Source organism: Rhamphochromis sp. 'chilingali' (genome assembly GCF_963969265.1).
Source record: "Rhamphochromis sp. 'chilingali' genome assembly, chromosome: 12".
Lineage (NCBI taxonomy): Eukaryota > Metazoa > Chordata > Actinopteri > Cichliformes > Cichlidae > Rhamphochromis > Rhamphochromis sp. 'chilingali'.
Genome location: NC_137939.1, coordinates 28,548,153 through 28,620,073, shown reverse-complemented (window position 1 = coordinate 28,620,073; position 71,921 = coordinate 28,548,153). Strand labels below are relative to the sequence as shown.

Below are 71,921 nucleotides of genomic sequence, written 5' to 3'. Positions count from 1 at the left end.
AAGGATTCAGAACATTTTTGAAGTAACAGTTGCCAGTGTTGGAGCATATCAAGTGGTTCGGCAAAATTCTGAAAGTGAAATATCCTCAGTGCATCACAGTTGGGCAATAATAGCAGGAAGTTTGTTGGACAGACAGGCCTTTATTTGTTCACACTGACAAATCTTAATTATTACTCTGATAATTTTGACATTTTACAGAGATGAACAATTGATCTCCACAAAGCCGTCATTTTTTTATCTGACAGGAGGGCTGACAGGAATACTCCCAATATATGAACATGTGACTTTATCACACACACACACACACACACACACACACACACACACACACACACACACACACACACACACACACACACACACACACACACACACACACACAGAAGCTCAATGTTATCAAGCTGGAATTTGTCTGGATTTAAGAGAAGATGAATAAAAGTGAGGAGTATTTACTACATGCTTTGGGTGACTAAATGGAGGATGGATAGGTGACGTGAAAACACTACTGACCCTTTATACTGAGCCAATAGCTCACACACTTCTATTAAATCTGTTTATAGAGCCAGTAATCACAGAGGATAGATACTGGAAGCAAACTGAAATGTTAGGAGGAACTAAATCACAGATTACAACACCAGTGGCAGCACCCTGCTGTCTCACACATCGGGATCACGGTCCTGTTGAAACGGGCTAATTGCTAAAGCTCACAGTTGCATTCGTCTATACTCAATATGATCGAAAGGAATGTTATTACACTTGAAAACTGCTCTATTCACGTCTTCTTTTGGTGTGAATGATATGTCAGCAAGGTGCAGCACTCATAACCACAGCAGAGCTTTGTTGTACTACGGCCTGCAGCCACAGAGCACTATAAGAGCACAGCACGACTCTAATCACTACAGCACCAGCATCAAATGTCTGGCTCATTAGCTACAACAGAGTCCACTGTACCAACCATGATGCTTGGAGACAGTTAGCACAGGGTCACTGGCCACTGGGAGGAAGGGGAAGTGAGAGAGCTGGTCAGCCTCGTCCCCCAGACTGGCCACAGCAGAGGACGCCATGGAGTTGGCGTGCTCTGCTGTGGCCAGCACTTTGCCGTTCACATAGCCGCTCACAAGGTAGCGGATCAACTCTATCTTACGGGTATAGTCTGGATGTGCGATATTGATGAACGATGAGAGAGATTGAAGGGGAAAAGAAGAGGAAGGAGGACAGAGTTGGGTAAGAGGATTATATAAATTGTGAGGGAATGACTGAATAAGAGACAACAAAAAACAATCCAAAGGAGGCGAGAAATGACAATGGAAAAAAAGTGGAAGGACACATGAGACATGCTTATGTAACAAAAAATCAGCATAAAATTATTGATGGCAAAGAACACATTGAAGTGACATGGAAACACTCGCCTGGTTTGGACAGAGGCATGGGAATAGGATAGTACTTCCTGGATGCTGTTGGAGGACTGTTGACATAATAAAAATACCTTTTATTTATATATGCATATAAAATTAGCCAATGTGATTAGAATACAATTGTTTACACATTTCTAACAAAATCTGCTGCATTAAATATGAATTATCACTGCATGACTGGATCTGCTGTTTCACCCCCACCAACCTGGTCCCGTCCTGATATTCTAACTCTGTAATATGCAACTTCTGTCAGTGTTCTGATACTGGAAACTGAATTTCCTGGAGGAACCACCCGAGGGATTAATAAAGTTCTATCTATGTCTGTGAAGGTTCTCAGTCATCCAGGTCATCGTAGTCAAAGGAGCTTGGAAAGAAAAGCGTCTGGACTTCTTTAAGTTGCTTGAAGACGTTTCACCTCTCATCCGAGAGGCTTCTTCAGTTCTAAGGTCAAATGGTGGAGAGTCCCAGATATAAACCTAGTGGGAGTATCCCCCCACAGAGGGACAAAGGACCCCCTGATGATCCTCTAATCGCCTGAGCCAAGGTGTGAAACTGGGTGTGGGACCCAATCAGCCAGAGTTTCGGGTGAGTTCATTGTGAAACCTGGCCCCACCTTATCATGCGAATTCCTGAGGTCAGATGGCCCAGGATGTGAGTGGGTGTTAAGGCGTCTGGGAAGGGATCTCAAAACTGGATTATAGATGGCAGAGAGTTGGTGTCGTAAACCCCCGCCTCTGTTCAAAGATGGTCGCTCACAGTGGACATAAATGGCTTCTTTCACTCCTCTTTCAAACCATCTGTCCTCTCTGTTGAAAATGTGAACACTGGCATCCTCAAAAGAGTGTCCTTTATCCTTAAGATGCAGATGGACTGCTGAGTCTTGTCCTGTGGAAGTGGCTCTTCTGTGTTGTGCCATGCGCTTGTGAAGTAGCTGTTTGGTCTCTCCAATGTAGAGGTCTGCAGCCACTGTTTGTTTGTTTTCTTTTACCTGCCAGCAACAAACAGACCTCCTTGTTGTCATGGCTACCAAGGACCACTCTTCCTGTGCCAACAAGTCATTGCCTGACAAAACATTATTTCCCATGTTTCCCTGTGTTTTTTTTTAACCTCTTTAGTCTCTAAGTGTGACTGACTTGAAATTGAGATTAAGGACAGTAACCATTTTAGGATCAGTCACTTCTAATGCCTAATCCACCCCAAACAGTAAAAAAAGGGTGGATGTATGTGTTTGTTTGTTGTTTGTTTGTTTTTGCAGTAGCAGGAGGATGACAGAGACCAGAGGAGGGGGAGACTGTAGGTTCACATGAGTGTGTGTGGGCCCTGCAGACTTAACCCTTTAACTGCCACTTTCTGCTGTCTCCTTGTTCAGAGGGCCCATCATTATGCAGAGAAAGGAATCTGTGTCTCTGGACTAAAATGACTGTACGTGTAGTGCTGTAGAAACAATACTGCCCAAAAACCTTGATGTTTCTATATGTGGAAACCTTCAAGTATGCATATCCTCCTGTAAGGGTAAAGTAATGGGACATTTGCACTTTTTGCATGTAAGCCTGTCGGTCTGAACTGGAAGTTGCACTTGAGCTGTCTTGGCATCTTTCCCTTGTTTGACTCATCAGTTTTGCCCTGAGCTGAACTGCTGCCTCCTTCTCTGTTGTGGTCCTCAGCGGTGGCCAAGATGCTGTAACGTGCATCTGGCTGCAGTGACTCCAGCATCACCTGCTTCTCTCCACCAGGGACCAGCACCTGCAGACAACAAACAACACTATCATCCCAACACAGTCAGAACTCATTTAAAGTTTTGGGACTTATGGAATTTCTGGAATTCTGACACATGACAGCCGGCTGAAGGCCAGAAGAGGTGAAGATGTAATGACTACGACCCACTCACAGTGTGATCCTGGCTATCCGCTCCAGTCAATGCTGTGTAGGACACATGATACTGGGAGACATGGGCATTGGGAGGTACCCAACTGATCACCATGCTGACGGCAGTCTCATCAGAAACCGTGAGGCTGGTCGGGCCTCCACCAGACCCTGCAGCTACTACAGCTAACGACACTTAACCCTCACTTTGTTCCTTTATAGGAGGAAATTATTTTGGCAGCAGAGCAAAGTGGTTTTTTTTAGACAATAAATGTAAAGTATAACAGAGAATTTGATACTTTGATTTGATACTTTAACCTCACTACATTTATTTCATAGCTCAGAGTTCTAGTTATTCAAAGATGAGAATTTAGATGTGAAATTTAACCTTTAAGTGACTAGTACTTTGAGAACTGCCATCAATTACAGAATGAAGTTCATTTACGTACAGGTTATTGTATTAGTAATGCTATATTGTACATAGAGACAAAATATGACATGAAAGGCTGCTGACCACAGAAAAGTAAAAGGTAACTGGGCCTAAAGACTAACGGGAGAGAAACAAGCTTTCTGTGATTCTATTTGTGTTTTTGTGGTAATCTTGGATATCTTAGGTTGTCTCATTACTGTCATATATGTCCTATCATTAAAACACTGACTTCTAACAACTAACAGTGTCTCGAAAAAAATTTAATAAATAAACAAATAATATGGATGCATGACTCAAATGCATGACTTTTAACTTGTGTATTTTTTAGGCTGAACACTAGTGCTAATGTGACTTAGGTAAATGGTTTCAGGCTCTCCCCTCCTGAGTTTGAGAAACGTTCAGGATCAGAAAATGTGTGACTCACAGGTGCTGTAGCGTATGGCCACAGCTTCACTCTGAGCTCCATCTCCATAGAGTGCAGACAGTGATATCTAATGCTCCTTAAGACACAGGACAACAGTTTATTGAGATATTATATTTTTTACTTCATAATATGTACTCCAACAATCCAATAGTTCTTCCCCACCTGTCTCAGGTCGCCTCCACTTAGTGAGGTAAGAAACATCATCATCAGCTGCAGCTTCCCAGCGCACCGTGATGTCACTGTCTGAGAAATGTGTTACCCTAAGGTCAGAAGGAGGAGGCACCTTCAATAGAAGAAAAGAATAATATGTATGGGAATTTTTTAAAAATGAGAAAGCTACATTTTGACATCTTTCATTATTAATACCATTTATAGTACTGTGCAAAAGTCGTGAGCCACACGCTGAAGTATTTCTTTGGACATTATCTGGTTTTTCCACTCCTTTTTAGTCCAGTTCTTGTACCTGACCATTTTCTGAGTAATGTTTTTTGTTTGTTTGTTTGTGTAAACACTTTGGCCATTATTGGAGAATTAAAAAGCACCTAAGTCAAGGAATGTGTGTGCACATAACAGAAAACTTGGGAAAGAACCAATTTTAAATCTTTAAGCACTTTGTTACTAGCAGCCTGTCACAAAAACACATTTTGTATAGTGTTTTTTTTTAATCTTGTGAATAAAATGTATACAAATGTGTGTGATTAATCACAATGTGTTAGTGTGTAATCACCCTGAGACATGCATGCCTGTCTGCTAGTGTCAGATCTAAAGCCATTTCTGATTTGGAGATGCAGGCTGCAGATTCTGTCCAGACTAAACATCCAGTCTTCACTTATCAAATGTGTAAAATTCAAGGCTGATCCTTAAAAGCTCCCAACAACGCAAAAACTGCATAGCCACACAAGTCCCAGCGTTTCCCACAGCAGCAGCAGCAGCTGTGAAAAGAAAGTGGAGAAAGGATGAATGAGTGTGTGCTCTCCGCTCTCCCCCAAGCTGGCGTTGTTCTTGGTAGCCATGACAACGGAGATAGTCCCAGCTTTATAAATAAAGGCCCCAACACCCCAAAACAAACGAAAAAAAAAACCATCGGGATTCCCTGCGCAGACCAGGAATCCCCCTAGCAGACCGAAGCTACTGAGATGATTTTGATTGAGTGAGACTCGAACCATCGACTATCTGTGCTTCAACCTGCCAGGGGCCGCCACATTTGCCGCCACCACATTTTCCGCCACCTGCCGGCAAATGTGGTGTATTTGACTTCTCTGAATACAAATGATTTTTGAAAAGGAAAAATAATAATTTTAATGTGAGGCAAAACATGTATGGTGCTCGTTAAAGATGACATGCCAACTCTCTTCTTCTTCTTCTTCTTTTTGTTTGAGAAAGTTTGTTTTCATATTAAACCAGTGTCAGTGACGTCATTCTACACCACTACCACAAGTAAGGAAAAACCTGAATCTGTAGATCTTTTTCTTTTATTTTTGTTGTCTAAAACACAAAAATCCCGAAACAGTCAGCTCACAAAGTTGCAGGTTGGTGGGAATTTGGCAGAAGAGCCAATGACTTAAAGCATTTAGGTGCATATATCTTGCCACAAGACATGTGCGCTAAGCTAGCTAAATTAGTTTCTGTTAGCGAATCAAGTTCAAGCTCCTCACATATCATCATCCAGGGTACAGTCATATGCTCATGAGGAGATCCCATGCAGGCAACATTAAGGCAGTGTAACAAGTTAAATATGCACTAATTTTAAGCTATTTCCTAATATCTAACCATTATGATAAATGTTTGCCTGCAACTGACACAGCCAACACAAATGTCATTGACAAAAACAAAACCCTGTGATAACATGTTTTTGTTTTTCTAGAATAGAAGAACCAGATTTTAAAAAGCCAGTAGGAATAAATCTTTTTTGTTACTGCATGATTAGAATGAAGTAACAACAAGTCTGGCTGGAATAAGAAGTGGTAATCTGTGTACTGTGCTAGTGATCTGCATAATTCACCTTAGATGGTCATCTGTTTGGATGGCTGAAGTCGGCTAACGACACAGCTAATTTCATCAGGCTGCTAATGAAACATCTAAAATGATAGATGGTTAACTACACAAGGGAAGCAACAGCATTACAATCACTTGATTTAATTAAAAAATTTCCCCCAAACTTTTGATCCAAATTAGCAAAGTACTGCAACCATCTGAACCTTCTAGGTGTTAAATGTTACAGTGTTGCACTCTGGCCAGCTTTAAAAATGGAAAACTCTTTGTGTGGTTTACTCGGTTCTGTAAATGAGGCTCCTTTCATTTGTGAGACTGTTGTTCTTCTCTTCCCTTTTGTCCACCCTTACAAGGTGAAGGTGCTGCCCACCCATGATGCCAGCAAGGTGCGTGCAAGTGGATCCGGCCTTAAAACCACTGGAGTGCCCACCTCTCTGCCAGTGAAGTCACTTGAGCCATGACTTGAGTAAGCACTGTCCTGTTGAGTTTGTGGGCTCAGATGACAGTTATTGTAGAAACGATGTGAAATCATGTTTTAGTTTCTTTGTAAATTATAGTCAAACATACAATGAACTGAGGTATTCTCTTTGGTTAACAGAGCAATACGATAATAAAAGTGGACAAAGCACATCGAGTTGCCACAAATATCTTAGTATATCACACAGTTTACATAGTCGAAAAGGAGTATAAAGAAGTTTACACTCACAAATACTTATTTTCCACCATAATTTGCAAATCAATTCTTTAAAACTCAGACAAGTTAGAGGTAAACCTATCATGAAAATTACAGGCCTCTCTCATCTTTTTAAGTGGGAGAACTTGCACAATTGGTGGCTGACTAAATACTTTTTTGCCCCACTGTATTTGATCCTGTCTCTCTCAATACTATTTAATATCTAAATGCTTGATTCATCATATTATAACAAATGTGCTGTTGTAGCTACTCACAGTGAGTTTGATTCCATTTTTTCCATCTACCAAAGAGAAATAATATCTCTTAGTGGCAGGTGGATCACACACTGATTGTAACACTTTGCATATGAGTGCGTAGGATGAGCATTTTATAACAGCATGTGTTGTTTTTGTTTATGTAAGGAAATACATCAGTTTCCCTTGTATTTTAAATTTGAGTGAAGATCCTAAATTGGCCCCACTCTTGACTTTGAGAAAGGCTGATCTGTGCTGTCCCCACATGAGCACAGTCAGATATAATACAGGCTTTCGGGAGCAGGAAGGCTAAAGGCTGTTTAATGTCTGATGTAACTGTGTCGGACATTTGCGTTCTCACGTGCATGGATAATATCTTGAAAACTTCAGAGCTGCAGTGCATGTGTAAAAGTGGCTAAAAAGCAGTGCATTAACATGTGTTTTGTCTCTTTGCGTAGCTGCTCAGTCCATCCAGACTCCTCTCCATATGCAACAGTGATGCCGGCTCTCTCCAAGTGATTCCTTCATCATCAACATCTGCATCCACGATCCACCAGCTCAACAGCAACATCTGTCAGCTGTGCATCCAACTCGAAGCCTTCGCCTGCTGTGCTCAGGCTCCGGGCCGCGATTTCCGTCCCGTGTTGACGACCTCGCTGTATCCTGTGCTGGAGAAAGCTGGTGAGGAGACGCTGCTGGTTAGCCAGGCGGCGCTGAGCTCCATGTGGGACATCAGTAAGGTCTGTGGATACGCTTCCCTCAAGGAACTGATCAATGAGAACTCTGACTACCTGCTTAATGACATATCACTCAACCTTCAGAGACTCAGCCAGCATCCACAGGTAGTTATGACGTGTTTTTGTTTTTAACCCAAAATGGACACAGAAATAACTGTTGGAGGGTTTACCCGATTTCCTCCTTGATCTGCTTAAGCCTGTGCTGCCCTGAGCTTGTACTGTATTTCATCATAATACTGTCTTGTTGGCCAGGCTCCACCTGTGTTGACAGTTCTGTTGACTCACTCTGACTGCAGCCTGCTGGTCGGGGACATCGTTCAGGATCTGGATGTCAGCTACGAGCACACAGCTGCTCTTTTCTGCACGCGCTCATGAAGGCACTGGGTAAGATTTCAACAGTGATGTCAGCTTGAGTCTCACGTATACTGGGAGTCAAAGAGGACAAGGAAGAAAATGTGACTCATTGCATGCTCTGCCACATTTTTTATGTTGCTTAACTTTGTTTTCTGCAGTGCCTTTCAAAGTTTCTATCAGGGAGTACACTTCAGGATGTATAATTTGCTCATTATGAAATTATCAGTATCTTTGGAAACATTTAATACATCGTGATGGTTTAATTGCTGAGTCGTTTTCTGTTGTAGAATTAATATTCATAATAATATTCATACAGAAGTTTTACAAACCCTCACAGTAAAAATGTATGAATTAAATGTTACTGATGGGCTCTTTTCAAAAACATCAGCGTCTGTGTCACACTGATTTTGATCAACTGACTTATTTTATTGTAACCAAACCTATGCTCATATTGTTGTCTTGTTTTTCCTTTAGTGAGGTGGTTTCCTTCCACTTGTAGCAGGACCAGTACATCTGCCAGCTCCAATCAAAGCTCCAGTGACCAGGAAGACCGCAGCATTCGCCAATTCCTGCTGAATTACCGCAAACAGAAAGAACTGGCAGAGGGCATTGGAATAGAGGATGATGACACTGAAGACCGAGGTAATAGGTCTGTCTAAGGGCCAGTGGAATATAAGCTATAGGTTGTAGTGGTGGTTATATTAGATTCAGAGTGTAGAGGAGATGGATCATTGTAATTAAGAGTCATAGAAATCTGAACCTCACTGCTAAACTGGTGGTCTAACTGTACATGTGCTGCCATTGCAGAAGTCCCTCCCACTGAGTGTGAGGATGTGGAAGATATTGGTAGTCCTGATGTGAAAGCAGAGCTTCCCTCCCACCTCAGCATCACTAAGGATGTTAAGGGGCGCTGCATTCATCTGCTGTCTGATCCTAGCCTCAGGCTCTGACTCAAGGTACTGTATCAGTAGTTTTATGTAGAGTCAAATTGTAGGGATGAGTATTGATAAGATTTTCACGATTCCGATTCCATTTTCGATTCTGTTTAACGATTCGATTCTTTATCGATTCTTTTTAAAAAAGGAGAACACTAAGGTCGAATAGCTTTTTTTATATCTTCTCTTTGAACAAGATAGAAATTTAGGAGTAACATGGCCTTACAAACCCAACAGTGAGATCTTAAGAGATCCAGCCTACGGCTCTTCAATGGGTGTCACAGGGTCCCCAGGAAAAAAAATTGTAAATGTAAAATAATAAAATAAATATTCTTCTGTAGCAATAACAAAGTGTAACATAAATTATTCTGTAGCAATTACACAAGAATATCCAGTAATGTCCCTGCCTACAATTAAACACATTCACTTACTGAAAATCGGGGCATCTGCTGTGGCAAATGGGTGCAAGCCTTTTACCACAAACTTGGTCACTGCTCGGGGACATTCGTCTATCCTGGCCTGAAAGGAGACGCTACCGGTAGACTGCAGCGACAACTGCCAGCATCTGAGCCAGCCAGACTCTGTCTGTCTCTCTCATCATGGTCACCTAAATGCACAGTAATGGCAGGTTTTGTAATAAGGCAGATCGCGCTAACATAATATGCGCTGTTAGTTGACCTGCCGCATTAATGGGAGAGGACGTGCAAATGTTACCGCTGCTGCTGGGTTGAGATTCACGAGCCCAGAGCGGAATTAAAAACATGACATTCATTTAAGGTTATCGTGTGTTTTTTGAGCAAATGCTTTTGCATATTCGTAGTGTTTCCTCCCTTAAATTAAATATCTACTTTGCAAGTATGTCCAAAACACTAAATCATTGGTTAATGAGAGATATCACAATTTTTGGATGCAATCTATTATCCAAATCAGAGGGTGTCTCAAAGATGGTTTATCGAGTTTACTCATTATACATTACCCCAAAAAGTCTTAAAAAGATTAACTCCATAATCTATCAATTCATTTGGCGCAATAAAACACATTACATTAAAAAAATCACAACTCGTCAAAGATTACCCCAAAGGTGGTATAAAGACAATTGATTTTCAATCAGTGGTTGGAGTATTTAAAATTAACTGGATAAAAGCCTTCCTCTTGAAACGTCTGTGAAGGTTCTCAGTCATCCAGGTCATCGTAGTCAAAGGTGCTTGCAAAGAAAAGCGTCTGCACAAGTAACTTAAAGAAGTCCAGACGCTTTTCTTTGCAAGCTCCTTTGACTTCCTCTTGAAACCTGACTCCATATGGTTCCATATCCCTAAAAATATTTTCAAAAAGGTGGGATGGTTGGATTTTCTCCTGAAATGTGATTTTGATATATTGAAGTTGCCTGTGAAACTGTCAGAATAATAATAATAATAATGGATTGGATTTATATAGCGCTTTTCAAGGCACCCAAAGCGCTTTACAATGCCACTATTCATTCACTCTCGCATTCACACACTGGTGGAGGCAAGCTACGGTTGTAGCCACAGCTGCCCTGGGGCAGACTGACAGAAGCGAGGCTGCCATATCGCGCCATCGGCCCCTCTGGCCAACACCAGTAGGCGGGAGGGTAAAGTGTCTTGCCCAAGGACACAACGACCAGGACAGAGAGCCCGGGGATCGAACCGGCGACCTATCATAAGCAGGTCTTGTCTTATTGGAAGATGGTTTTTGCCCATAACTTCATGCCACATTGCTCCACCTTGTGGAATAACAGGACCATTACAAGTAATAGGAAGTCATTGTTCATTAAAGAGTGGTATGAAAAAAAAATCATCTTTATAACAGATTTACTTGATGAAAAGGGGCAGTTTCTCCCAGTGGGTGTTTTCAATGCAAAGTTTAACATTCAGTGTTCCCTTAGAGAATATAACAAGGTCTGTAAGGCGATCCCCTTACCTCTGTTAAGTTTGATACAAGGCTATTTATATTACTCTAAGGGACAAATTAGTTTATCTTCTTTACAGGTAAATCAGATTCCTTTAACTAATAAAAAGTGTAATAATAAAATCATAAACAATATATTTAAAAATGAATTATTTCACGATTTTAACAGTAACACAAAATTAAAAGGTAGTAAGGTTAAAATAACGAACAAATATACACACTTTTTAAAATGGCCTATCCCCCCCAAAGTCAAAGAAATGCAATTTAAAATAATTAATGAATATTGTCCAGCAGCTGAAATGCTTAAAAAAGGTTTGGGTTTGAGGTGGAGCCATGTGGATTTTGTTTACAAAATGAAGAAAGTATTGATCATTTGTTTTTTTTCCCCCTGCACAGTAACGACTGACTTCTGGCAGGATTTGGTTGACTGGTTGAGTGTAAGAATAGATGGGATGACCCCACTGACTCTAACACAGGTTTTATACAATAATGGCGATCCGTCTAAGGAACTTGCCATGCTCCACAATATGGTAATAATTATGGGCAAATACCACATTCATAAGTGTAAATGGCAAAACAAAAGACCTTTCCTAAGTGCATTGAAGATTGAATTGAAGTCTTTTTTGTCATCTTTAGAATTACTGAAGGATTCATGTAAAGATGCTGCTTTGATATGTGAAAATGGGACCCAGTTTCTATCCTTTTAATGAATATGTTTCGTTTGGTGTACCAAGTAAGCCGCATGTATGTTAAAGTGTTCACGGAAAGGATATTGTTAAATGTCATAAGAATGGCCTTCACACATATTTATATTGTTTTTTGTTTTTCTGTTAGTCTTCTCCTATCTCTTTTGTTTTCTTACTCAACATTTCAAGATGTTGTTGCACCAATGTTGTCTCCCAATGAGAGATTGTAAATGTGTGCAAAATATAACTAAATTAAACAAAACAAAACCAAATGACGGCTCACGGAGGAGGGGGGGGGGGGCAAGATGGCGGAATAAGCGGTTGTACAATCTGCAGGTCTGATTAGGAAACGTGATTTTGATGTCCTGAAAAGTACCGACAAACAGTTACTCCAAAAGGAAGTCGAAGGCAAGCGAACCCCCCCTGGAAGTTACTTCGAGAGACCCTAAAAAAAAAAAATGACGAGTCAAGTGGCCGCGTGACCCGCTGTCCACTTCCTTATCTGATCATGTGATTAACAGAGCTAGCGAACGGAGCAGCTGGACAGACTATTCTTCACTATTTCAGCTTGAAGGTAATGGCAGCTTTATTAGTCCTTTTCTCAATATGAACGCATTGAGACGGCTACCAAAGGCACCGTTTGTCCTTTTTACATGGCTGACAGCACGGAAATGACTTTCTGTTGTTTTTGCAACACAGGGAAAAAGAAATTAGAAATCCTTGGTGAAATTAATAGTTTTTAAACCAAACAGTATACCTTGCTAGTATAGTTAATATTGCTTTTTTTGCATGAGCTAGTTTAAATGTAAGATGACAGTGTTATTGTTGGCTATTGATTGCTACTGATAAAACTGTAGTTAGGAGGGGTCGTCTCGATGAGAACAGCTCCACTGTTACTTTGGTCCAACCAAGTTTCAGTTAAAAACATAAAATCAAGGCTGAGCTCAGTGATTAAATCATTAATTAAAAATGTTTTCCCAGCTAAAGATCTAACGTTTAATAAAGCCAACTTAAGTGTTTTAGAGGTATTATTTGCCCCCCTCGTGTTTGGGAGCAGTCTGTGGCACACAAGGTATGTTTAATATATTTAAAGATCTTTTAGGGTGCAGCTCTCTGTGTTTTGACCAGGCCACATGTCTCCTTCTGTCACCTAAAAGTACAGAAATTTTAAAACCTTCTAGTAAACAGGGTCCCAGCTTCTCCTGGGAAAAGTCACCACTGCCATAATCCTCGCAGCCCGGACCCTCCACACATCACACATCAGACTGCGGAGACAGGGCATGAAGGTGGTAAGGAGGAACTAAGGGGGGCGAGGCTGGGCAATGTGACTTCGATTGCTCTGTTGAGGGTGGGGCTCGATGGCGAACCTTTGGCTGCTCTGGTGGGGGGTTTATGGGGGACAAAAAGGGATTGGGACGGGGGTAGATCTGAGCCCAGCATTGACCTGCTCCATCATCTCCTCAGTGAATTTCAGGTGTAGGGAGGGGGAGGAGGGTGATGGCGTGTCAGGGGTTTGGGGGACTGGGGAAGGTCGTGGTCCCTGGTCCTGGTCGTTGGTGTTGTTGAGAGAGTTGGAGGCAAATAGGGACCCCTCTTCTTGCCTCTGATCTCTCTCCTTTCTGAAGCTCTTCGGGGGTGGGGGCAGATGAGGCTCCTCTTCAAGGTTTCTGCTGGGCTTTGTCTGTTCTTGGAGTACTGTTTGTTCCTCTATATGACATGACTCCTCCTATAGGCTAATTGCTATCTGCAACAACAATACGTCGTTCAAGTGGAACAGCGAAGCGCAAGTATGAAAGCTAAGGGGGTTGTCACATGATTCGGAAGGCATTGTGGGATCAGCCAATCAGAGCCAGTGGATTTCGTTACACGGGCATTTTGCCGTAACACGGGCAAAAATATTGCCGTTCAGTGCCTTCGTAACTTGAATTTTTCGTTAAATGGGGTATTCGTAAGTCGCGGTTCCACTGTAATTTCCCACTGCACATCTGCTGATCTCTCACAGCACACCCAGTGGTTTTCAACATCTGATCTAGACAATACACAATAATCAAGTACACCCAAAGCAACTTTGTGTCAGGGGTGATACGCTCAGTATGGACAGTTGGCATTCCTGATGGAGTGGTTGCAAAAGTAATGCAGTTTCTTGTGATTGAGTCATGCAGTAATGAACCTGTAAGTGTTAGTTCTTTTGTCTGGTTAAGTAGCATGATGGTAAGTGGACTGGTTCTTGTATAGCACTTTTCTACTCTGCGCACTCAAAACACTTCACACAACTTGTCTCAGTCACACAAGTTCTTTCTGTGCTTACTATCTACCATCCACACACATTCATACTCCAAGGATATTTGATGTGCAGACTGAAGCAGCCAGGCATTAAATCACCAACCCTCTGATTAGTAGATGAGCTGAACTACATCCACCCGTGATGTTATGCTGGTATATTGGTAAGATTATGTTTGGGCATTAGTTTAATAGCAGCGACCAACCTCCAAACGGTTTTCAGTCAGGTTGGTTCAAGCAAAAAGAATTCCATTTGGAGAACAGAGTTACCTGCCAAAGCATGAATCTGGTGCAGTGGTTGCAAAGCAGACAGTTTCACTTACAAAGGATATAACTTTCTTTACACTTTTTATTTAATTATGTGGAAGCTGCAACAATTTCTTTTCTCTCTGAAAAATCACTGAGCAGCAAACCCCATGAGAGAATCATGTTTGTTTTTTATAGGTGAATATTCTGTATTTGTTTCCAGCTTTGTCTCTTACATACAGAGATTTATCTGGACTGTGTGTGTGTGTTTCAAAGACACTGACTTCCTCTAATGTTATTTTCAAAAATGTTATTTCAAGTTTCTTGAACGGTTGGTCCATGCAGTCTTTCACAACAGTCATGAGCCCTTCCCCATTTTTGTCCCAAGTCAGCCTCTCAGTGGTACACTTTTTACACCCAGTCATGTACTAAATAATCAGATTTATTTAGGATTTTCCACCTCTTTGTTTTTAAATTGCACCACTTTTACAAGCTTGTGTTGCCCTTGTTTCACTTTTCTGTTATCCCACCTAAAACCTATTCCAACTTCTAAAAAAATGTCAATTACAGTCATATTATTACAGTCACAATATTTTTGCAGATTTAAATACAGACATATTTGCATAATTCTACAGTTTCAGTACCACCTTTACACTTTAAACATATAACTATAAACCAAGAATCCATAAATTTTTTTCACAAACTAATTTTAATGTTCTTTTTGAACAGGAACAATGTCAGTGGTGACACTTGAAAAGTGTCGAGAGAACATTCGGAAACAGTTGGACAATGTAGTGGACTTCTGGCTCAAATACTCTCTTGACAGAGTACATGGGTACTGCCTTTACACTGGAATATGTTTGTACTGCTATATTGTCCAAATCCTTGTAATGAGTTCTTTTGCTTTCTATTTTAGAGGCTTCTTCACGTGTATTGGAAAGGATGGGAAGATCTATGATGAGCTGAAATATGTCTGGCTGCAGGGTAGACAGGTGAACCTCGACAGTGATTGTAATAATCTGCTGTTACATTAGGTTGTTCAGTGTGAAGATTTTGCTATATATGTGTCTCACAGGTGTGGATGTATTGTCGCTTGTACCGAACCATGGATCGCTTCCACAAGCCTGAAATCCTTGAAGCAGCAACAGTTGGTGAGTGTGAATGTAATGCTTGACTATACAGCTCTGTATCATGAGCATTGTGTTTTTCTCAGAAATGACAGCGTCCAGTCGCTGTTACCGAGAGCAGCACATAATAAAGGTTTCTTGCATCTTTTTTAATATGCATTTACTGTGTATTTATATCACAAACGATAAATGTTAATCATTGACTTGACTGACTTGAAAGGTCTCATATCTTAGCAATCAATTTATTTCTGCTTTTATGAGTTTGTTTTTTTTAACATTCTAGGCCAGCGGTCTCCAACCTTTTTGGCACCACGGACCGGTTTATGCCTGACAATATTTTCACGGACCGGCCTTTAAGGTGTCGCGGATAGATACAACAGAAAAAAAGATTTATTCATAACACACGTGAAAAGACCCAGGAAAACCGAGTTAACGGTAAAAACGATAACAAAATAACGCTGCAGACCGATAAAAACCCTGAAAACTATACATTTCACACCTGAGCCTCTACTCTCGCGGCCCGGTACCAAACGACTCATGGACCGGTACTGCACATTAAAAAGGTGAAAAATATCGGCAGTTAGGGAGCATTCTGACATGATAGCTCCCAATAATAACAAATTATTATCTTCTCAAATCAGTTTAGAGAAGCTATCTATATAAAGGGTAGCACGATGGTGTGATGGTTAGTCCTGGTCCTGAGTTCGACTTCACCACCTTGCTGGGCCCTTTCTGTGCAGAGATTGCACACTGGCCACCCACTCACCAGCTCTGTAACTTAAGGGAGATAAACTTGGCTTTTGGAGGCAGAAACTCTTTCCCCAGCCCAAAGACTTTTTCCATCTTGAACAAACTTATTTCCCTTTTGTTCGGCTTACCCCCACCAGAGCTGCTTCCAAGCTCGCACTTCATACTACTCCTCTTTAATCCTTTTGTTGGTGGAGTGGTGGCCTGAGGATCAGGACCCTGTAACTGCTGCACTCCCTATTCCTTCATCCGGGAAGAAGTGGGGCACCTGTTTCGGGCACTCAGCCTGTACCTGCCGACGTTGACACCAGCCAGAGCCTGCAGCTCCATCCGCTTTCCTTGCTACACACATCCTTTAGGTCACTTGCTGGGCCACCCGGGGAGTTTCATCTCTGTAAAATCTTAGGTTGAGGTGACTGCTGCTGAGCCAGCCAACTCTGAAACTGAGTTTTACATCGCTAAAGGGGTGATCGTGGCTCAAGAGTTGGCAGTTCATCTTGTAATCCGAAGGTTGCCGGTTCGAGCCCTGGCTCGGACAGTCTCGGTCATTGTGTCCTTGGGCAAGACACTTCACCTACCGCCTACTGGTGATGGCCAGAGGGGCCGATGGCGCGATATGGCTGCCTCGCTTCTGTCAGTCTGCCCCAGGGCAGCTGTGGCTACAACTGTAGCTTGCCTCCACCAGTGTGTGAATGTGAGAGTGAATGAATAGTGGAATTGTAAAGTGCTTTGAGGGTCTCGAATAGCGCTATATAAATGCAATCCATTATTATTATTATTATTATTATTATTATTATTAAAGCATCTCAATCAGAAATTGAGTTTTAGAGGCTGTTGCACCACCTAGGACCTCACCAAAGATCGTGTGTCTGATAAGGACTGAGCATCTACTCATGGCTGCTAACATCCTTTGTACTTGGACTGGCCAGCTTCATGCCTGCAGTGTGGTCTGAGCTAGGACCTTCTGGAGTCCCAGTTGCCAGGAGAGACTACACAGCCTGCGGTGCCACAGTCTTCAGCCTCAGTTGAGGGCCTTCCACAGACCCAGCATCCAGTGTTGGCTGAGCATCCTGTGTTGCCCTAGGCTCCAGAGTCAGCTATGGGTCCTGCACAGCCTCACCCAGCCTTCAAAGTACTTTGTGAGCCTTCAAAGTACTTTGTGAGCCTTGCACAGCCTAAGCTTTATGATATCCTGCATATCCTGAGAATCCTGAGCTTCCTGCATCTTCTTAGAGTCCTGAGATTTTAGTGAACCCCAAGTCTAGGCATTCTACGATTCAACATTCTACGCTGCCACGGATCCCCAACACTTCAAAGTCTTAAGTGCATGAGGGTCTCAGTCTTCACAGGGGGTCACTTGCTGGGCCTCCTGAGGAGATCCATCTCCTCCATCATCACTAGCCCCCAGACAAATAACTAGCGGTATCCTGTCGCCTACGCCTCCCCCAGCCTTTAGAGAGTTTCCTTCATTACTGGCCTCCAGAGGGTTTCCATGGCCTTTGTCACTGGCCTCCAGCAAAGGCACCAGAGGTACTCTGTACTCTCTGTCGCCAACAGCCTCCAAATGGTTTTCTTCACCTCAGGTGCTGCTGACCTCCAGCCAAACCTCCTGAGGTGCTCCTCCATTGTCACTGGCTGCCTCCTTGGGCACCAGAGTGATTTCATCACTGGTCTCTTGGACATTCAATTCAGTTCAGTTCAATTCAATTTTACTTATATAGCGCAAAATCATCGCAACAACAAGATGTTTAATATTGTAAGGTGAGGACCCTACAATAGTACAGAGAAACCCCTTATGAACAAGCAATTAGGCAGAAGTGTGAAAGAAAAACTCCCTTTTAGGAGCAGAACCGGGCTCAGGAAGGGGCAGTCTTCTGCTGTAACCGGTTGGGGGTGAAGGGAGGAAGACAAGACATAAGACATGCTGTGGAAGAGAGCCAAAGATTAATAATAACTCGTAATTAAATGCAGAGGGGGTGTATAAACAAATGGTGAATAAAAAGGAGTGAGAGAAGGAGAAATGCCCAGTACATCATGAGAAGCCCCCTGCAGCCCAAGTCTATTGCAGAATAAGTAAGGGAGGATTCAGGGTCACCTGATCCAGCCCTAACTATAAGCTTTGTCAAAAAGGAATGCTTTAAGCCTAATCTTAAAAGTAGTGAGGGTATCTGTCTCCCAAATCCAAGCTTGGAGCCTCTTCAACAGATGAGGGGCCTGAAAGCTGAAGGCTCTGCCTCCCATTGTACTTTTTAATATCCTGGGAACCACAAGTAGCCTAGCAGTGTGAGAGCGAAGTGCTCTATTTGGGGTGATATGATGCCATGAGGGTGTAAGTCCGTCTGAGTGATTTCCTTTCTTTTATCTTTTGCTGCTTGTTCTGGGATAAAGCTTTCATTTCTTTATACAAGTTAGTGATGTTGCCACAGTAGAGAATTTCAAAGGAAAAAACTGTCTATCCGGTTGTTCAGTGATGACGCGACGAATCCTACTTCCGGGCCTAAAGTAGTCTGCGTTTAATATGGCTTTTGTGTTGTTAACATGTTTAATGTTTTGTATTTTCTTCTATTTGATCTCAAAAAGCTCCTAAAACAGTCAGTGATCACTGTTGACCTTCCTCGGCTTTTATTACCGCTAATCATTTATTTAAGCTCAGTTTTTAAAACCTTAGGATGTAACTACAGCCCAGCCCATGCAGCAGTATATGAAGTTTGGTCCTTTTACAGCATCCTGCCATGCGATTACATTTGTTCCTGACGACCGAGAACACTCACGTTAACTTTTATCGAGTGGGAAAAAAAGTTAGCTTGTTTATATTATGCTAACATAGCTGTGTCGCTAGCGGTCACGTAGCACATCATTATATACCAGCTAGCCCAACTTCAGTAACCCTACAAACGTCACTGCTTTTTAGTTTTCTGTCTTCATTTATTTTGGAAGTGATAGCAGAGCTGTACGTTTTAATTTGTTTCCAAAACCCCGCAGTCAGGACATGCTATATTGTATTTAGATAGAAGCTAGCGAACTAACTCCCTGCTAACTTCTAACTCCGTTAAATGTCATAAATTCCGTTTTCATGGATGCCTGGATCTTAAACTCAATTGTTTCACCTGGTAGAGCAGAACGCTGATCATTTTATTAAAGATGAAAGACTTTAGACAGTTTTTCAACTCTCAGTAATGCCATAGTGATCGTTTGATATATGGACCTGCAGCGGAGTTTAGGTCCAGACACGGCTAGTGACATCAGACTGAACAACCGGATAAATTGTGAAATTAGTCCAGAATAATGTTCCTCAACGTAAAATGGCAAAAATATCTCATCATCTATAGTTCCTTATCAACAAAAGAGTCAGCTAATGTTGAGAAATCTCTGTTCCCGAGTTGAATGTCTGTGATATTTGGACCCTCAGGTGGCACTGCAGTAAAACTAGGCATGATTCTGTCAGAGGAATCACTGCATAGGATCGGGAACACTTCCTGATTAAAGTTAAAGATTAAAGTTTAAAGCTCTATAACACAAAGAGGAAGCTACCTTCTTCTCTTGGCCAAAGATTATTTGAAATGGACTGAGGAAAAGTGGAAAACTGTTCATTTCAGATCAGTTGAAATTCTTTTTGGAAAACACATCCTCTGACCTGATGAAGTGAGAGACCATCTGGCTTGTTATTGTCACTATTTGCAGGCTAAGGACTCGAATGTTGACTCAGGAGACAAGCTGTTTAATGAGTTGTAAAAATCCATAAACGTAAATACAAAGTCTAAAGCACAAAGCAACACAAAATACAAAGGGACACAGAGAGAATCACAAAGGGCTAGAAAACTGAGTAAACAGAGCTACAACCCAGATCTAATTCACTAAAATACAGAACCCAAGAAGAGTCAAAATAGAAACTAGAATTAAAGAATATAAAACAAGCTAAACACACTTTATGAAATTCTACAAGAAAATCCACAGATCCCGGGATCATGACAGTGTAGTGTAGCAGATGTATGATGATGCCACTGTTTAGGACTTTGTGAAAGGACAAAATTAAACCGATTCAGCACACTAGCATGAGCATAAATGCACTACAGGTATGTTGGTAAATAAAGGTATGTTGCACATACAGGCAGAAATTTCTCTGTGACTCTACTGATCGTGTGCTTAGAGCTTGTTCCTGTGATGTCATGATTGTCAAACCATTGGTAGTATATTGATATCAGCCAATTCTTCTGCCAGTGGTACATGCCTTACAGGGGCTGTCTTTACATGATGGTTTCTCTTTTTGCTCCTCTTCTTTCTTGGATTTCAGCTGTCTGAGATATTCACTAAGCACATGGTCAGTTGGGGGTCTTTGTGATATACTCTTGGATCTTTGTTGTTACAGTCTGAATAGCAGGCTCAGGGTGCTGGACTTAAAAACCTTCCATGCATGGAAAGGAGTTTTCTTGTCTTGATGTCAGTGTCTTCTGTCTCCTCCGTTGGCCAGCTGATGATCCCAACAGGGTATCTGATGACCGTTACTGCGTAGTTGTTGATAGCCCGGATCTTGTTCTTCCTGTTCAGCTGACTCCTCAGAACACCTTACTCTCTGGATGTATTTGGTGGTTGTGGCTTTCCTAGCGGCTTCTTCATGGGTCCCATTTGCCTGTGGGATTCCAAGGTAGCTATCTTCGATGTCTGCAGTGTTGCCTTCTGGTAGTACAATCCCCCCCAGTTCTTTGTTACCATCCAACTACGCATTTCCAATCCTAATAACATTATGATGTCATTGCTGTAGATCACATGTGTCAAAGTCAAGGCCTGCGGGCCACATCCGGCCCAGCGTACATTTATATCCGGCCCGCGAGATAATTTTATATAGATTTATTATTATTGTTATGCATGGCCCGGCGATATGAGGCGCTAATAATATACAAACAACAGATCCCATAATGCAGCGCTGCAGCCTCCTTGCTGAACGCTAGGCTAACTGGGAACATTCCCGCGTCAATCAAGTCAAACTTCTGTTATTGCGCAGCTAGCCGCTCACAATGGTGGAGAGAAAAGTTGATTCTGAAAGCAGAGCCTTTCAGTGCCAGTGGGTGACTGAATATAGGTTAAACAGACATTGCTGGTAAACCCGTGTGTCTTATTAGCGGAGCTAATGTGGCTGTAATTAAGGAATTTAATTTAAGACGGCACTACGAGACAAAACATCAGGATTAGCTGAAAAACCTAAATGCATAAACTACAGAAGGTAGAAGAGCTAAAGAAGAATCTGACATTTCAGCAGACGTTTTTCACCAGAGCAAAATCACAAAGTGAAGCTGTTGTGAAAGCAAGTTTTATTGTAGCAGAGGAGAAAGCCAAATCAGCCCGGTGTCGTGCCAAAGTAGGTATCCCCGACAGAATTTGTTTCCCCTGCGTTGGGAGCAAACGTCGGGCTCTTCAAATCACGGACAAACAGTATCCCACATTCTTGATTTTTAGTTCACAAACACTTCTTGTAATGACTAACTACTCCTGACATTTTGGAGATGTTAGCTCTTTATACAGTAAAGTTACAGTGGGATACAAATAATATCAGGCTAACCCTGCCGTAATTTGTTCCCCCTGTCTATCACGGACAAACGGTATCCAACAGTTGTTTGTTTTTAAACCCATTTTGCACAGAGAGGCATTTTTAAAAAAAAAAAAAAAAAGTATTAATAGAAATGTTGAATATTATTACACAGGAAAAAAACAACTACATGTAAAATAGCATCTTTCTTGTAAAACAAAGGGGGGGCCCAGCAAAAAAAGTTTGGGAACCACTGGTCTAACCGATGGTGATGTGCTGCCACCTGCTGCCAGCTTCAGGTGGCACATAGCCCCATTGATGGCTGATCTGGTCCGTGACTCATATCGCTGATTTTCTGCACAATTTCACTCTTGTTGTTTTTGAAGTCTGAGAATAGATGTTCTGAAATCTTAATGAATGATTCTTTTATATTTTCTCTATCAGTGAACAGCTTCCTGTGGGTTCATACCAATGTTCTGTTGTTCTGTCTGAATCATAGGAGGAGCATTCCTGAGAAAGTTTGCTCGTGTGTCCAGTAGCAGCGGTCAGTGGAAATGTGCCTTCTGCCTGACGAGAGATGGTAAAGCGCTCAAAGTTCAGAGAACCATATTCAGTGAGTGTTTCTACATCATGGCTATGGATGAACTGAGCAGGCTAACTGGTGACAAGGATATGCAGGTATATGTAACTGTTAGTGTAATCTTCTTTAGTTATACCATATGTTTGCCACCTCTCTTAGTTGTCTTATCTTAAACCTATTGACATTTCTGTTCCTAGTTATTATTGATCAGTGCAGTGGAAAGAAGTCTTCCAAAAATTCTATGCGAAAAAAACCCTTTTATTTAATTACACTAGTATTTGGCATTTTTTTCATGGGTGCCTTTTCTTGTGTTAAAGAAATGCAGTAAAGGATCAAGTAAAAAGTCAAAAAGGATCAGGCTCTGAAACATAAAAACCTAAAAAGTAGCTCTTTGAAGGACAATTCTGCTACAAGCTACTATGCAAAGTGAACTCAACCCATGTTGTTGTGATAATAAAACACTATTAGTACATGACAATACAAATGTTATTCAAATCTAAATACAACTTCTAATAAATGTATTTAGTTTTAATCAGTGGAAGAGAATTTTCCAAAACAACTGTTCTTTTGCCTACATTATAGAGGGTGGCATTAACTCCACACACCGATTACCCAAATTTCCTTCTGGGTCAACCTTTGAGATCAATAAAGTTTTATTGAATTGAACTGAATTGAATCTAAACAGGAAAACCAGTGCAGTCAGGGCTTAAAGTGGGATTCAGAGGAATCTCAAAATCAATTGTAGTAGCTCAGTGTAGGAAAAAGAATCACAACTCACCTTGAGGCGACTTATGTTGTGATTTGGCGCTATATAAATAAAATTGAATTGAGTTGAATTTTGTTTTTGAGCTGCAGTAGTTTCTTTGTGTGATCAGCTGACCTGATGCTCTTTGTCAGAATCTTACAGAATTGAATTCAGCAGACTGTAAGCAGACGTTTCACTAGCTATCTTTGATCTTTATACCAGACCATATACAGCTGCTGTAAAGGTGGAATTTATTGAATTAATTAAGGGGAAATAAACAGACTTTCCGGCAGTAGAAGATTTAATGCCAATAAACATTGTTACAACAAAGAAATAATCTGCCAAACACTAATTTTTTTGTGATTGTTAAGTTTAGTTTTCTTCTGACATTCATTCTGATCATACAATTGGCATAAAAAACATGCCCACCTCAGAAGCAGAGTGTTTGAGTTATAGCTATGTTACCATTTCTACAACATTATCTCTCACCCCTCTTATGTGTTTCAGCTGGAAGCTGAGCAGATGATGGAACAGCTAATTTACTGGGTTCAGGTAGACCCTTCAGGCCTTGGCCGGCCCCAACTTCCCGGGGAGGTTCCTATCAACAGTTTGTCAGTTCCCATGATGCTCATGTGCCTGGTGCAACAGTTAACCGAAGGCCGTGGACAGGAAGTTGCTCAGAAGTACAAAGAACTGGGAAACTGGTGTGTAGAGCAGATCCTACAGCACATCCAGGTTTGGACACAGACAAACACTCTGCTGCTTTTTCTGTCACAGTTGTATATTTTATCAAGTACCTTCTATTCATAAATACAGTTATTTTTCCTTCTCATCTTCTGCATCTTTTAATGCAGAGAGCTGGCACAGCTATCTTAGAGAACGTGTCAGTGGATGGATCTGAACTGCCGGGTTGCCAGGGCCGACTGCAGAATCCAGGTAAATGCTCCACAGCCTGCTGACCCAGATGGCTATGAGCAAAGTCCGTCCCTGTGGAAACAGATATTACACTCTTGTCCTCTCCTTAGTTGCTCACTTCATCATTTTCCATGTTTTTTTGTCCTTCCCACTAATAACTGGTGCTGACTCAGGCCATGCCTTGGAAGCAGGCTGGTTCTTGATGCTGTACGGTGCACAGTCCGGGGACAAGGAAATACACAGAACTGCCATCAGAAACTTTGTGGAGCTCCCTTATCAGTATGGCTGGGACAAAGAACACGGTGGCCTCTTCTACTTCCTGGATGTGGATGGTCACTGCCCCACACAGGTTAACCTGTCATCTCTACACATGATTATGTTTTTATTAGACACAAAATTCTGTTTCAATTTGCATTCAATAGTAGTTTGCATTCATCACTTTATGATCAGCCATGTTGCTTTTGTGTCTGAGCAGCTAGAGTGGAGCATGAAGCTGTGGTGGCCACACTGTGAGGCTCTCATCGCGTTCCTCATGGCCTACAGTCACACCAGGAAGCCTGAGCTGCTGGAGATATTCTCAGAAGTTTACCAGTACACTTTTAGCCATGTGAGTTGATACGGCACTGGCCACACGGCATAGCAAGAGTACTCTGTGCTTTTGTCATTAAATATTTTGAGTATTTAAAATTTTTGAGAAATAAGTAATTTCCTATTGATATGAAATATCAACGACTACCTGATGTTACAGAGATTAGTTTAAAGACTGGAAGCAGGCAGGAAACAGCAACTTCCTCTTTTTACCTTTAAGGCTCTACGATTTTTTTGTTGAGTAAAGTTTTGGAACAAAACCTAAAAACACACAAAAAGCCATATAGTCCAAACGAAACAGTAAACAGTCTGGGTGGTTGGGCTGACCTAAATGGTGGAGTTGTAGCAGTTCAGGCCATGGAACAAGGCAGTTAAGAGGTTTTTTTTTTTCTGGCTCAGGGTGAGCATGAAGAAAATTCTTTTTTACTCACCCTTGAGGTGGTTGCAAAGACCTGGGTTTTGGTTGATCTCAGCAGGGCTGCAGGCTTAGATGAAGATCAGGGTCAGGCGGAGGCCCTACACAGGCTTGAAAGCAGCCTCTGGTAGTAGCGAGGAGTGCCGCCAATTGGAGACCCGCTTCCTTCTCACAAAGGGGCAGAAGTGGTACAAGTCTTGGCAGGCTCCTCTTCTGCTTCAGCTCACAATTCTGACACCATGGAGGTAAGTGAGATGCAGACTGGCTGTGGTGGTAAAGAGGAGATTTGCTGCTGCATTTAAGTAGCAGCTGGGCCGGATAGGAGTAGCTGCAAGAAGTAACAATCGCTGAACCAATGTGAGCAAATAAACCTGAAAGTGAGATTCCTGAGCCGTGTCGGGTCCTTTAGTGTTACAGTCAGCAAATGGATATGTCTTTATAGTCTTTGACAGGAAGAAGTCTTCTGCTTAGATCAAGGCCATACCTCAGAGGAGTCCAGTAAGGTCAAATAGTTTGAAGGATCATCCAAAAAAGAGCGAGGTACGTATGTGAAGACCAGGGAGCACTGGAGCAGAACTCTACAGCACTGACCCAACTCTCCCACGAACAGTTTCAGAGACAGGAGGTGCCATTATGGAACACCACTGTAGTGGAAGTAATGAAATGAATTCAGGGAATAAGCAAAGGATTCTAAATCATTACCAATCGAGGTACTATGACAATCAGCAGTGTTGGGAAGGTTACTTTTAAAATGTATTCCACTACAGATTACAGAATACATGCCCCAAAATGTATTTTGTAATGTATTCCGTTACGTTACTCAATGAGAGTAACGTATTCTGAATACTTTGGATTACTTAATATATTATCAATTTTTTTACAACTACATGAATGTCCTATTGCTGTGTGATTTATGGTAAATGGCCTGTATTTATATAGCGCTTTACTAGTCCCTAAGGACCCCAAAGCGCTTTACATATCCAGTCATCCACCCATTCACGCACACATTCACACACTGGTGATGGCAGCTACATTGTAGCCACAGCCACCCTGGGGCGCACTGACATTGCTGTGTGATTTATTACTTTTACTGAAGGTTACTCTCCACACCAATACCAACTAGATTTTTAAATCTTAATATAAAATGAGTAACAGTAGGGTGGACATTAGGTAAGGCTGCACTTTTTGCAGCGATCTCGTATAGAAAACTATTCCACATGTATATAAAACAGGTCCGCGGCTCCGAACCGTAAAGGCGTAAAACCATAAAGGGACCTCTGTCTAATACGTTAGGTTCTCTGTCAGGCTCGTAGCCGAAATCTAGCTTTACTTTACTTTGTTGTCTGGGTCAACTTTGCTAGCAAGAGACAGAGGCGTTGAAAGGCTGCTCCAACTGAACTTATTGTTTCGGAGAAAAACACGAACACATTGTACAGTCGAGTCTTAATAGCTTACTTACAACTGGGCTCGTCAGGCACTCTTTTTGACTGAAGTGGTTATTATTATATTTACATGCTTCCATCTCCTGTTTCTGCTCTGTGACAACTCGTACTTTTCCACTCTCTTTTTTTCTCCCTCCCTCGCTCTCAGGAACATAACGGGTATGGCAGTCCATTCTCCCTGCAGCACGGACTACACTGCCCACGAGGCTACATTCTTTAGGTCTATGTCTGTAACACTCTGCCTATTGCCCTCTTATTAAATAATTTTTGAGAATTTTTTTTCAAAAATATTTCTTCACGTCATTTTGCGGGCCGCAAGTAGAGGTGTCATGGGCCGCAAGATTGAGACACAGGCATTAGAGCCTCTTAATGCGTGTTTTGTTTGGGTTTCCACCGGCGTGGAATTACCCCCCAAAAATAGAGAGAGCATAGTCTAATATATGAAACAGAAAAAGAGCCGTGTAATCCATTTATTTCAACAAAGTAACTGTATTCTGAATACCACCCTTATAAACGGTAACTGTAACGGAATACAATTACTCATATTTTGTATTTTAAATATGTAACGGTAGTACATGTATTCCGTTACTCCCCGACACTGACAATCGGGCAGCAGCTGAACGCTGGATTCTGTCCGTAAGTAAGGCAGGTGATGAAATGAGGAAGAGTAGGCATGAAGAATGGAGAAACTGGAGCCCAACCCCCCCAACCACAGCCTAGCTGGGCGGAGCTTAACTTACTTGAAACAGAGAGTGTTAGAAAATGCAGAAAACAAGATTGACTGGCTATGACGAGGTTATGTTGATGTTGTAGATGGAGAGATATGTATAAATACTGCATAAATGAAGATTACGAGTTATATTAAAAAGAATTTACATTTATAATAATTCAGTTTGCATTTTTTTGTCTATTTCTAAATTGCAGGCTTTAGGATTGTGTTTTTTCATTTGACTCCAGTTACTGAAATCCTCACAAATGCCAGGAGTTACACAGGGTCAGATTTACCAGCAGGAAAAGAAAATGTGATTGGACATGAGCAGAAACTCGTCTCACTGTGATAACCATTTCATTTTACTTTAAAGGCTATATGTGTACTCCTGTTTATTTAAAATGACTATCCTGTTTTTCACAAAGTATCAAATTAGCTCATCTTTCGACACTAGTTTCACCACAGCAGACACAAGTCACATTATTATGGAGTCTAGTATGAGTTCACACTGAACTTCTCTTTTCCTTTGTCCTTAAAAAACTGTCCCTCACATCTTTCTCTGACTTTGATGGAAAATTTCATGAAGGAAATATGAAGGGGAATTTATAAAGGACAGTCATGTTTGGAGTTTCATTATTAGATTAGACCAGATTACAATTAATAATTGACCTCGGATCGCCTTGTTATGGAAGGTTTATTAGGAAATATTTGTTTGCATTCAGCATATTCTGATCCAACAAATATTATTCCAAAGTTTTATTTTTAAAATCCATTTTAATTTGACTCCAAGATATTGTTTTCCCTGCTTTCAGTCTTTATGCAATACTAAACTAACCATATCCCAGCTTAAATAGTGCTGAACTATGACTTTTCAAGTGTAAAAGGCTAATTTAAGGCTCTTTGACCGTTGTTGATTATGTCAAAGAGAGAACTTTAAAGAATGTAACGCTGGGTGATCGTGCGTGTTTCTGTTTCCAGTTTCCTGATGCTGAGAATGGTGAGTGGTTTGGCTATTTGACACAAGAAGGGAAAGTAGCACTGGATTTTAAAGGCGGTCCCTTTAAAGGTAAGAGCATAGTTAAGATGTAGCAACAGCAGGAAGTTCTGAAATGAGGGAAATAAATGACAGGAGAATGTAGAGTAACTTGTAAAATGGGCTTTGTATGTTTTAGTTACCTGCACAACACTCCTTGATCTGCACTCAAATTTCAGTGAAGATGTTGAGTGCTGCATATTTTAGGCCCCAGGTTGTAAAAAAATGAGGGAGAATGTATAAAGTGGAACACATATTTCTGTAATGTTTAATAATTTGACACGGATGTAATGATGGTGCTGGGCATGTCTATTAATTCTGACTGTCTCTGGGTAAGCTGTGAGACAATAACAGTTATGTGATGGAAGCCAAATTTATTTTTATCAGCATCTGCTTGCAGCCATTACCACATGGCATGACAAACACGAGGAAAAAAAACAAACTGAATTTTGTCCCTAGTAGTTATGGGATCCATCGTTTCTGCTGTGAAATGAGTGGCATTTCTACAGGGTGGGCCATTTATATGGATACACCGTAAAAACATGGGAATGGTTGGTGATATTAAAGTCCTGTTTGTGGCACATTAGTATATGTGAGGGAGCAAACTCAAGATGGGTGGTGACCATGGTGGCCATTTAGAAGTCGGCCATCTTGGATACAACCTTTGTTTTTTTCCAATAGGAAGAGGGCCATGTGACACATCAAACTTATTGGTAATGTCACAAGAAAAACAATAGTGTGCTTGGTTTCAACGTAACTTTATTCTTTCATGAGTTATTTACAAGTTTCTGACCACTTATAAAATGTGTTCAATGTGCTGCTCATTGTGTTGGATTGTCAATGCAACCCTCTTCTCCCACTCTTCACACACTGATAGCAACACCGCAGGAGAAATGCCAGCACAGGCATCCAGTATCTGTAGTTTCAGGTGCTGCACATCTCGTATCTTCACACCATAGACAATTGCCTTCAGATGACCCCAAAGATAAAAGTCTAAGGGGGTCAGATCGGGAGACCTTGGGGGCCATTCAACTGGCCCACGACGACCAATCCACTTTCCAGGAAACTGTTCATCTAGGAATGCTCGGACCTGGCACCCATAATGTGGTGGTGCACCATCTTGCTGGAAAAACTCAGGGAACATGCTTCAGTGCATAAAGAGGGAAACACATCATCATGTAGCAATTTCAAATATCCAGTGGCCTTGAGGTTTCCATTGATGAAGAATGGACCCACTATCGTTGTACCCCACATACCACACCAAACCATCACTTTTGTTGTTCCAACAGTCTTGGAGGGATCCATCCAATGTGGGTTAGTGTCAGACCAATAGCGGTGGTTTTGTTTGTTAACTTCACCATTCACATAAAAGTTTGCCTCATCACTGAACAAAATCTTCTGCATGAACTGAGGGTCCTGTTCCAATTTTTGTTTTGCCCATTCTGCAAATTCTGTGCACCGATCTGGGTCATCCTCGTTGAGATGCTGCAGTAGCTGGAGTTTGTAAGGGTGCCATTTGTGAGTAGCTAATATCCGCCGAAGGGATGTTCGACTAATGCCACTCTCCAGTGACATGTGGCGAGTGCTACGCTGTGGGCTCTTGCTGAATGAAGCTAGGACAGCCACTGATGTTTCTTCATTAGTGACAGTTTTCTTACGTCTACATTTTGGCAAATCCAACTCTGAACCAGTTTCACGAAACTTAGCAAGCAGTTTGCTAACTGTAGCATGGGAGATGGGTGGTCTTGTACGGTGTCTTGCATTGAAATCTGCTGCAATGACCCGGTTACTGCGTTCACCAGATATCAACACAATTTCGAGCCGCTCCTCACGTGTTAACCTCTTCGACATGTCAATGGCTGTGAACAAAGAGAAACTTGTAAATAACTCATGAAAGAATAAAGTTACGTTGAAACCAAGCACACCATTGTTTTGTGTCACATGGCCCTCTTCCTATTGAAAAAACAAAAGTTGTATCCAAGATGGCCGACTTCTAAATGGCCACCATGGTCACCACCCATCTTGAGGAGTTTGCCCCCTCATATACTAATGTGCCACAAACAGGACTTCAATATCACCAACCATTCCCATTTTATTACGATGTATCCATATAAATGGCCCACCCTGTACAATGATTTGATTCCAAAGGCAGCACAGTGGAATAGTGGTTCACACTGTGTCCTCACAGCAACAAGGTCCTGAGTTTAATTCCACCATCAGGCCGGGATCTTTCTGTGTGGGCTTTGCATGTTCTCCCCATGTTTGCGTGGGTTCTCTCCAGGTACTCTGACCTCCTCCCACGGTCCAAAAACATGCAGTTAGTGCGACAGACTAGCAACCTGTCCAGGGTGTAACCCGCCTCTCGCACTGCAAACCTGAATTGGATAAGCAGAAGAGAATGGATGGTTTGGTTCCAATGATCTCTTTAGAGGAAAGGATCACTATAAATGAACACAAGGTTGTTCTGAATCATCACCTTGATGCTGCGCTTCTCCATTGCTCCCTGTGAAAGCCATTGCATACAAATTGCATTATTTTCATACTTATCAAACCATTCAGACCTTAGACCTCACCCCAGCTGAATGCTTCGAGAGATACTGGACTAAGATGTTTGGTCTCCACAAATCATCAGATGAAATACCTTGAAAGATTAGTACTAATTCCTCCAACAGAGTTCTAGAAACTTGGAAAATTAATGCCAAGCAGCACTGAAGCTGGCCTAGTAGCACATGGAAACCAAACCAAACAAGTTTTTTTCATTTGTCATCTATCAGCATGAAAGAGTCTTTCTTCTGTGTTTTAGCTGCATCAATTGTTTTAAAATCCCAACAATCATTTTATTGTGAAAAACTTTTCTGTTTTAACATAATGGTAAAGTAGCTGTTTCGTCTGTTCCTCAGGGTTCTTCCATGTGCCTCGTTGCCTGTACATGTGTGAGCGCATTCTGGATGACTTGCTGGAAAACAAGGACTGAAGATTCTGACATGAATGATAAAGGGATTCATGTCAGGGATTGAACTTGTGCATTACTTCGAATCACGAATAATCAAATTATAAAGCAAAATTGTCTGATTCTTTGTGCATTCATCCAGGTTTCAGTTAAAATCTTACCTTTGTAGGGGTTTCTAAAATACCCAATGCTAAGGGTGGGAATAAAAAAAAGAACACATTAACCTTGAGATATACATTTCCAATCATTCATTCATGTTTCATTGAAGACCTTCAGCTTTAATTCAATGTTTGAAAGTAAATAAATGGTTCGTTTGACTGAATCTGGGTAGAGTAGTGACCCAGTTCCAATGGCAGCTCGCGCAGGTGATCTGTAATGCTTCAGATCATAAGCGGTTCCTTCCCATCATTCTGGTACAAGTTAATTTTGCTTTCTTCGGTCCAACAATGTTTTTTTCAGTAGCTGTACAGCAGCTATCACCAGTGATGTCACAGTCACAGCAGTGCAGCAACAATACATCACAGGCTCAAGGGGCGTCAGTAAGTTTGCCCTTATTTGCATCAGGAACATTTCAGCTGAATAATTTTGATGAAGATAATTTTTCACCACAGTTGAAGTTTTGCAAAAATGTGGATGAGATTTGTATTTAACTCCCCTGTGCAAAACCTGTGCTTCACACTTGGTATTTACACCTCATAATTTACTGAATTTCCCACAAAGCACTCCACAGATGTACAACAGCTGGTAGTACATCCATCCATCCAATTTTCTTCCTCTCATCCAATCCCAGCGGTCACAGGAGAGGGAGGGTAAGCCTAGGACAGGTCACTAATCTTTCACAGGGCTAAGACATATAGACATATGTTTTTATGCTCATATTTTTACAGAAAATATGGATTTTTAAACTGGAACCTTCAGGCCTTTTAAAATGTTATTTTACTACTGTTCTATGTGATCTATACACTTCCATGTCAGGAAATAAATTGTATACTAAAATAATAAAGCTGCTGATGCAGATGCTTTCATTCAGCTGAGTTATCATTATTATTACTAGTTGAAATGGAATGGAAACAAATGACAGATGATGAGCCAATGTTCCTAGAAAGCGGATATGTTTCTAATTAACAAATAATTATTAGAATCTAACCTTTGTCTGTCTGTTAGCAGTCTAGCATCCACTGTTCATTTTTCGATTTTGTGTGAAGGTAGATACCAGTAACAGGTGGGGCTGGTTTGACTCAGGTCAAGGTCAAACAAATGTGAAAATCTGTAAAAATGTTGTTCTTCATAATTTTTATGGATTGTTTTCCAACAACAACAACAATATATTAGGCTTTGGGGCACATGAGTACCTAGGTTGGCATTTGACCTTGATCTTCATCATTAGTTCCCAAGGTCAAAGTTGATCTTAAAAAACAAAATGTAAAGAAACAGGTCAATTAGGATAAGCGTTAGTTTCCATTAGATCATCTCCAAACTTTAAAGCAAAATGTTAGTCACTGGGGGTCACAAGCTTTTTACTTTGAGCTCTTTAGAACAGCATTTTTAAAAATTGTTATATAACTTCACGATGACACAAAAACATGAATATAGTTCACTAGATTTCCATATTAACAATGCTGACTGACATCAGCAAAAACAGCTGAATATTTTACTCATAAAGATCCGACATTGATTTAGGAGTTTCTTTCCTTTTCTTTTTTTTTTTTTTTTAAGCAGTGAAGTTCAAGCTTGATCTGGTTGTCCTGCATCATAACTTTGATTTTCTACTCTGTTGCTGGAGCACCCTGTGTTCCTCCCTTTTTAGATTTCCTTGTCTATTTTTCCCACTACTTGTGTCAGTGTATTTATAAATTTGTCATGGGGTGATATGGTTTACCAAAATGAACACTGCAATTAACATCAATCCCAAAACCCACTGACAACATTGGGTGTCATGTTTAAAGGAGACAGAGCCCATCTCCACCATGTGTCATGTTCAGAAATGTGCATCTTCATGACAGGTTATCTAAATATCAGACACACTTAATATATAAGAAAATATATAAATAAATATGCGTATCACAAAACGGAACCGGAAGTGGCCAAGCGGAAGTTGGTAAAAAGGGAGAGTTCAAAACCACAAAGGCTAACAATATTTAACTCGTCTTGTGTTGCGTGAAAAATAAATAATAGTAAATAATAAGAATAATGAACCCTGCTAAAACACGACAGAACACCACTATATTCAACCTAAAGTCAGAGTCTGCGATTAAAACAAACAAACACAATCAACACAAACTTAAAAATGGCTTGCTACGTTGAACACAACCTCGTAACAAACCGGAAATAATGTGACAGAAGGGCTGAAATGATGGAAACGAGATTCCAACTTATTACATCCATTGATGAAAGGCACCAGGGAGAAAAATGTGCAGTCAAAACATTTTTTAATGGCAATTAAACGAGAGTATTCGGAGGTTAATAGCGGCGATTACACATTTGGACCAAGGCTAGCTTTCAAGCGCTGAGGCTACGATGGTGTTTGGACGTTACCAGTAACTTATAGCTATCGTGTAAACGGAGCTCACACCAATAATTATGTATTTAATTTAGTCATTTTTCGTTACGGCAGCTAAAAATTACATTCCAGCGTTCGTCTTTTCACCAGGGGACAGATGGATACGATTTACAGGTACTGCGGTTTGATGGCTCAATGCCTCCCAGTCCCTTATTGATGATTTGTGCTTTTAAACATAACGGGAGTCATGACAACACTAATGATGGGTCCGAATAAGAAATCATAGGCTGGCTCAGTTTGCTGTTATATTTAGTATCTAATCCCATCTATTAATACTAAGTATAAATATTCTAATCATTATTATTAATTGCAATGAGCTAATCTTACAAAATATGAGATCGATCTGTCATTCATGTAGTCCCACATTAAAGTTTTAAAGTTCTTATTAACTTGTTTGAAACAGTATTTAAATATTTGTACCTTTGTGTACTGCACACCTTGTCAGTTGTAATGTACCCTTGATGGTAACCGCGAATAAGGCACAAGTACCCTGTACTTACATGCAGTTTCGTGTACCGAGTCAGGTTTTTGCAGGAAACTATAAAATAATTACATTGTTAGACCGCAAGTATCCTGTATTTCCGTGTAACACGTTTTGTACAGGAAACAATAATAAAATGACATACAATAACTTGTTACCTGCAAATGACACCTAAGTACTGGGTACTTGCGCCTTATTCGCGGGTCATGTTATAAAGTGTTACCCCTTGATTATTAAAAGAAATATAATTGATCTCCCATTGCAGTAAAACAGCTCTTCCCAGTTATTAGGAGTAAAGCAAAAATTAAGAATTTTGGGAAAACAGTAAAAATAGTACAATAATGACGTACCTCATTTTATTTTTCCAATAGAAAAAAAAAAATACAGCATCAGATACTCCGTTGCCTCTAATTATGCTGGTGGAATAACTTCTTTGTAAAAGAGTGGGGATGAATTTCTTCTTAAATGCATGTGACACCTACGTATGCTCCCGAGTGCCTGCTTAAAGCCTTCCATCCACTCTGAGCAACAAGAGCGAGTAATAAAACTAATATTGGCTTAGAAATGCAGGCAACTATCACAAATTCAACAAAGGAAATCAGATAAGTGGACTCTCTGCCACTCTGGTAAAGGTTTAGATCTGTACTGTTTGGAGGTGTTAGAGTTCAACATAATAAAGTCATAACTGTATAAAATTCATATATTTATATTTGTGTTAATTCCGTTCTTCCTTCTGTTCTCTCAGTGGCCGAGGTGTCTTCTACCAGGCAATGCCTGCAATTGGAGCTGATGGAAAGAACATCATGAAACTGATTCCTGTCCAAATGGTGAACAGACAGTTTTTCCAACCACAGACAAGTAACACTAAAAGGGACCCAATTTCCCAGGAAGCTGTTACCATAAATATCAACTCAGCACCTGTGAACATGGTCACAGATACAGCTTTGAGTTCTTCTGTCTCTCAGCAAATAATCAGGAAGCAGGTTTCAGTTATGAATGTCTTGTCCAACCGTGTACATTCAGTCAACAACCAGTCGCTGCAGCAGCAGACTGGTAATTTAATGGCTGAAGTTCCGTCAGTGGCAACTTTTAAAGAAAAATCTGGAATGCCAGTAAAACTTCTTAATCCGCTCCCAGTTACTGTGAAATCTCCTGCACTCCCGAGAGGACAGTATCTTCAGATTCCCCCCAATGCACAAGTCCAGACCGTTCCAGCATGCAGACTCCCTGCAGCTATCCAGAAACAGATTTTTACTTCTTCTGCCAGCTCCTCCTCGGGGTCAGCATTACCCAGTGTAGTGTATGTTACTCCTGTCACCACTATAAATCAAGGCGGGACTCTGCCAACGGACACCGCTCCACACTCAGTCCGAATGTTTTCCAATGCATCAACACTGACTTCTTATGGATTTCACCCAAAGCAAAGAACACAACAGTTAAAACTGATTCCAAAGGTTTCACAAAGGCCCGACAGCCCCACACGCTGGGTGATAGAAGAAGTGGATTGTTCATCAGGTCCAAATATAAAACCTCTTAACTGTCCGTCTGTAACTTCAGAGATTCTTCAAGCAATCGCACAGAGAGAAAATTCTTCCACACAGCTCAGCACCTTCAGAAAAACAGCCTCTCAGCTGAGTCAGGACAATGGTGCACAAGGGCAAGAAAATGCTTTGGTCATGTGCAATGGCAAGGTGTTCTTTGTAGCTAAACGGTGCACCCCGCTATCTAAGACCACAACAACAACTAAAGCGTCTGAACTCAGCAAAAGCATTCTTCCACCATCTTCTTCTTTACAACAGTTTCTTCAGTCAGCTGTAACAAGTCGAGATGTTAGAACGCAAAGGGAGTCAGATGAGGTGATTGATCTATGTGACGATGATGAGTCACCTCAACAAGCAGTTAACGTGCCTGCGGTCTCTCATCTGGATGAAGACAATGTCATATTTGTATCATATAGTCCACCCAAGTCAGAGTCCTGCTCACCACGCTGCACAACTTCAAACATGGCTTTGAGAGGAGCAAAAGCCGGCCAGGACACGTCAGATAGAAATGAAACGTGTGTTTGTGGCTCAGACGTGCTTCACAGCACCTCTGCCCAGCAGTTGCAAGACGTAGAGCTTGATGCAAAAACAGAAAGTCCAACAGAGGCCAGCAGCAGCTGTGAAACAGAGAGCGACAGTCAGATAACTGAGGTAAGGCTAGTTCTGATGCTTCTGGGACTTGTTAGTGTTTTAATAAAAATGCTTTTAAAGGTGTGATTGTAGACTAGATAATATAACATTTCACGTAGGTCTGCAGCTAATCATTACAGATCTGTGGTTTGGTCTATGTTTTTTGAAGGATAATTCAAGTTTGTTTGTAATTGTTTTTTGTATTGTTTTCTGTCTGGTGAGTATTTCTGATCACACCAGTGTTCGTTTGGAAGTTCAACCTCTTAACCTTGTCGGTTTTCTTGTGTGATGTACAAAATGAGTATTTATTTTCTGAAGCGTGGATGATAGAAAAACGTGGATTTATTTTCCTTTTTTTATTTTGTCTCTGTACAGCACCGTAGTCAGTTTTCATTAACATGTGATTAAAGTGCAGACTTTCAGCTTTCAGTATTACATTAACTTGTTTACACTGGAACGTGCTACCTATTAAGCTTCACAGCATTTGGCTGAATCTGAGCAGAGTGTACAGCCCTGTGCAGCTCAGATTCATCCCATTATGTCTCTGAGCAGGCACATGATCAGCAAATACTATGACCTGGTAGCACTGGCAACCATACTTTAGCTTTAGCATTGCCTCCACCATGTTTGACAGGTGGCATCTTCCTAAGCAGGTTCTTTTCAGATGTTTTCTAAATATACTCTGGACTTTCTCTTCTTAAAAGTAACCAGTGGCACCTTGTTGTAAACCCTCTGAAGATCTTGTAGACCTTGACAATGACATCCCAACCTCTTTAAGAGCAATTTTGACTTTAGAGTACAAGCCACATTTTTAACCATGCATTAAATGCATTGCTTTATTTATTTATTTATTTTTTTTACACTCCAAGCACTCTACCTACCTCACATTCATGGGTAGTTTAGAATCAACAACTAAAACGAACTATTAACCTGACATGCATGTCTGTGGACGGTGGGAGGAAGGAACATGCACACAGCACACAAAGGCCGCAGCATAAACCAGGAACCTCAGGTCATCTCTTCCTGTGAGGTGACATTGCTAGCCAACAGTGTTGCATGTTGTGAGTGGGTTTTTTCTCAGTCATGGAAAGAATTTGTTGTAGTTGTCTTTCAGACCTTTGGTGTTGCTAGTACATTGCTTCTTTTAAGAATGTATCAGATTGTTGATTCGACCACTAGAGTTTTAGCCATCTCTTTAATAATGATGGCCTCCTTCACTTGCAGTGACCTCTCTTTGGACCGCTTAGTAAAAGTTACCATAAACAGCTACTAAATGTACTTGGATCATTTGCTTAATGTGTGATAATGGTATTTTTATTTTACATTTCCCTATTTGCAGGGCTCTACAAATCCTGAGTCAGTGGCACCAAAGCCTCACAAATTGTCTGACCACCTGCTGAGGCAGATATTCGGGATAACAGCTGAACTTAAACTTTGCCTTCAGAGGGTTGATGAACCATCAGTTGAGTCTGTCCCTGTAAATTCGCTGCACATAGACTCCATTAAGTCAGTGGAGGATAATGAGGAACCAGTGGTAGATGTTTTTCGATATGAAGGTGGCAGTTCACAAGAAACCAATATGAACAGTGGTCATACTGATATCCCGAGAGTAAAAGTACAAACTGGAAAGGAATTACCACCATCACCTGACACAGGTGTTGGAGCTCTCAAATGTTCTCATGTCAAACTGGACCAGAAACCTCCTCCTTTTCCTTGGAAACAGAAGTTCTTTTCAGGTCAAAGTTCACACAACAGGGCATCATGTGACTGTAAAAGTAAGCAAGAGACAGATTGTTTGGAACCAGGTGGTGAGGATGTCCCTACCACAAATGAAGGCAGTATCTCACAATCACAGTATGCAGATGCTCATCTTCAGACTCAGACTTGGTTGGATCTCAGCAGAAACACAAGGAGAATAGGACGGACCAGGAAACGCACTGTGTGTCCATGTTGCATGCCCACTACTCTGGATCCTGCAGTCAAGTCCAGGGCAAGGCTAGAGGAGCTAGACAAGTGGGACTTTACAGCAGAGCAGGTGAGTAAAAAAGGGGGAAGAGCAAAGGTTCCTCGAAAAGATGGAATGATGAGCTGTGGAAAAGTCACAAACAAGCAGAACTATGTCGCCCATGTGGGCTATAGTAACATTTTGTCAACAACGTCCACGGACTGTGATGAACTAAAAAGACAGGAACGGATCAAAAGACTCAAAGATTACCTGACAGAGAAAGAGGCAGCGTTGCAACTAATGAAGAGAAAAGTGAGCTGATTGAAAATGTCCAGTATTTCTAGCACACACGTGTCCTTATAAAGTTCATCGATTAATGGACTCAAAAATGGCACCTCCTCGTGCACATTCACTTTCTGAGACTCAAAGTGAGTTTATGTTCCATGGAGCCCACCACACATATACATCAATGCTGGGTTTTTACTTGTCCAATAGGCTATAATGTGATATCATTACACACAGAGTATTTACAAACATGAAACTTTACCCTTTAAATCCTGAACCATGAAATACCTTCAGGAAAAATATTAATTTGCTTTTAGCAGTTTTCATTTGTATCATATTTGCTACATTTTGCATTTTGTTTGCTTTTTTGAGAGGCAGAGGATCACATTTATGTGGAAATTTCAAAAACTCACAAAAATGTATGTATATCCTCCTGAGAACCAGCCTATTCATTTATGCCCTCATTAATGGACATTTGTTTTTGCTCTATATCTTTTGACTTATTTGGGCTACCATAATAAGTCACACCAACCTTTCCATTGATATCACACCAGTTTGGGTGATACTTTTAGCTCCAGAAATGCAGGACATTACAAAAAAAGATATTTGGTTCCTCGGTTCTCAGGAGGTGTTGCAGGGTTAATGGAATTAAGTCTTAATTGAAAATTGCTTTTTTGTTTGTTTGTTCGCTTTGTTTGTTTTGATTGTCTGTTTTCCAATTTAAAAATGAAAATAAAGCTTATAAATAAAAGAAATTTAAAAAAAAAAGAAAGTTGCTTAACTGGCAGGTGCTAGGGCCACTAAGGTGGACGTCTTCCATCTTGGTGGCCTAAGGATCTCCTCTTTGCTTTCTGTTGACTCCATCAGGCAGTTTCCTCCAGCTCCCACTGGAGCGATTCACAGACAAAATTCAAGCCGTATTAAGAAGAACTAGAATTTCCAAATCTGAAGATATGGTGTTCTGCTGGATGAATTGTTACTCTAAGTCACAGGTGTCGAACTCCAGGCCTCAAGGGCCAGCGTCCTGCAGGTTTTAGATGTGTCCTTGATCCAACACAGCTGATTTAAATTGCTTAATGACCTCCTCAACATGTCTTGGAAGTTTTCCAGAAGCCTGGTAATGAACTTATCATTTGATTCAGGTGTGTTGACCCAGGGTGCTATCTAAAACCTGCAGGACACTGGTGCTGGAGGCCTGGAGTTCTACACCCCTGCCCTAAGTGGTATCAAGTATCTCAGGGAAATTTTTCCCTGAGAGAGGGGAGCAGGAGACTGATAGACAAACTAGGACAGGATCTGCAGTGATGTGTACTAGTGATGGGCAGATGAAGCCTCATGAAGCACTGAAGCTTTTCATCCAATTGGTTCACCCCAACGCGAAGCTTCTTGAAGCTTCATTTGCTCTAGCAGGACACCTACTGGACGTAAAAATATTAGTTGGCATGAATTTGAAGAGTGTGGCATTTTGCACACAGCCTGTAAATGTCAACAACAAAAGGAGTGTGTAAAACATGTATATTGTAGTGATGGCAGTATACTGTGTATATTTATGCTGGCAGTATGGAAAATGATTATTTGCGGCAAAGTTCGAACCGCTTCCTGAACCAGTCACGTGGTACAGCTGGGCAGCGAGGCTTCGGACGTCATCATTTTCAGCTCCTCCCATAAATGAAGCAAGCCTCGATACGCGCTTCGCGGAAACGCCCCCTCCATTACTCGACACACGCTTCGAAGCCTCGATACAGAACGTCACATCACTAATGTGTACTAGTTTGTTTATCAGTTGATCCGTGTCTGTACCCTCACCCATGGTCACAAGCTATGGATAGAGAACAAAAGAAACAGACACCAGAATAAGAGAGAGACACCAGATGTCAGAGTCAAAGCCAGCTGCTTCACTCTTGTCATGTGGTCACCTGCACGGTGAATGGTAAATGGACTGGTTCTTATATAGCATACTCAAACAACTTGTCTTTTTCACCCATTCATTCCTCTGCTTACCCACTGAGCTAAAGTGGCACCCAGTTTATGTCTTTTCCAACACACTTACAGCTTACATGTTTCTTACTGGTCAGGTTTCTTGTTTTTTTCTGACAACCATTAAACTGAAAACAAACTCTGTTTCCAAAAACTGTTATGGAAGTTCAAAAACAGGTCATAAACTATAACTTTTTATTGATAAGATTATTTTAAAGTTTACATCAAATGCTAAAACTGAGAAATTATGTGTTTTTTAAAAAGGTAACCAAAGAGATAACTGATCTAGTTCTTATAATTCTTTTTCTTCTTTGTTTTTAATGGCTGCTCTATTCTTTATTTACAGAGCTCCATGACGATTGTTAGTACGCACAGATAAAAAGCTAGCAACCTATAATGGTGTAGTAATTTACATATCTCATTAATGCATTAATGAGTCTATGTTATTCATTATTGATGAATGATGTGCAGAAAGGTTTCATGTAATGGTTTCCAGACTTATCGCAGATTGAATCAGCAGTTTTACTAAATTCCTGGTTTTTCCATCAGTTCCTGCCAGTAAGTGTCTCTTTACATACAAGGAGATAACTGGACTCCATTAGGTTTGTAAAGATGTTTCACCTCTGAGGCTTCTTCAGGTCATGTGATGGGGGCAGTATTTCCAACCTAAAATGAAGGTGAAATAAAGGGGTTGTTTAAAAAAGTGGTTATGCAACACAATGGGAAACTGTTGCTGTCAGTAATTAAACATTTTAAATTAATATTTATTTTCTTACAAAACTGTTTCAATATTTGAATCGTTGTCTTTCTGCTATTTATAGTTACACAAAGGTTTTAATTGAATACTGTATTATTTAATTTACATTTTTAAACTGAATCACAATATTTTTGTAAACAGGGTTATATGTTTTATAGTTAAGTTTGCTATGGTTTACCTTGTGCTGTGTAGAACAATACAATAGCATGTATCTGCTCAGTGATGCACTTTTTCGTTTGTAAACCTTAATTCTTCACTTTTGAATAATAGATTAAATCACTCTGTTCCACTTCAGCTTGTAAGCTGCATCCTAAACATTACTTATAATGTTTTCATTTGTTTTCCAAACACAGCCTAACATGTACTGAATCATGACAGACAGTGTAAGCTTTGTCTTTACAAAGTGGATATTTACAAATGGTATGAAACATAGTTGTTCTGAATTGGACGCAGTGAAGCAGACATCTCTGACTTCTGTTGGAAACATGTGACCATCAGTTTTAGGTTTCTTCATGTTTTTGATTAAAATATGTATTCATGATTTATTTAATTCCATTTCCACTAAATGAACATTTATTTAAAACTTGCCTTCTTGCTGTTTTCTTGTCTGTTATCTGTAACATACATTAATTACAGTTCAATTGTGTGTGGATCACAGTGTGTACAGTGATTTCTTTTTGCAAATGAACACAGTGTCATAATTCATTATCTGCTTTTTATTACCATTAAATGCACTGTAATTGAAGGAAGGGTGTACATGCATTTAAACAGAGACAGAAAAACACCTTCCTGCCTTGATAATTAATTCTGATTCTATTTATTATTTAATTTCTGGACATTTTGTTCAGAGTTCCTTGGTCCACAAAATAGCCTGACTTTTATGTGGTGTGATGTGTATACATGCTACAAAAAGACCCTCTGCGCTCTACATCAGTCTCAATATTTCAATTCAGTCATAGCACTGAATGAAGTTTCTGACCTTCAAAAACATGCAGCACCAGCCCATAATGAGCACATGTGATGTGTATGTGAAAATCATAAAAAAAAAACTTCTTTATTTAATCATTTTAATCCTAACAGGTTCAAGGTACAAGGTTCTTTATTTGTCACATGCATAGTTATACAAGTATAACACACGCGAAATGTAGCCTGACACGCTCCTCGACATGTGCAAAAAAATTGGGGGGGGGGGGCGTGTAGAGGAAGAACATTATATATATATATATATATATATATATATAGTATATACATTGGGTGAATGTGTAGTAGTAGCAGCAAGCAGGTGAATTCTGTACATTAATATGAATAGACATCTGACTATTTTACAGGATAGACACTATAAACATATTTAAAATTAAAGGAATTGAAATGTACATTGTGCCTTGGTTTAGTGTCTGGAAGAGTCCTGACAGGGTCTGCTTTAAAGATGTCCCTTGGTTGATACTTGACCAACTGGGACTCACACTGGAGGACCACTGCACAAGGTAGCTGGTGGGGTCATAGAATCGGCCCTTCACCTACGCAAGGCAGGTGCATGACCCAGCGGCCGAGCAACGCCAGGCACTCACATAAAGGAGAGGTTTGGCTGGTGGACCTAATTGGCCTTGAGCAATTCATGGATGGGCTCCCAGTAGACACAGCAGAGTGGGTCTGCTGCCACCGACCAGCCGATCCGCATGCCGTGGTGAAGCGGTCGGAGAACCACCTGTCAGTGCAGCTAAGAGAATCAATGAGTCGGTCAAAACCAGCAGTGGCAAGTCAGCCAGTCCCAACTCTAGGGAGGCAGCTCTGGGTCTGAGTCATTGCACAGTGGCTATGGACAATGCACTCCACTCACTGCGAGCCACACAAGCATTGGGGCTGGAGTGCTGGAGATGTGAACAACTAGGACACGTCAGTCGAGAGTCCCGTGTATGGAGGCGGGACAGATAATGTGGACTCAGGCTGCACGCTGACTCTGGTCCACCATTCCCTTCGTTCAACCCAGGATATTGTTGGAGGCAGAGTAGGTGACGCTTAGGTGTATGCCCAGGGACATACACAGGCTCTGCCTGCTCCAGTAATTCACTCCATCTGAGATTTCCCACTAGAGCAGTCTTGTGATGACGCTCTACGCGCAGCCTTTGACCGAGGGATGGAAACTGATGATCAAATGGTGTGCTCAGACGTAGCGCTGACCGACCCTCTTTCTGTGATGGTTAGAGACAGATTGTATTGAATGAGTCATGACACACCCAGTTGGTGGTGCCAAAAAGCAGCTGGAAAATAATTTTCCAGGCAGCTCATTGTAACCCTATGGCAGGGCGTATGGGATATACCAAAACTCTGAGAAGAATAATGGTCTGGTTATTGACTGGACATTCAAGGGGATGTATGCCGATGATGTGCATTGTTGGGTCTGTGTTTCCACATGCCCCGCTAGTTTAGAGACTTATTCCTCATGAAGAACAGAAAACAAGACAGAACATCTTCAACCGGTCTTTTCACTCCTTAACGAGGGAAGTTTGGGTCAGAACCAGCTCTTGGAGCTCACGCTCCTCACCTGTCTGTAGCCCAAATCCTTCAAAGAGCAGCTTCCCTCGTCGGCTTTTTATTGACAAACTGTTACAATACACATCACAGCAAAAGCACCTCCCTCCGTAAATTGAATTGTACTTGTTATTAATCTCTGTCTCTCTTCCACAGCATGTCTTTATCCTGTTTTCCTTCTCTCACCCCAACCGGTTGCAGCAGATGGCCCCGCCCCTCCCTGAGCCCGGTTCTGCTGGAGGTTTCTTCCTGTTAAAAGGGAGTTTTTCCTTCCCACTGTCACCAAAGTGCTTGCTCATAGGGGGTCATATGATTGTTGGTTTTTTCTCTGTATCTATTATTGTACGATCTACTATACAATATAAAGCGCCTTGAGGCGACTGTAGTTGTGATTTGGCGCTGTATAAATAAAATTGAATTGAATTGAATGGGTGAGTGTGAGATCATTTCACATTTGCCATTTCTTTCTTTATTTTTCTTTTCTTTTTATGTGTGTGCAAACATTTCTGGGTTTTTTTATTTCTTGGGATTCGGTATCTTTGGAAGAGTTTATCTCTGTATGTGTGCAAATGTATGTGGATTCATTTAATCCTGCAATCCTGAGATTTAAGGTTGGATCAAGCTCAATGCAGGCACACCGAATGGGCCACGCATGATCAGGAAACATGTGGAAACATTTCCGTGTTTGGATTGCTTGGAATTTTGTTCCGGTGGTTTCTTTAGCCGTTTCTATCTCTGTATGTGTGGAAATCTTTGTGCATTCCCGTGTTCCTGCTTTGAGATCTAAGGTTGGCTGAATTGGTTGATCTCTGTGGACAATCACATTTGTGCACAAACATTTCTGTGCTTGGATTTTTAGGAATTTTGGATTGGTAATCAGTTTACCAATCCAGATGTGTACAGAAGTATGTGCATTCATGTGTACATGTGTGGAGATCTGAGGCTGGTTTCTAGGGTGGACCTCTGCACATAATCATATGTGTGTGCAAACATTTCTGTGTTTGGATTGATTGAAAATTGGGTCTGTTGGTTTCTTTGTTAGCAGTTATCTCTGGTTGTGTGCAAAGTGTGCATGCGTTATTTCATTATTTAATTAATTAATTAAATTCATTTTGCACTCGTGGCTCTCCTTAGCCTGGTTTCCCCTTTTGGCAATAACCTCTTTGGCTTTGGAGAAAACCCTTTCACGTGGTACTGAAGAGGCAGAAGTGCACAAGTACCCCACAGTAGGCTTATGTTAGGCTAAAATATATGCACCTCCACCCACGGATCCGTTCCACTTTATGTATGTCCAGAAATCACACCAACACTCACTTTCTGAACTAGCGAGGCTTCAGACGTCATCACCGACGTCACTCACCCATAAAGGTGCAAGCAACACACGATTCCTGAAATACTTCCTGGACTTCTCAACACACCCTCCGAAACCTTCCCTTTTTTTCCCAGCACATATCATTTTTATGTCAAGTACGCATTTTTAACGCAGCATTTTTTTTTATTATTAATATTATTATTATCATTATTGTTTTTTTTTTTTTACAGTTTCACTTAAAATCGCTGTTAGGCTAAATGAATGTTTTATTCTGAAATTCGGCCCGGAAGTCCGTTCGCCTGTGGCAAAGTGAAACAAGAGCATATCGGGGTCTTGGGAAAAAGGGCTGCTTTGCTAAGGTATGTGTTACTGCGTTTGACTTGCGTGTTACTAGTATGTTATGTGTGTGTTTAACGTGAACGGCGATCTTCGGCACTGTGAAAATCCGCCTCCGCGTTTTGAGGTTTGAGTTGGTTTCTTGTCCCTCTCGAACGTGAGCTGAGGTACGACACCCAGGTGTTGACGAGCTTTTTGGAAACAAATGTGCTAATTAGCGGTCTAAGACTTGTCCTTGGTTACAAAGCCTTTCTTGCTGTTCTCTAACAAAATGGTGTCTGTGTAACAGGAACACCGGGCTCGGTCTCTTTCACGGGCGAGTTTTATCTCGGTGTGCGTTTCAGCGAACGTCATGTTAGATTTTTCACACCGGGACCTTTTTTTTTTTTTTTTATAAACATGGCTGTTCAAGTCCTTTGCCAGGAAGTATACATCTGGTATCATCAGCATGGGCCAGAGAGAAACTGTGGGTACGCTGGGAAAGGAAGTCCAATTAACGCTTAGATGTCGGTAAGACGTTGGGCAAGCAACTATTCGCATCATTTATATGTGTAAGCAGTTTCACATAAGTAGTAATGCCAAAGTTTCACTTTTAAGCTTTGAAAGTTCAAAAGTAGTTTTGTAACATTTTAGTTTAAGAAAAAGTGTTAAAGTACTCAATGCAGAAGAATTTCCCATGTTAACGTTACAGTGGGGGAATAATTATTTGCTCTTCTGCTGAATTTGTTTGTTCACTTACCAAAAAAAGAACAGTCTCAAATTTTTATGGTAGTTTCATTGATATTCTCTCTCTCTCTATTAAAATGAAACACACGCACATTACATAAAAGTTGGAATTTATTTGCAGGTCATTAAGTCAGATGAGTATTTGAGCCCCTGTAACAAAGCCAGAATACAACCAAATGAATTAGATCCTTCTGTTCTCAACTTGTTTTGTGCATTAAGCACACATAACAAGATTCCACAGAATCAGTGTCTTTCATTCCTACATCTCCACCACCGTGGGAAACACCAAAGGACCTCGTGGATAAGATTGTAGACTGGTACAAGGCTGGACTGGGCTACGAGACCATGAGCAAGAAGCTTGTCAATCACCTGAAGGAAGCTGGAGCCACAGTTAACAAAAACATACCTGGTAATCCACTATGCAATAACGGATTGAAACACCCACAAGGTCCCCGTAATCAAGAACATGTATAGGCCTGTCTGAACTTTGACAGTGAACATCTTAATGATTCACAGGAGGCCTGAGGAAAACTGCTGAAGTTGCATGAAACCAAAATCAAGCTCTTTGGGGAACACCATCCCCATACTCGAGCACAGAGATGGACACACTGTACTTCTACTGTACTGCACACATTGTGATTGGTACATGGTGAAAATTATATAGGGTAATTTACTGGTTCACTCTGGGCTGTTTTATTGGGACTGACAAAGAGCCACAGATGAGCAGCTGGCATATTCTTATTCTTATTCTTTGACCTAAGCATTCGTGTTGCATCTCAATTACATCAAGGGGACGCTGGGACGCGTTGCTATGATAATGACCATCCACATCAGATGGTACTAGATTTTAATGGACAAGCAGTCAATCCAAGTAGGTACTAATGGAAAAGGGCTTTGGTTGAGGTTTGTGCTCTTGGAGTGCTTGTTTATCGCATGTGGTTGCCTAGACACTGTGGATGATTCTTCTGATATGACCCAAAACATGCTGCCAAGGCAACAAAGGAGTGGCTAAAGAAGCATATTAAGGTCCCCGGCTGTCCTACCCAGACTCCAGACCTCAATTCTATAAAAATCTGTGAGACGAGTTGAAGCCTGAGAAAGAAACCTTTAGAGTTTCTATAAAGAAGAGTTGTCCAGAATCCCCCCTGTGATGTGTGCAACCTTGATGGCCAACTATAGGAAACATCTGTCAGCTGTGCTTACAACAAGGGTTTCTCCACCAACAACAAAGTCATGTTTTGTCAATTCCCCGATTGTGTACTGCTGGAAGCTGAGGTGGAGCTTTTTCTTCAGTCTGTGACTGTTTTCATCATCTGATTCTTCTATTTTTTTATGTGTCACTTTATTAAACGATTGCTTATTGATTAAATGATTTGTGTACACAGATCATGGATCTCCTCAGCAGTTTGGAAATCTACATCCCTGCGGAGGCTGAGGTGAAAAACATCCCTTTGTTGACCTTGCCAAAGTCTGTACTCAGAAGAATGGGCCTCCCTCTACTGAATGCCTCCAGGAATCTTGCAGACTCTCCAGAAGGCATATGGATTTCTCCAGCAGTTATACGGAAGAAAGGCCAGAGACACACAGGAAGTGCAATAGATAACATGACCTCCGTGCTGGGGAAAGAGTTGCGCGCTTCAAGGGGTCCTTTTCGAATGTCTTTTGTTTCCTCGAACCGTGCAGCTCACGAGGTGCTGAAGGGCACCGTTCCCAAGGCACCTCTATGTCAAACCTCTCAATTCCCTTCGGACTCTGCCCCGCGAACCGGTCGAGATGCTGTCGTCATCTACCGTGGGCAAGTTTACTTGTCCATCAGAATGCCTAGTCGTAGCCATAGTCAGCGTGGGAAACAGATGACTTCTCAGCCTGTCACTCCTTCAACGTCCCACTTGTCTTCAAAGAAAAGGAAAAAGGTAACACAACTTTCTTTCTGCTAAAACGACCAGTTTACAAAAAGTCTAGCAGAGGTCGTATTTACACAGAGCAGTCTGTTGCTGTTCCAGAAGGGAGAATGATTCAATACAACACAGTTATATATCATTGAAAAGAATCATAATGAATATATTTATGTTACTATTAACCTAAAACACACAAATGCTCTCCATTCTTTTCTCTTTTCACATGGTTTAGCCTGATCACTCGGTGTAAACTCTTGATTATTGGTCTCAGCCTTTATCTGAAACCAACCTGACATCAGGTAACAGAAACACCAGTCCAGCGCATGCAGAAATTATATTGCTGCACGCCGCAGGAATATAACAGCAGAGGGACATGATATATTTAAATCCACAAACTCGGTATTAAACAGAAAATGTAAGAAGTAGAAATGATTAAGTTAGCTTTGGAGAGACAAAGTGTGACATGGACACAGTGGACTGGTATCTCTGTTACGTGCCTTGCTGTGATATCGAGTTGCTGAAAGGGGTTGATTTCAGCCAGGAACCGACATCTGGTGAGAATTTTATGTTCAATACACAGAGACAGACAACAGTTCACACCTGTGGGAATTTACATTTAACCTGACCCCACTAACATGTCTTTGGCTGTGGGAGGAAGCCGGGGTACCCGGGGAGAACATGCAAACTCCACACAGGAAAGACCCGGCCAGGGGGTGAAATCCAACTAGGCACCATCTTGCTGTGAGGCAGCAATGCTAATCTTACTTAGCACTTAGTTCCTCCTACACCAAGTGTCACATCGGGCAGCTAATGATCTCTATCGACGTTGGTCTGCAGCAACTGCTACATCTTCGTCTCAGGCGATGTCGACGGTTTTCAGATCATCCATAAACGTTCGACACCATGTGATTAGCACTGCTTTGACAGTGCTAATCACCACCAATAATAATTGTTATTATTATTAATTTACAGAATATAAAGTTCAAGCTTATCTCTAGTATCAAGATGCAAATAAACATGCATGTATTAGGAGGCCCCTACAAATGTAAAGCTACATGCTGCTGCCTGTAATCAACCTATTTGACAAACAATTGAGCCTTAGGGTTCACCAAAAGTATATTTCATAATATGCTTTTGGTGGGTTTTTTGGAATTCATGAGATTCCACAAAAAACTGAACTAAATGACAGAATAGCATCTCCCAGAAGCCTCTGGATTATGTTTATGTTCATTTGTATTTTAGTCCTAGAATGCTACTTTAAACGCTAATTCTGTGACTTTTTTTGTACATCCTTTAGACGATGCCAAGCGACAACAAGCCCAAGAAAAAGCACAACATATGTAAAGTAATGCATACAGAAAACAAGAAGGATGACGCACACAGGACAAGAGATGTTCACTTTCTGCCAAAACCCACTGAGAGTGAGTGTGAAGTGGGCAGCCAGTGTCCTGCAGATTCTAGAGGAGAGCCGCTCTCAGAGGCCCCCCTGAAGGCAGCTTGCTTTCAGCCTCACAGGGAGCCAGAGGAGGATCTGGCTGCCGAGGAAGCAGACGGCCCCGGTGAGAACAATGACAGAGGTGGTAGTCTACAGATGGACATCAGGGAAGTTGACCAAAGTAGCAGGGGCAGGGTGGAGCCCCTGGGTGCAGCTGCCGCCTCCACATCACTGCAGATGGACTGTGACTTTAACGAGTTGGCACAGGAGGAGAAGATCGCTCAAATGAGAGCCAAACTTAGACAGAGCGAAGCTGCTCTAAACCTGCTTTCTTAAAGTGACCTCACATTTGTTAGCCTTTTTGTACTGAATGTTTAGAATAGACTTTTATACATTTGTCTTCTGTGAACACATGCACATTAATAAAAGTGGTGTCGATGGGCTTATGTGTTTGGTGATCCTTTTTGTTTTATTTAGGCGTCCAAAAACAGATGTTGTACTAGTGTGGTGTTCTCTTCTCATTAGGTGCAGTTTATAGCAAGGTCTTCAATGTTTGGATGTTTTTGATGTGTTAGTTCATTTCCTTTTGATAAAACCTCAAACCATAGCAGCGTATGGTTTGATTATTTCAAGCTGTAGTTTGGTCCCATTTACAAAGTGAACCAAATAGTTCTTTGTTAAAATACTTCTTTTTTCCAGAATATATAATGTGTTTTTCCTGGTTCAGTAACTAAGACTGTTTTTGTCTTTCTTTCTTATTCTTTTTTTTTTTTTTTAATCAAGCATACCAAATCACACTTTTGTTTTTGTTTAGTATGATAGTTTCCCTGATCACCTTGAAACACCTCCACAGGTCATGAGTTGGTCTTATGTTTGTTGAAAGTGCTCCAAACCATAAACAATAAATATGACTAATCTTTGTGCATATGTTTCATAATGAGACTTTTAATACTAAGACCTGTAAAAAAATCATTATTATTGCTGTTATTATTATTATTATTATTATTATTATTGTTATTATTTGGTGACCTAGTGCTGAAATGGTTGTGGTGTGACTGTTGTCCTTTCTACTCTGCTTTCTCACTCCTTAAGTTATTTTTCATATGCAGGTCTTACACTCTGAGCCTGACATTTCTTCTGTCAGTGTGGAACAAGAAAGTCAGGACTTTGAATTGTGACATAGTGACTGTGCTCACACTCACCTCTCTGCTTTGGTCCCTGAATGATTCAAAATGTTTAGCATGGACTCATCTAGTGTTTAAGGTTTTCATTTCTGTGTTTGAAATTCATTTCTATAGATGTATATCTGATTGGAAAATATGTTTGCATTAAAAGCATTCTGTATGGGGCTTTGACTTTTTGTTTTAAAGAAGCATCTCACCACACCAAAGGGTCACAGTTTATGCTGTAACCAGGGTTGGAATCAGAAGAGTTCAGAATATTGAAACTGAAGGAAAGTTTAAAAAAAAAAAGTGAGGTTTGTTGTATTAGTGTGAGTTATTGGATTATCCCAGAAAGTTGATTCTGTTCATCTGGACGTTCTCATTAGGAGAAATGTTTCCTCATCATCAGCTGACTGCAGGTTTCCAACCATATAAACAGGACATCTGCACACTGACTGAAACTAACAACACTGATTAACAGTGGACTGTGAGGTCAGTTTCATGATCATTAATATGGAAATTGATCAAAGCCAACTGAACAATGTCCATGAGTACCATTCACAGAGAGTTGTGGAATGGCTGCAATCACAGCATTGTAAGATGGTGACAGATGTACCCTTAGACCCCCTCCTCCATTCAGAGATTGTTTTTCCTTTTCGCGCTCAAACCAGCGTTCCTCCCTGTCCAGGATGTGTACATCCTCATTATTGAAAGAGTGTCCACTGGCCTGTAGGTGTAAATAGACTGCAGAGCCCTGGCCTGACGAGGTACAGTCAGGTCCATAAATATTGGGACATCGACACAATTCTAACATTTTTGGCTCTATACACCACCACAATGGATTGCAAATGAAACAAACAAGACGTGCTTTAACTGCAGACTGTCAACTTTTATTTGAGGGTATTTACATCCAAATCAGGTGAACGGTGTAGGAATTACAACAGATTGCAAATGTGCCTCCCACTTTTTAAGTGTATGTAAATACTCTGACTAAAAACTGACGGTTCTATATCACTAATGTCACCAATTTTGCTGGCATGAAGCCAAATGGTTTAATGTTCTTAGTGATGGCTCAGAAATCAACCACAAACAGGGACGCGCGTCGCTATAAGACAAATTATGTGACCCATACAGCTGCCGTGTCATACACACTGACGTGGATGCAGTCGTTGTTTGTACAGCGATCAGGGCTCAAATTGTGTTTGTCGGGAACTCCTTTGCATCGGAGCTGTTTGTGAGGTTATCACCCAGCACACAATGATCTCCACCCTTCACACACACCAGCACTCCCACTGTCACGAGCGCTTATATTTCCCAAACACTTTCACTTTGATTTCACGTGTTTCATTTATACGTCTTTGCAAAACCTATTTTTGAAGTCTGCATTTGACACACTGTATTAATCAGTCATATGAATTTGTTATAATCAAATTAATATACACCTCTCGTTCATTCAGTTAGCACTTATATAAACAGGACCGCTCATCAGTCAGGATAAATGAGCGATGTTCAGGATGCTTGCAATAATTTTACATCCAGCAGATGTCGCTATTAAGCAGCACATCCACACAGTCGACAGAAGGGAAACGTTGGGAAACATCACTATTAGAACCTAAACATTTACTCCTCGCTCCATGATGGGTAATTCATTTTTTTGAAAAAAAATAAAAATCTCCACCACCACGGCTGCGCTATGAATCCTGGGATAGGGTGGACCACGAAGGATTCATCCAACCTGTCCTTCACACCTGGGAAAAGGAGGCCACATTTGGAGGAACCTTCAAACTGGGACAGCCTTCGTTGCCTCGCTGTGATGTAATCGGCCTTCAAGGATGCGGCCCCTGACCTGGGACACTGTATATGACAAGAACCGGCACTGGTACAGAGGCTAGGGGGCCTAAACGAGAAAACCAACAGGAATAGGTTATATTTTTATTTATAATATAAATGGAATGCAGTATAATATCACTGCCGAATGAATTCTTTGATCTCAATAAGGGGAATCAAACTTAGAAAATACAAAATATGTATGCACATATTTTACTGTACAAAAATGGCATGAACAGAAAGAGAGTTATGTTTACAGCTCAGTTTCCACTCCTTGGTGTGTTGCAGTTGATTTCACCCTGAGCATGTTTCATCATGTTTGTCATTCTAACAGACGTCCTCTCAGGACAACAGAACCAAGTCATCTGCTACATTTTCAAGCAGAAATGGTTCTGTGAGGATAGGAGGGAGGCAACCGCCCTGACGCAGTCCTCCCCTCCTGCTGCCTTTTATAAGACCGCAGGTCTCCCAAAGCTGGTCTACACAGAAAGGATGTGCTCCTTGTACTGTCTCCGTGCCAGACCACAGACACTCCAGGTAGGGCTTCGCCTCACTTCTTTTAGGTGGGACAGAAAAGAAACATACTGTATGTAGGTGGTGTTTTAAACATTGTTGCTTGTCATTATTTTCTTTTGTTTTTATTTATTTTTTTATTTTTACAAAGAAAAAAAGTTGATCTTTCTAAACTAAATGTTGAAGTCTGCAGAAGCACTACATTCCAGGCATCCGTTATTAGCTAGTTATTAATTTCCTGAGTCTTAGTTAAATTTAAGTAGTAAAATAAGTGAGAAGTAAAAGTAAATGGGGAGCTATCTTTCCAAGGCCACTGGTCATATTTCCTAACGCTCCCTTAACAATAGAGACAATAGTATAACCTGTCATTTAATTCTGCAGTCTACTCTCAACAATATCAGAAGCTATGTGTTGGTTACTGAAGGTTATCTATCTGTACTGTACAGAATGTCTACGCTGACGTTGTGATTATATCAGATATCATAGTGTTCCCACTTATTTGTTTTGTTGTCTTTGTTTAGTTAAATTAATCCAGTGGTCAGATTCAAACTGACAGTTTGGGTAGTGTGATTGGAAGGATGTTTGTTGTTTCAGTTCAACTATGGCCTAAAACAGCCCAAATGTTTCACTATTAATAAAATATTTAAGGATATCACTTTATTGTACCACAAAAATACCATTAATACATCATTCTGTTGTAAAAGATCATAAATAAATGTACAGCTGTAAGTATTTGGACAATTGTACATTTTTTGTAGTTTTGCCTGTGTACACTGCCACAGTGGATTTAAAATGAAATAATCAAGATGTGGCTGAAGTACTGCTGCTTTAATTCAACAGGTTTAACCCATTAATGCATTTTCATACATACTGCCCATTTCCAGAGAGTCAAAAGTAACAGGGCAAACTAACATCATTTAGACTATAATGATAGTTCTTAATACTTGAATTAAAATCATTTGCAGTCAATGACTGCTTCAGCAGAGGCATTTTTCCTTTGAGACGAACTGCTGGACCTTTACTGCAGCTGCCATCAGTTGCTGCTTGTGTGTGGGTCTGTTTGCCTCTTCATTAACTGAAAAGCCAGCAGCCATCCATGCCAGTGGCACAAAGATGCCTCCACTACGATTGTGTGCTGTCCCTCTTTGTTGCCAATATTTAATTTAGAAAGATGTTTGTGCTATGCAGGCTGTATTTAAATTCATGAAACCATGTCTTGTTTACAGACTTGGGTGATGGTTTGTCTTGAGTTTGAGTTCTTGCCTTGACCAGTGTGAAGTCGTTCTGCAGTCACCTGCTTATGATGTCTTCTGTGGTTTTTTGGGGCATTTTGGTGTTACTAAGCTGCACAGTGCGTTTTTGCTTGATGAGGTTCAAAAGTCACTCATGCAATGTCAACAGATTGTTGAATATCCATCATTATACTTTCAGTCTAACGATGTCTTCCTTTATTTGCATTGAGATTTCTTTGGACCTAATATTGAAACTTGTGCTGGATGGTTATTCAAAGGCAACATTCAGAATCAATTCCAGATCTTTTATCTGCTTAATTTGTCAGAAACTATTGATGGAACAGGCCTCGCCTTCATGTCAGTCAGTTTCATTTACTTTTTTAACATTTGGAGTGTCAAAAACAGAGGAATATGTATAAAAATGGCAGCATTTCCTTAACACCTTTCTCGTATTGTGGTTTTCTTCTTGTCTTCAGGTGCTGTGTGTGCAGATCTGCATGTTTTACTCCAGCATTTGTCTGGTAAGCTGGCCACTGTGCGCAGAGACAGCTAAAGTCCGATGTGGCTCTGACCTGCTCAGTGACCTCATGTTTGTCTGTGGGGACCGTGGAATCTATTTACGTGAGTCTGCCTCAAGTACAAGCTGTGGCTTTATGTACTGTGAGTTTGATGCATCAAGCAGCAGGATGGGCCCACATTATTCAACTTACTTTAGTCATTAGTCAAGCTGAGGAGTAGCAGCTTAACTTTTTTTTTTTAACTAAAAGCTCCAGGTGTAAATCTGTAACGATGCACGGACACAAGTGCGCCAATGTGCTTAGTTTCCTTTTTTGAAGTTTTTTCACCTGTTTGTTCATTCATGTTTTGAAAGCTGCTAAGATGAGATACTAAATTAAACAACAAATTACCAATATTTTGAATGGTGCCACTATAACTACAGATTTATTATATGTATTAAAGGTTTGATAATAGCTAAACACACTGTTATTCTCCCTATAATCAGGATTTAAAACTAAATGCGATTAAACTTTAATTACTTCCACTGCACAGTACTCGTACCAATGCAGTTACCCACTGGACTTTTCACCTGGTTACCTTTGCTCTCTTCTAACCAAGGCAACCCTCTGCATCTGCTATCAGGCTGGTGGCAGTGCATCAAAATAGCAGCATACTCACCAGGACACTGTGCTTCTGTGTGATAGTCTTATTGTTAAAACAGTGTTATCTGAGAGCAATAAAAAGGTACAGAGAGGGAGCAGAAGCAGCTGCAGATATGCTCTTTCAGAAGCACTGTGTTCTTTGGCCTATATCGTGATTGTGCTAAATACTTTTGCATGTTTCATGTTTTGTTTATGCCAAAAACAGCGCGATAAATGTTCACAATGCCAGTACTAAACATGACTACATCTTGAAAGTAATGTTTACCATATTCACCAAGCTAGAGACAGTCAAAGGGCTCTTGAAGAAAAGAAACATTAGAAGTAAACACTGAAAGAGGTTTTAAATCAGCCGTGTGAAGATAAATAGTATCAATTATTATTTTGTCTTTTCAGGATAATGTGCTGCTTATCATTAATCCATTCACATACACGCTAATGCTGACGAACGCTGCAGTGCTCAGGCATGTTATGATTGAACTGTTCCTAATTGTACACTGATAATGTACAAAGGACAAAATATTCTACTTCTACATTTCATATCTATATATATATATATATATATATATATATATATATATATATATATGCTAAATTTGTGGAAAAAGTATGATTATTATTGTTTATGAAACAACAGTTTTATCTTTATTTTGTGAATATGTTTTGTTGTAAAACTATCATTTTTATGTACTTATTTTTTGTTTTTGTTTTTAGTGACATAACATTATAAACCATTTAAACAGAGTCAGTGTAATAGGTCGAGTCATTTGGGTCAGTTCTTCGCTTATATTTATTGATTTTGATTTAGAGCTTAAAAAAATGAAAAGCTGTAAATAATAATGGTTTAAAAATATTATCATTCACATTAAACAGTGTCACTGCTACTAAACAGACTGACATGAAATCATCTGTAGATTTCATGTCTGTGCTCCAGAGGATGAATCCTGATGATTTTAAATGCACTTCTTAAATGGCATCTGTAAAACACCAGGAAGGAATTAATCAGAGCATAAGTCATTTAAACTTCTAGGATGTTGATGTGGTCAGTCAGGTAGCAGAGGGTTTTTTATTGGTTTCAGCTGCTTTGGTGTTAATGAAATTAACAAAAGGTGCTCAAAGGTGCAGCAATAAGACAAGTCCCCAAACACAAATGGTTTCCGGTCACTGACATTTTTCCTCCTCATCTATTCTGACTGTTCAAATTCAAATTCAAATTCAAATTTTATTTGTCACACATAGAGATGGCACGATACCACTTTTTTATGTCCGATACCGATACCGATATCATAAATTTGGATATCTGCCGATACCGATATGAATCCGATATAGTGTTTTTTAATCAACAAAACTGTTTTTTAAATATCTTGCTGCATTTTGTATAAGTTCATACTCAAGTTTAAAACAACAACTACACTAAAGCTATTCTGTTATACCTGTATGCAAAAAAAAAATATTTCATAGTTCAGCAATACTGATCAATCTAATAAACTTAAACCTACACCATCCTCCCTATTCTGGTATTTTAAAGAGTACTTAGCATAAATATTAAGCAACCTAACTAATAGGGTTCCAACTCCCAGCAACAACAAAAATAAATAAATAAAAAATAGGGAACCACCCCTCACGCTCCACCTCATGATGCTTAATCGACGTAATCAACCTTAATTTGATGCAGTGTGAAAAAAAATGCACAGAAATCAATTATTTTTCAAGAAATATTAAATAGATTCAACATCTTTCTTCAACAAAATTGCAGACTGCACAGATGGTACCTTCCCAAAGGAAAAAGTACTATAGCTTACTAGGGTATATATATTAGACTTAATAGTTACTATATACAGTAATTGACTTCTATTCATTTTACATCAAATTAAAACTTTGGGTGTCAGATAATTATTTATTAAAAGCTAGACATTTTAAATGAGAATAAGAAAGAAAAGTATGTCTTTGTGCCCCCTTTTCCCTGTTAATGCCCTATCGGCCCCCCTGGCTAAACTTTGCTAGATCCGCCCCTGCACAGTTACCAGCCGTCAGCTGCGTAGAAAAAGATCCTGGTGTAGAAAGTAATATTAAATAAATTCTAACAACAGCTGATCAAGCTTAAACGTGCTGCTGTTGTTCAGCCGCTGGTTTCCTCTTTCTGGTGCAAAGTGGGCCAAAAGCAAACAAGAGACACGGACTAGCGACAGAAAAGCCGATCAGCTGATCATTAAGCAGTTTCATGATTGAAGTAGCAGCAAGAAGTCGCTCCATATATCGTTTGTTAAGCTTAACGCAGGAATGCTTTACAAACATTCAGAGATGGACTTACACACTTGCTTTACTTCTCTCGGGATAACTTTGTCGGAGATGAAATGCCGGGTTGCTAGCGAAGCTCCACATGCTATCCAGACCACCGACAGGTCCTACATGCCACAGCCGCTCTATCACGTGATGCATACTGCTCCAAGTGCTAACGTTCTGAGGTGAGTTACGGCGTGTTGCAAGTTTTGTGAGGTGCTTTCGTGATATTTAATGGATCGGATTACATTTTTTATTTTTCTCCGATATCCGATCCAGTAATTTAGGTCAGTATCGGACCGATACCGATACGTAATATCGGATCGGTCCATCTCTAGTCACACACACACAACCATACGCAGTATGACATGGGGGTGAAATGCTTGTAGCTGTACAATGCCCGACCATTAAATGACAGAAGAAAAGTTTTACAATATTTACAATTTACTACAAAAATTTACAAATTAACTTAGGAATTTACAGTAAAGAATGTGCAAATAGCAGAAGAGATTATAAAGATAAGGATTATAAATTATAGGAATTATAGGATTATAGGAAATGTGTGGTGGTGCGTGTGGTGACGTGTGTGAGAGTCCAGTCTTATAGTGACGTGTTTGGGAGAGTCCAGTCCTACACCTGGTTCAGGGCCCGAATAGCCTGGGGGAAGAAGCTCCTCCTCATTCTCTCTGTTTTGGCCTTAAGGGAGCGGAAAGCGCTTCCCAGACCTCAACAGTGAGAAGAGTCCATTGTTGGGATGGGAGAGGTCCATCATAATCTTCCTAGCTTTGGACTTGCACCGCTTGGTGTAGATGGACAGCAGGTCAGGGAGCTCTGATTGAATGATGTGTTCTGCCGAGCGCACCACCCTTTGCAGATCTCGTCTGTCCTGCTTGGTGCTGTTCCCAAACCAGGTGCAGATGTTTGACGTCAGGATGCTCTCGATGGTGCAGGAGTAGAAGTTCTTGAGCACCTTCAGTGGCAGATGGAAGTCTCTAAGTCTTCTGAGGAAGAAGAGACGCTGACGGGCTTTCTTAACCAGGGTGTTGATGTGACAGGACCATGACAGGTCCTGAGTGATGTGGACACCCAGGTATCGGAAACTGTCCACTCTCTCCACTGGCGTGCCACTGATGATGAGGGGTTTGTAATTCCTCGCCTGCTTTGTAGTGAAGTCCACGATCAGCTCCTTAGTCTTGCTGATGTTTAGGAGGAGGTTATTCTCCTGGCACCAGGTCTCCAGGTTCCTAATCTCCTCCAGGTAGGCCGTCTCGATGTTGTCGGAGATCAGGCCCACAACAGCAGTGTCGTCAGCAAACTTGACAATGGAGGTGGTGTCGGATGTGGCTACACAGTCATAAGTGTACAGTGAGTACAGCAGGGGGCTTAAAACACAGCCCTGAGGCACTCCAGTGCTGAGTGAGATGGAGGGGGAGACTTGTTTTCCTACCCTCACTGATTGGGGTCTGTCTGTGAGGAAGTTGAGGATCCACTGACACAGTGATGAGCTGAGTCCTAGATCCGTCAACTTGGTGAAAAGCTTAGAGGGAATGGTATTGTTATACCTTTGGCTAGGTCAATGTCACCACTGGTAGCGTGAGGTAATACCTGGCACCAACAGATTTAACAATTTACTCTAGCAGAGCTGGACAGGGGTACAGAATGGTCTTTAAACCATTTGCAGGACTGGTATCAGCTCCTTCGTGCAAGCAGGAATAGAAAGAGCACTGTCAGAGCTCTACAAATAGCAGGCCAACAGGCCACTGGTAAGTGACAAAACGGATTTAATGGGCCTGAGAGCCACCATCCTCTAGTGGGCCCTGTGCTCACAGCTGGGTACCCCTGGGGTTGGCCATAGAATACCAGAATTGTATTTTTCACAGATGAGAGCAGGTTCACCCTGTGCACATGTGACAGATGTGAAAGGGTCTGGAGAAGCTGTGGAGAATGCTGCCTGCATCATCGTTCCACATGACTGGTTTAGTAGTGGGTCAGTGATGGTCTGGGAAAGCATGGGAGGGCCACACAGACCTCTACAGCTTAGGCAACAACACTCTTGACTGTCAGCTCTTATGCTGGTGCAGTGGGACCTAGCTTCCCCGTGTGGTGAGAGTATACATATAGTTGCTAGAGGATGAAGCACCTGACCTAAATCCGATAGTACCAATTTGAGTTGCTACAATGAAATTTCGGCTAAATGAACTAGCCCGCCATATATTTTTCACTTTGGTTTTTGGGATGTCTTTGAATTCAATGCATCTTTTTGTTCCCAACACATCATGGCCTGTATCTGTATAGCACTTGGCTTAGTCCCCAAGGACCCCAAAGCGCTTTACGCCCCTACGATCGCCCATTAATATCAGTATAGATGATTAACATGACTTTTGTCCTGTTGAGAATGTGTCCTGAGGTGTTTTCAGAGTTGGGTAGTGCATTATGTTAAAATAAAAATAATAAATGGACTCGTTCTTATGTAGAAAAGTGTTTATCCATTTAACACACACACAGACATTTAAACCCAAATGAACACATCAGGAACAAGTCGGGGTTCAGCATCTTGCCCAGGGATACTTTGGCACACAGACTGCAGCAGCCAGGGATCAAACCACCAACCTAACGATTAGCAGATACGCTCTACCTCCTGCGCCGCAGCCACGACAGTTCAACAATGACTAAACTGTCCGAGCACATTTCTTTTCTGCAGAGGAGGAAGTTGTTATGGCCACATAAGGGGACACAGTAAATCTTAAGCACCACTGTACTCTGTAAAGGAGATTTTGTTTGACTGTAAAGCTATTGATAGTTAAAGGAAAGAGAAGAACGTAGTGTGTGACACGTCTCTCTTCTGCAGGTAAAGGCTTGTGGTCTGGTTATGGCACTCGGTCCAGAGGGAAGGGGATAGTGGATCTGTGTTGCCTGTCATCAGGTTGTGAACTTCATCACCTTGAGATGTACTGTGCTAAACCAAGGAGCCAACAGACCACATATTCTCCATCCACAACAGTACATGCCACTACACAGCCAAATTTGGTAAGATCTCTGTTGTTTAAATAAGTTTATATACCTTGTATCCATCCATTGTCTTCACCTTATCCACTTCAGAAGAACAGGGAGAAGGTGGGAGCTTATCTCATGGCTAAACATGAGGATACAACCCAAAGGCCAGATACAGAGAGGGAACCTATCATGTGTCCTTCACACGTACAGTCGGTTTAGAACGACCACTTAGCCTAACCGCCATGTGTGTTCAGACTGTGGGAGGAAGCCAGAACATCTGCAGTGCATTTGATCCAGGACCTTCTTGCTGTGAAGTGATCGTGCTGACTCTGCACCACTGTGCTGTTTAAGTTCACACTTGGCCTTGACATTATCAGAGGATTGATTATACTGGATCAAAGAGAAAAAAGCTGGGCCTTACCCTTAACTGTCTCATTGTATAAAATACAGTGAAGCGTGTGTCCTCAGTCATTCCTGACCTTTACCAAATTAGGTCACATTAGATCCCAAAGAACATTTGTAAACCAACTGTGGAGTCTTCTCTCAGTGATCTGTGGTAGTACTGCAAGCATGTGATCCACAACTATTTCCATTTTTGATTAAATATCTAAAGATGGTGAAAAAAATGTTTATTTCAGAGCTGTGAAAAACACTTCCCTTCTTTTTCATATAAGTGTGTTTTGTATAAGAATGCAGGAATATGTCCATATACCTACTGAATGTTGGACAGACTCAATATTACCATTTAATAAATATATCAACACTAAGCCAGAAAATCAGGATTGGGAGTTGTATTTGTTTTATTGTGTTGTTTTCCTCTAACACACCTGTCACTGTTAAAGACATGCCTAACAAGTAAATCCAGACATGGTTTCAACTGGCCACAGACAAAAAAGTTTCATTTTATTGAATCCAAAACCACAAAAGCCACAAAGAAAAAGTCAGCATACACTTTAGCAGAAAGTTTCACTGTCATGAAAGAGGAAAACAACCAGTTGGCACTACAGCCACTAAAGACTTATAAATGGTAAATGGCCTGTATTTGTATAGCGCTTTATGAGCTTTGGCCTTATGAGATGAATATTTATATTCCTGGATTTGTAATTCTGCAATAGTATTGCCAAGCCGGGGAAATTCTCTGGTACTGTGGTGATCCAGCACAATTTGTGTGAAGCAACAGAATATCAGCAACAGTGACCACATAACACAAACTAACAGCTGTATTGGAGGCCTTAAGCTCCTCATTGTTTAATGAACTCTTTATTCTTATCTGTGTCTTGCAGTTCCAAGAAGTATTTCAGAAAAAACTTTTACAGTACCTGGGACCTCCGAGCAGTCCGAAGAGGGAAGCATACAGAAGGAATTGGTGGCATTCGCACAAAGTCAAAGTTTCACGGTCACTCAGGAGGATGACTGCATATGAAACAACAAGTCAGCCGACTGCAGCCAATAAGAGCGCACTTTAAAGAATTATGGGTTTACAGTCCGGAGTTTGAAGTTAATATTTATACTCACAGAAGTCCTGTGGTATAAAAACAATCAAACAGTGTATGTGTTTGAGTATGTGCAGCGACCCAGACCTCTTATATGTTCATAGATAAAAGGTCACCTCAGAAACTTTAGAAATGTAATCAGACAGCAAACTTCCAGTAACACAGCAATCCATGTATGGTTAAGGACAGTGTTTGGTTAACCCCTAGCCCCTTCATGGAGAATATTTGGTTGTTTGTTACACCGATTTAAAAAAAGAAAAAAGTTGATTTAGATTAAAACAAAAGTTAGCTCTAACCTCAGACAGGCCACCAGTAATTTGATGAATAAGTAATGTTCAGGAAGAAGTTACTCCTTTATGTACTTATCATTATAGGCCTTCATATATCTTCACGTTAATGTGATCTGTGCAGCTAATGGAAATAACATTTGTGGGGAGAGAAACACAAATTTACAAGAAACAAATAACAGAAACAGAAGTGATCTACTCATAAATGCACAAAAATCTTAGATTTTTTTTATATCTATTTTGAGATGTTACCTCATCCTAGAGCACCATAAATGCTTTTTCTTCTTTACATACAGTAGACCTAATTCTCCCACATCTGCTCTAACCCATGAAAACATCTTCAGCTGCCCGATTCTTCACTATTCTTCTGTCTGTGCTCGTCTCTTGGTGTGGTGTCTGTTAAGAAACATGTCAGCCACTATACCGTAGTTAATAGTTCTTATAAGATTTTTTATGCACTCATCATCAGAATCCGAACACTTTGTTATATACACCACCTTCTGTGGAGTCATTTGTAGTTCACACTTATTTCGATGGCACTTGACACTCTTGACTAGCTTTAATATTTGTTTGGGTAAAAGACAAATTTTATCCACTGTGTGTGTTTATTGTTTATGAACATATGTTGTGTAAATGTCTTTAAATGCATTCATTATTTATTTCACAATGAGCACGTAACTATAATAAATATTAAGCCTTATTCATCTTTGGTGCTCTGTTATGTTTTACATTGTTTGGCTGTAAAAGTGATTTCAGGTGTGACAGCAGAGTATTTTCAAATCTCACGACATTTTACGTTCATATAATTCTAATCAGAACTTGACACAACCTCCAGTTTCAGAGTGATCTTAAGCTGCTGGCTCATTTTACTTTGACATAGCTACAGTTATCACCAAAAGCCTTGAAGGTCATCTCAGGCCTCGGTGGATAAATAAAGAGCTGCAAGTCTTACTGATAGATTTGTGATTAAACAAAGTGTGCTTTCTTTGAGGCCAAGCTGAAGTTATAACCAGGTGTTCTATCTGCACAGGAGTGTCAGGAGCTAGAACTCTTAAGAGCGCCTCCTGCTGTATCCGGAAGAGTGCAGAACCCTCAACTACACATGCCGTAATACTCCCACCACCATTTATGATAGTTGATGTTTGTCCTTCAGATTAGGAGCCATTTCCTTTCCTTGACAATACTCATCTCCCCAGTATTTTGGTATGAGTTATCCTTGGTTTCATCTCTCTCCAGAGGCTCTTTTAGATGTTTTCTTCTACTCTGGCTTTCCTCAAACTGAGTATAATCAGCGGTTTGCACCTTGTTGTCAGCATTCATTAAACCTCTCTTCATTGTAGACAATGATATGCCTGCTACCATCAGAGTGTTGACAGGTTATTTTTTCTCAACCAAGGAACGATTTTTGTAATAGTGCACATTTCAGGGCTTCACTTTTATTCAGTATGATTCCATTCAAATTCTTAATATCTCTAATCCCCACCAACATAGAACTTTAGAGTAAAGACACCACGATACTGGGAGAACCAGGGAGAACCAGGCTTTGAAAAGCCACAAGTGAAAAAAAAAAACCAGTCCCCATCAGCCTAAACCTGTTGTAGCTTGGCCAATAGTAGTGTAGTCAAAGTCACTTGATCCAGCCCCTACTATGAGGTTTGAGTGTTGTCACATTGCCATTCAGTTTGTGGGTTACAAACAGAAAATGATACATGTATTCTTCTCATGCGTTATTGGACTGGATTATTTCAACAAACTGATGACATTTTGCCCATTAATTATTTGTATCCTCCTGTAACTTTACTGTATAAAGGGCTAAGACATCCAAAGTTTCAGGAGTCATTATAAGTCATTATAAGAAGTGTCGTGATTTGGAGAGCCCAGTGCGTGCTCCTGACACAGGGGAACCACATGCTGTCGAGGATACCTACCTTGGCACGACACGGGAAACAAGTCAAACAAACGTCACAATAAAAGCATGCTATAAAACTGTAAGAATAAAACACTTAACATTATTTAAAGATATTTTATCATCACATGTGTGTAATATGCTTAAATTTAAATACTCCCCATTTACATGATACAAACTTTAATTATGGAGTTCCACAGGGTTCAGTGCTAGGACCAATTCTGTTTACATTATACATGCTTCCCTTGGGCAGCATCATTAGAAGACATAGCATACATTTTTACTGCTGTGCAGATGACACCCAGCTCTATCCATGAAGCCAGATAACACACACCAATTAGTTAAACTGCAGGAATGTCTTAAAGACATAAAGACCTGGATGGCCGCTAACTTTCTGCTTGTAAATTCAGTTCAAACTGAGGCTATTGTAGTTAGCCGTACAAACTTTAGAAACATGGTGTCTAAACAGATTCTTACTCTGATGGCATTACCCTGGCCTCCAGTAACGCTGGGAATGCAGAAACCAAATCGAGGAAGTCTGTCCATCCCTCTTTATACACTTACACCCTCTTATTGTGTCCCCCTTATAAGACACAACAAAAGAAATCCCTCCCCCATATAAGGAGTTGTTTAAACAGATGAACTAGTGGTGGTGAACGTGCATATGGTAAATGGACTGGTTCTTATATAGCGCTTTTCTACTCTCAAAGCACTTTACAGAACTTGTGCATTCACCCATTCGCACAAGCACATTTTCTTAGTGCTTTCTAACTAACATTCAAACTCCGCATCGCAGCGCAATTTGGGGTTTTTGGCATGCAGACTAGGGGAAGCCAGCCACCCCAATATGCATATGACAGGTGTGTGTGTGCTGTGTTTAGCTGGTTAATCATATGTGGTATGGCACAACGGACTTACAGAATTCAACTACTGCATAACTGTTCTAGCACGTTTTCATCAATCTCTAAAATTAGAAACATCTAGTCTGTGATGTGAGTGATGTTAAAAAACTAGTTCATGCATTTATTGCTTCTAGGCTGGACTACTGTAATTTATTATTATTAGAATGTCCTAAAAACTCACTGCAAAGCATTCAGTTAATCCAAAATGCTGCAGCAAGAGTCCTGACAGGGACTAGAAAGAGATATTTCTCTGATATTGGCTTCTGTTCATTATCTTAAAGACCTTATAGCAGCAACTGCAGGCTTACTTGTTGTTCATATGAAATTTAAATAGATTGGTTGGGAGAGCCTTTGGCTTTCAGGTCCCTCCTCTATGGAACCAGCTCCCAGTTTAAGAGACAGACATCCTCTCTACTTTCAAAATTAGGCTTCAAACTTTCCTTTTTCATAAAGTGTATAGTTAGGGCTGGATCAGGTGACCTGAATTAATTATTATTAATCTCTGGGTCTCTTCTACAGTTTGTCTTTTATTCTATCTTCCTCCCATCATCCCCAACAAGTCCCGACAGAAGGCTGCACTTCTAGAACCTCCCTTCTGGATTCCCGCCCTTTGTTAATACTACCCGAGCGTTGAATTAACCATGTTAGTGAAACCAGCTTGTCACGTAGAAATTCTGATCCTGTTAGTGTTGGCCAAATGAAACTTTCTTTAGCACTGAAAGGTTTATTACTTGAAGTTTCTTAACGCAGTCCTCTTTGGTGCCATCTGGTTACCAAAAATATGAAGTGCAGAGTTTGACTCTGCAAATTGAAACGAACTGCTTGGTTATGATTATTCACTCTGCAGAGCTGAACTGACAGCTTCTGTTTAATGTCATGTGGCAGTTTTGTGTGATATCGGGCTACAGTTGTGGTGCTTTGAACATGGGGTTTTTTTTGTGTAAAATGTTATATCTATTTGCTTGATACGTCATTTACGTGAATAAACTTTCCTTGTTTAAACATGGTGTGGTCTCTCTTTATTTGTGATAGTCATAGATTAAAAACAAACATTGTAAATAATAATGTACAACACACTCTTATCCTATAATCTGGGACTCTCCACCATTAACTCTGAAGACGCTTCTCAGATGAAACGTCTTCAAGAAACTTAAACAGGTCAGCCCTGAGAACCTACACGGGCAACAAACTCTTACAATAGGTTGGGCGTATGCTTGCTTTTGTAATTAACCAGTGGACATACACCAATATATAATATATTATTTAGTGTATTTCTTGTGTATGTTTTTGACCTGGGGCTGGAGCTGTTGGTTCACTGCTGGCTCCATGTCTTTTTATGTCACACACTGGTTCACTCTCTCTCACACATAAAAAATAAACTACAAATCCTGCAAACACTTCAGTCCCTTAGAAACCATTGAATCAGGTATTGAAACAGTGACGAACCGAATGAAGCTTCAGACGTCACTGATCACTTGACTCTAGCCAGACAAACAAAGCCTCAACACAGTGCCTCCAAAGCACCACGCTAAAGCTTCAGCTTCAAACGGCCCATCATCCTGTTTTTCTCAGTCCCTGCAACCTACTTGTTTTCTCCTCTGCCTAGAAGTCCTGGTGTTTTTCCTAAAAGAGCATTATCCCAGAGAGAATCTGTGGAGGAAATATCTGGTCCTGCACCAACTGGACCATCACTAAGCTGCCTTAGTTTATGATGAATAAACCCATGTTTGAGTCAGCCTGCACATTGTTGCCAGGGGTTGTTTGATTGTTGGGGCTTTCTCTCTATTATTGTAGGGTCTTTACAATATAAAGGGCCTTGAGGCGACCGCTGTTGTGATTTGGCACTATGTGAATAAAACTGACTTCAGTATTTATTTCATTTATGTATTATAACACATTTGGGTTAAGCACACAGCTATTCCTTTATGTTGGTAAATGGACTGGTTCATTTTCCTGCTCTATCCGAGCACTCAAAGTGCTTTAAATGACTCGTATAATTCACTCCAACACTTACTTCTTCACAAATGCTACCAATTACACATGATGAGAGAGCAACTCCAGGGTTAGTATCCTACCCAAAGATATTTGGCAAGCCTGGAGCAGCCAGGAATCGAACCACCAACCTTCTGCCCTACTCCTGAGCTACAGCCACTCCATGTTGGACAGCTTTTGTCTTGGACTAAGCTCACCATAGACAAGTTTAATCTTGGAGGAAATTTGCTGATTGGACTATTTATTCAGCAAATTCGGCATAAATGTAGCTGTTGAATCGCTCATGCATTTATTTGCTGATGTGTGCTCTCAGCTGTAACCCTGTATTTGATACGACTGATTCAGTTTGGCACTGCCTTCTTAGAAACATGTGCGTGTGTGAGAAAAGGCTACAGTAGCAAATATTTTGCTGGAAACTTAAATAGATAATTAAACCAATTTTTTGTGGTCTTCTATTATAGAATAAATAAATAGTTAAAATTTGATTTGAATAGGTGGGTTTAAACCTCTGAGTGGATTCACTGTAGTAGACGTAACACTCAAGACGATGTTAAAGTTTGTTCAAATGAGTCACAATGGATCTGGGACAGGCTCCAGCCCCCCGTGTCTCCCCAGAAGGGTAAGTGGGAGAGAGTGGATGGATTTAGTTACCATGGTCAGTGCTTCAGTGAACTTGCTGACCTGCAGATGGTGCAGAACAAACATCTTCAAACATTTTGATCATTTACAGGTTTGACAGTTTTTTGTGTGCTTGGCTCATGGAAACTGTTCCAAACACAGTCTGATACAAACAGTAGTAGAAGTAAAGTAAAATAGTATTATTTATTAAACAATTCAACAACTATATCAATATTTGTAGTATCTAATAATAAATAAACCTCGGTTATGCAACATTTAGCTTGAAAATGTATCATGGTATGTGCTGGAGTGGCTATAGTTTCTAATTCTGTCAGTGCTCACAATCTATTAAATATTGTTAAATTCAGAGAACTGTATTGTTACTACAGCAGGTGCTAGCAAGTACGCTTCTTTTTTCAGATAGGAGTGTGTTTGTGACCTTTTGACATCATAACACAGTAACAGTTGTTCACAGTCGGCCTGATAAGACATGGAGGGAGCGCATTCTCCTTGTAACCTGCGTCACTGACAGATAACGATATTCGGTCCCATCTCTTCCCAGGCCGCCTGTTTGATTTGATTCTCATGGTCATGAGGGAGCTGTTTTTGTGAGTGGAAGACGATTTATTTGTGACATTTTACACAGTGGACATGTGTGTGACCAACAGACATCTCACACATCTGCAGCAGTAAGAAGTGGTCACAGAAACATTGCTATACTTCAGTGGTTCTTAACCTTGTTGGAGGTACCGAACCCCACCAGTTTCATATGCGCAGTCACTGAACCCCTCTTTAGTGAAAAATAAAATATGTTTTTCAAATTCAAGACATAGATATGTTTTTTACTGGTGCACAAAATGAGCCGTGCCAAGATCGACTCACCAAACCCCTAGGGTTCAATCGAACCCAGGTTAAGAACCACTGCTATACTTGAAGAGCACAATAAAAGTTTTTTTCAGTGTTTCACTGAGCAAAATATTTTTAAAGGGTTTCAGATTTCTCTCTCTCTCTCTCTCTCTCTCTCTCTGGCTACATTTATTTATTCAAAATATTTATTGTTGTATTATGTTTTTGTCTAAACTTCTTAAAATCATACCATAATAACGAATCACTGAACTGAACTCAAATTAAATCTTTATAAACAGATATGGGCGTTAGTTTAGCTCGCTGCGATGAGCCATGTGGCTGAGAGCGACTGACCCGCGGCCTTCCTGTCTCTCCCTCTGCTCTCCTGTCAGCTCTTTGTTATCAATAAAGGCCAAAAAAACTGAAATGAGAAAAATGAACGTGGAAATTTCAAACCCAAGTCTGCTGTGTGAAATGTAGATGAACACAACTATTTTACAGCATCATACACATTTTTGTAAATATCTTATCATATCCGTTCATGTGACATCACTGAAGCTATGACACTGATATAATGTAAAGTAATCAGTGTTCAGCTTGTATAACAATGGCCTCCTCCATAACACACTGGACAAAAGCAGTTTCAGCAACAGGTTCCTTCAACCTGGCTGTCTGAGGGAACCTTACAAGAGTTTGATTCTGATAACAGTGTAAATTTGATGTCCCCTCTAAATAACTCAACACACAGACATTAATGTCTAAACCCCTGGCAAAAAAGTGAGTACACTCCTAAGTGAAAAGGTCCAAATTGTGCCCAGTTTGCCATTTTTCCTCTCCAGTGTCATGTGACTCGTTATATTATATTTCCTTTTTTATCAGAAAGAGGGACAATACCTATTAATGAACATTTTAACAAATGTAAATATGCCAGATTATAGCCTTAGGCTAATTTCCATATGTAGACCCTCTGGCAGGTTGATGTTACACACAAGTTAATAGCAACATACTGAGACACTATTTATAGACCTTGTATATAGAGACAAGGACAAAAACAGTGATCACATCATATTAGAGCAAACAATGACAACAAGAATGGACAACAGAGGACAATATAGAAAACAATAACGCGTTAGCATAACAAAACCTCAGGCGTGAATGGAGAGGAGGTGTGTTAAATTTGGTGTTATTGTTTACACTGTCTCATACTGGTCACTGGAAGTTTAACCTGGCACATCATGGTAAAGATACATCTGTTACATAAAGATGGCCTAGGCTATAAGAAGATTCCCAACAGCCTGAAACAGGATCCACTCAGGACAGGCCTCGCCATGGTCGAGCAGAGAAGCTGAGTGCACGTGCTCAGCGTCATATCCAGAGGTTGTCTTTTGAAAATAGATAGTGCTGCCAGTATTAAATGATAAATGGACTGATTCTTATATAGCGCTTTTCTACTCTCATGGAGTACTCAAAGCGCTGTATACAACATGCCTCATTTACCCACTCATACAAGCAGTTCCTTCTATATTTAATGGCAATCTAACCAGCATTCACACACATTCACACTCCGATGGACGCATCAGAGAGCAACTTGGGGTTAGTATCTTGCCCAAGGATACTTGGCATGCAGACTGGGGAAGCCAAGGATCAAACCACCAACCTTCCAGGTAGTAGCTCTACCAATTGAGCCACAGCCACCTCACTGCAGAGGTTGAAGAGTAGGGTGTCAGTCTGTCAGTGCACAGACCATACACCACACACTGCATCGCATGGCTGTCGTCCCAGAAAGAAGCCTCTTCTAAATATGATGAACAAGAAAGTCTGCAAACACTTTGCTGCAGACAAGCAGACCAATGACATGGATCACTGGAACTTACTTGGTTCAAAATTTCCATGATTTCCATATATTACGTTAAATTTAAATCAGATTTGTTACATCTGTTTTTGGTTTTTTAGTTTTTTATAATTGCTAAAAAAAAAAAGGTATTGTGCAATTTTATTTACTTTTTTTCTGGGGTGTTACAGCCCTGGTCACATTTTAAATGAGTGTGTGAGTATGTCTCTACTGTGTTCTGTGCCTTTAAGAGTCTCTACAGGTCCTCCTTCTGATTGGGGAGCTGTTTTGGGCTGTTTTTGATGGTAAGTAGTCTTGTCCACCCCTTCTGAAGAAGAAGGTATTTATTTTTTGTATGTTTTGTCTTGTTAATTAAATTAGGGAGGTGTAGTTAGTGATGGTGTGATGAAGCCCCATGAATGTGTCGAATCTTCCCGGTTAATTACTTCATTAAAAGGCAGATCACACAAAGCTCAGTTAAACAGCTCGTTTGGAAGTACTGACATCTGCTGGTCATTCGATGTACAGCAGCCAAATGTGGGCTAAATACCAGTGGATATGTAACCATGTTGTCAGTAGCAGATTACCTACATGAGGTCCTGGATATATATAAATATACATACACACCCCTAACTACCAGACTGAATTAAGATTTGTGATAGTGTTTCAAAATGCTCCTTAACTCCTGATACTATTTGGTGGCTCCATAATGTGTTTACAATCTGGTCGTTACAATCCTCAGAATCACCTCAGATCCAGTTCACATTAACCATTAACTTGTTGATCTTTGGTCACGTGATATTCTGAAGGCTGATGCGGGCCTGGACACGAGCTTCATTTGCACTCAACACAGGCCTCGGGTCTTCAGTGTCAGACGTAACATCACAAGGTGTAGTGCTTGTCTTTTGGTTTTTGTTTCACGCAGGGCTTAGGTAGCATTTCTTTGGAATACCTTCTTTTGTTTTGTTTTTTTTTGTTTGTTTGTTTGTTTTTTCTTTACCTTTGCTCACCCTTGATTTTATGCTTTCAGTTTTGGTGGGGACACCCTTGCTTACCATTGTGTTGCCCTCCTTTGCCCCTAGACAAGGACATGTCATGGGGGAAAGAAATCATACTGATGACATCAAAGTCTCACAAACTCTCAAAAAACTGTATGTATCAAATATGATACACTCAGTGTTAAGGAGTTAAGCATTTTACATTGAGTCAAGCTAGTGATTTCTCATAGATGGTAATCTGAAAGCGCTGTCTGAGCCTGCACCTGGGTCTGGTCCTGTTTTCTTGAACCAGACATGGTCCGAGCCTCTCTGTCAGAGTTTGTATTACTAGAACCCTTTTCCAGACAAGTGAAAAAAAAAACAACACTTTTGTCCTACAGGATTAATAATAATGTTTAGTAATGTTTTGCCCACCAGGGTAGTGAGTTAGTCATGACTGCAGCCACGAGATGGCAGTAATGTAAAGAATGGAAACAGTCGAGG

The 71,921-nt window shown here is 40.7% G+C and overlaps 3 protein-coding genes and 1 pseudogene across 9 annotated transcripts; all 4 read left to right on the top strand.

The window, feature by feature from the left end:
• Positions 1–12,057: 12,057 nt before the first annotated feature.
• Positions 12,058–32,016, top strand: renbp (renin binding protein). Of its 2 annotated transcripts, none has more exons than XM_080899528.1 (11): positions 12,058–12,263; positions 14,945–15,050; positions 15,132–15,207; positions 15,291–15,366; positions 22,110–22,288; positions 23,443–23,670; positions 23,790–23,871; positions 24,024–24,199; positions 24,326–24,457; positions 27,983–28,070; positions 30,938–32,016. In XM_080899528.1, exons 2-11 carry the CDS (start codon positions 14,950–14,952, stop codon positions 31,009–31,011), a joined length of 1,212 nt encoding a protein of 403 aa, XP_080755654.1. In that variant the 5' UTR covers positions 12,058–12,263; positions 14,945–14,949; the 3' UTR covers positions 31,012–32,016. The 2 variants fall into 2 exon arrangements, with proteins under 2 accessions (XP_080755654.1, XP_080755655.1); XM_080899529.1 differs by lacking the exon at positions 12,058–12,263 and adding an exon at positions 12,870–12,978.
• A 1,085-nt stretch (positions 32,017–33,101) lies between these two features.
• On the top strand, positions 33,102–39,133 carry lrif1 (ligand dependent nuclear receptor interacting factor 1). Its single transcript, XM_080899624.1, has 3 exons — positions 33,102–33,661; positions 34,774–36,220; positions 37,539–39,133. The coding sequence occupies exons 1-3, from the start codon at positions 33,645–33,647 to the stop codon at positions 38,463–38,465; spliced, it is 2,391 nt and encodes a 796-aa protein (XP_080755750.1). The 5' UTR covers positions 33,102–33,644; the 3' UTR covers positions 38,466–39,133.
• Positions 39,134–45,267: 6,134 nt separating this feature from the next.
• On the top strand, positions 45,268–50,742 carry LOC308407169 (uncharacterized protein). Of its 5 annotated transcripts, XM_080898679.1 has the most exons (4): positions 45,537–45,850; positions 46,286–46,475; positions 47,452–47,979; positions 49,262–50,742. In XM_080898679.1, exons 3-4 carry the CDS (start codon positions 47,455–47,457, stop codon positions 49,733–49,735), a joined length of 999 nt encoding a protein of 332 aa, XP_080754805.1. In that variant the 5' UTR covers positions 45,537–45,850; positions 46,286–46,475; positions 47,452–47,454; the 3' UTR covers positions 49,736–50,742. The 5 variants fall into 5 exon arrangements, with proteins under 5 accessions (XP_080754804.1, XP_080754802.1, XP_080754806.1 ...); XM_080898678.1 differs by lacking the exons at positions 45,537–45,850; positions 46,286–46,475 and adding an exon at positions 45,268–45,363; XM_080898676.1 differs by lacking the exons at positions 45,537–45,850; positions 46,286–46,475 and adding an exon at positions 45,374–45,467.
• A 2,139-nt stretch (positions 50,743–52,881) lies between these two features.
• Positions 52,882–62,098, top strand: LOC308407321 (insulin-like growth factor 1; annotated as a pseudogene). Its single transcript has 4 exons — positions 52,882–52,926; positions 54,611–54,755; positions 60,420–60,598; positions 61,849–62,098. The product of its transcript is annotated as an insulin-like growth factor 1 (transcript).
• The last annotated feature ends 9,823 nt before the right edge of the window (positions 62,099–71,921 follow it).

Bases quoted from the DNA above. Each gene is read 5' to 3' on its own strand.
- LOC308407169 (XM_080898676.1), top strand. From the start codon at position 45,405: ATGTGTGTGTTTAACGTGAACGGCGATCTTCGGCACTGTGAAAATCCG. The intron at 45,468-47,451 runs GTTTGAGTTGGT...TTGTGTACACAG, and splicing joins ATCCGCCTCCGCGTTTTGAG to ATCATGGATCTCCTCAGCAG. The intron at 47,980-49,261 runs GTAACACAACTT...TACATCCTTTAG, and splicing joins CTTCAAAGAAAAGGAAAAAG to ACGATGCCAAGCGACAACAA.
- lrif1 (XM_080899624.1), top strand. The intron at 36,221-37,538 runs GTAAGGCTAGTT...CCCTATTTGCAG, and splicing joins GCGACAGTCAGATAACTGAG to GGCTCTACAAATCCTGAGTC.
- renbp (XM_080899528.1), top strand. From the start codon at position 14,950: ATGTCAGTGGTGACACTTGAAAAGTGTCGAGAGAACATTCGGAAACAG. The intron at 15,208-15,290 runs GTGAACCTCGAC...TGTGTCTCACAG, and splicing joins TCTGGCTGCAGGGTAGACAG to GTGTGGATGTATTGTCGCTT. The intron at 24,200-24,325 runs GTTAACCTGTCA...GTGTCTGAGCAG, and splicing joins ATGGTCACTGCCCCACACAG to CTAGAGTGGAGCATGAAGCT.